General features: G+C 42.0%; 1 protein-coding gene and 2 long non-coding RNA genes across 3 annotated transcripts; 1 reads left to right on the top strand and 2 right to left on the bottom strand.

The window, feature by feature from the left end:
- The first annotated feature begins 26710 nt into the window (after window positions 1-26710).
- LOC133966652 (uncharacterized) lies at window positions 26711-31379 on the top strand. The gene is made up of 5 exons (XM_062401657.1): window positions 26711-26942; window positions 27169-27274; window positions 28318-29057; window positions 30274-30492; window positions 31087-31379. Exons 3-5 carry the CDS (start codon window positions 28564-28566, stop codon window positions 31295-31297), a joined length of 924 nt encoding a protein of 307 aa, XP_062257641.1. The 5' UTR covers window positions 26711-26942; window positions 27169-27274; window positions 28318-28563; the 3' UTR covers window positions 31298-31379.
- Window positions 31380-42852: 11473 nt separating this feature from the next.
- On the bottom strand, window positions 42853-43529 carry LOC133966697 (uncharacterized). Its single transcript, XR_009923972.1, has 3 exons — window positions 43335-43529; window positions 43177-43250; window positions 42853-43007 (listed from the first exon to the last, which is right to left on the bottom strand). It is a non-coding gene; the product is annotated as an uncharacterized LOC133966697 (long non-coding RNA).
- Window positions 43530-44092: 563 nt separating this feature from the next.
- Window positions 44093-44887, bottom strand: LOC133966680 (uncharacterized). The gene is made up of 3 exons (XR_009923971.1): window positions 44665-44887; window positions 44354-44478; window positions 44093-44264 (listed from the first exon to the last, which is right to left on the bottom strand). It is a non-coding gene; the product is annotated as an uncharacterized LOC133966680 (long non-coding RNA).
- Window positions 44888-72089: the final 27202 nt, after the last annotated feature.

Raw genomic sequence — 72089 nt, 5'->3', positions numbered from 1 at the left:
TAAAGTGTTAAATTGTTCATTTCAAGCATCTCTGCTCCCACATTCCTGCACATTTTATGTAAAAGTTCTCTGCCAGTTTCTGCATCTCACAAGGATTTTGTGGATTCCCCCTTGGATTTGAAAACTCCAGCACGGATAATAACCCCAAAGTATGCAAATAAATGGGTTTGGTCCATCTCATTCCAGCTTTCTACGAAAACATGCTGTTCCTCCAAATAAGTGCAGAATGATTTACGTAATGAAAAGTTTGTAAGAAGGCTTGATGTCCTGCACATGATTACTGCCATCTGTGTCGGCCCTGGTTGCACGTTATTACATTGGTAGCCATGCGATTTCATCATTTTTTGTCATCCATATGTTGGCTGCTGATGGTCTGGCCTGGATTTGGGACTGGCTGCAGATGAACTTTTTATGTAGCTGGCCGATGGTCAATCTCATCGTCTTCTTCAAACTCACTCAGACTCGGAATTGATAGAAACAGGATCTTCATATTCTCTAAACTCTTCCCCTTCATTGTCTTCCAAAGATTTTCTCTCTTCAAAAATAATTTCTCATGTAGACTGACATGAGTGTGTTTCATTTCTAATAAAGTTCAAGAAATATCACTCAACACTGATGAAAAACCTTGATTCATATTCGTTTTTTCCAATCATATCTTGATTGTAATTGATGTTTCTTTGTATAATTTTATTTTATCACAAAAAACGTAAAGCACTTTTATTCATAAATGTGATTTAACAGGGGTAAATGACAAATATTAACCATACATACTGTTTATATTGCTTGTAATTGGGATAAAGTTAACATCTGTTAAGTATTTTTACATATATTGATGTAGCTGCATTGATTGAAAGACCGAATAATGTGGTGGGTCCATCAGACCAGGCTGAGTGACCAAAACACGAACACCACACAAGTTTAAGCTGAAAGAGCTGCCCTGTTTAATTCAAGCCTCCAGTGGACCAGTCGTGATTAAAATAGTCATAAGCTGTCAATTATAATTTTTTTTATTATGAATTTAAGATTCTATGACAAGAAGTTAAGATTTTTTTATTGTTTGGTCTATTTATTATTGTCTCAATTTAGCTATGAACTGATTTCATTTTTGTTTGTATTTATTGATGTTTTTAATAAACTTTTTGTGTTTGTTTTGCTCATGAAGGAAGCAGGTTAGAACAGGCTCTGTTCCCACTATGATAACACAGTGACACTTTCATGGAATTTTGCTGGTAGTGTCTTTGTTATATATCATAGCTAAGGTATTTAAATGAAATGATTAACAGCTCATCAACATTGAATTGTCCAGCTGTAATTGCAGGCCATGTGCATTTTAATACTTATTTAGGGAACATATGTATATGTTTACACTTAATATTGATTGGTTCCTTCCAATCAAGAGAGCAAGACAATTTTGAATTCTAAACATTGTCCAAGGGCTGGTTGATATATCAAGAATTATCATGATAAATTTCACATCAGATTTTTTTTAAAGTTTATAGGCAGTTTTGGTCATTACTCTTTACATTTAAAGGGAGATTTTTGCTACTGAGTGTGGAGCTATGTTATAAAAGTAATTTTCCTATGTTGTTCTGTATTTTCAAGCATCTGCCTCCATTACTTATGGATCACTGTGTCACTGCTATGCACTTTTATTCATGATTTGATCAATACTCCTCTCTTTAAGTTTCAAGGCAGATTTTCGCTCCTGAGTGAGGAGCTATGATACAAAAGTCCTTTTCCTATGTTGTTCTGTATTTTCAAGCATCTGCCTCCATCACTTATGTATCACTGTGTCACTGTTATGCAGTTATATTTCCTCTCGCCACACTTTGTGATCACTGGTTCTCTCTCCTTGCTAGACCTCTACTCACACCAAACCAGTTTGCTACAGGCTCTTGACCGACCTATATTCAGGTAATTTACCAAAATGTAAATACCCTCCTGCTTCTGTTCTTTCACCATCATCATCATATCAACATGATGACGATGCAAAATCTCCCAAAGCAACAAGCCTAGTAAGAAGTATATAAATATGATATTTTCCAACATTCTTTATTTAATTACACTTAATATTGATCGTCTCCTTCCAATCAAGAGAGCAAGACTAACTAGACCTGAGTCAGTGTATTCACTCATGCAGGAATTATTTTTTTAAACCTGTTTTATTTGTCACTTATTGACAATTTGGAATTCTAAACATTGTCCAAGGGCTGGTTGATATATCAAGAATGATCACAATAAATGTCACATCAGCTATTTTTTTAAGTTCATAGGCAGATTTGGTCATTAAACCTCTCTTTAAGTTTAAAGGCAGGTTTTTGCTACTGAGTGAGGAGCTATGTTATAAAAGTCCTTTTCCTATGTTGTTCTGTATTCTCAAGCATATGCCTCCATCACTTATGTATCACTGTGTCACTGATATGCACTTGTATCTCCCATCCCAGACTTTGTGATCACTGGTTCTATCTCCTTGCTGGACCTTTACTCACACCAAATCAGTTTGCTACGGACTCTCGACCGACCTATATTCAGGTAATTTACCCAACTGTAAATTCCCTTAACCAAACAGTATTTGCCATGTTCACATAATTTAACAATTTAGATTTAAAATGTTGTTGTTTAAAATTACAAAACAATGTTAATTGTGATATAGAATTTTGCAGAGTCATCCAATGTCATCCACCCTATGTGGTCATAGGATTCAAACCTCACTGTACGCAGTCAACAGGTCTTTTCTCATTCGTAGATATGTTTGGAACCCCAATCTCTCCCATCGCCATCTTGGCGAGTTATCAGTCTGTGACTAAGGCCCGCAAAAGGAAGGCCACCAAGGAAAGTAAGCCCCAACGGAAGAGGGGTCGAAAGGTCCCTGATGCCTGCACCGACTCAGGCCACACCAGCACAGGTGACTTATATTTAAAGAAAATATGCTGCTGTTTGCATGGAAGCAATATGATCATGTTAAAATTGAAATTGTGTTGACTCCAGCTCAGAGGTATTTCAGTTTTCTCTCGTGATGTTTTTTACTTTGTTCTAAAAACTGGCGTGTCCAGCTTAAATAATAATTCTACATTTGAGAGACATAATTATTGACTTTCTTTCGTAGGATTAGATACAAATATTGACACCAACCACTAATCTTTAAGTATGAATACAACATGATGTTTAGTTTTATTGGCACTTGGGTATCAGACTAATTCTTGACTTCAGCTTATTTTTCCGTCAATAAGTTTGAGGTCTCACAAGACGTTCTTAATATGTCAACCTACTTCCAGCATAAATCATTTTATTTCAAGTATTTCTTTAAATTTAGGATTACTTTAGTGCAGTAACGTGCCTCATTCATTCTTGTGCCGTGATAAAGACACTTGTTTCAGGACAAATCTTGCTACACAGTCACTTTAATAGGAAAAACTGGATATCATTCGTGCTCCACTGTCACTTTATTTTCACTTGCATTAATAAAACATGATTTCAAGATTATAAATGATCAACAGACTTGATCTCCTGGATTTCATATGCAGGCTCTTGATAATATGTCTTTACTCGTTCACTGTGGAGGATAATAGCCACAGTCATTTGTGTATAGTAAACAGTACTTTCACTAACCTTAACCAAACAGCAGTTGCCATGTTCACATAATGTAAGACCTTAGTTTGAAATGTTGTTGTTTAAAATTATAAAACAATGTTGATTGTGATACAGAGTCATCCAATGTCATCCACCTTATGTGGTCATAGGATTCAAACCTCACTACATGCAGTCAACAGGTTGATGCTCACTGTTTTCTTGCCTCTTTTGCAGAGAGGATTGCCCCCCCGCAGTCACCCATCGCCATCTTGGCGAGTTATCAGTCTGTGACTAAGAACCGCAAAAGGAAGGCCACCACGGAAAATAAGCTCCAATGGAAGAGGGGTCGAAAGGTCCCTGATGCCTGCACCGACTCAGGCCACACCAGCACAGGTGACTTACTTTTAAAGAAAATGTGCTGCTGTTTGCATGGAAAGCAATATGATCACGTTAAAATGGAGATTGTTTTGACTCCAGCTCAGAGGTATTTCAGTTTTCTCTCATGATGTTTTTCACGGTGTTTTAAACACTGGCTTTTCCAGCTTAAAGGAATAAGAACTTAGTTTTAAAATGTTGTTGTTTAAAATTACAAAACAATGTTGATTGTGATACAGAATTTTGCAGAGTCATTCAATGTCATCCACCTTATGTGGTCATACGATTCAAACATGACTATATATAGTCAACAGGTTGATGCTCACTGTTTTCTTGCCTCTTTTGCAGAGAGGTTTGACCCCCCGCAGTCACCCGGCCCCATCTTGGCGAGTAATCAGCCTGTGATTAAGGCCAAGAGGAGGATCACCAAGCAGAAGGCCACAACTGAAATTGAACCTCCACTGCAGAAGCAGAGGGATGGTGAGGGCCCTGATGCCAGCACTAACTCTGATCTATCAACCCTAGAGTCAGTGTCCAAAGTCAACAGCTCCACTGACAAGAGCACGGTGTTGTCAGGCCACACCAGCAGAGGTGACTTTTCTTTTTAATAAATTGTGTTGATGTTTGCATGGAAGCAATATGATCACTTTAAAATGGGGATTGGTGTTGACTCAAGTTCGGAGGAATTTCAGTTTTTCTTTTAGTGATGTTGTTAAGGTTGTTTTAAAAACGTTCTTGTCCAACTTAAATGAATAATTCTACATTTTGAGGAATTTAATTATTGACCGTCTTCCTGAGGATTACATGTAAATATTGATTACACAGATTAAACAGACTAGATATGAGATGTAAATTAAATGATTCAGGCAAATATTTATCTTTCAGCCACCTGTCAGGCAGTTGGATTTTACTAAATTTTCATGAATCTATCTGATAATTTCTCTCCACTGAGTTGTTTCCACAACATCTGAAAACACTCCATATGTTAAAATGTGGTCGTTGAAAGCCTTACAAATATGAAAAAGTGGATGATGGGTTACTATATCAAAATGTCAGTCATGGAAAAAAAATGTTACATTAGAATCACAATTATATTAAACCATGTGTCTGTGTCTGTGTTCATTGGTGCAGCTGACTTTGAGGCCAAGTACGTGGAGCGTGAACAACTTGGTAAAGGAGGTTTTGGCACAGTTTACGCTGGCATCAGAAGGTCTGATGATTTACTAGTAAGTACATAATATGATGTGATTACAAATAATTTAATCTAATATTCTCACATCTCACAAACATAATCTGACTTCATCCCTTGGACTAACCAAAGTGTTTGTGATCTTTCCTGTAGGTGGCGATAAAACACATCCCCAAATCGTCTGTTCCCCGTCAAAGAGTGGTGAGTGATCTGTTTTCTCAGCACCAACTGTTGAAATCATTCTGTGACTTTTATGCTTTTGTTGTTTCCTTGTTGTTGAAGAGATACAAACAAATATTTTTCCTTTAGATGATAAATGGGAGATCACGTTTGATTCCCAAGGAGGTGCTGCTCATGCAGAGAGCTGCAGGCGAACCAGTGACTGTGGGAAGATCTGCAGCCGGTACGACCTGAAACAAGAGGTTCTTCTGGTCATGGAGAGGCCAGTCGACTCTACAGATCTGCTGCACCTCGTAAAAATGAACTGTGGTCCGTTGGCTGAGAACCATGCAAAGGTACTGGCGTTTTACTGTATTCCCAGACTACAACTGAAAAGGTCATCATTTTGAATATCATCATTTTCAGTGGAGAGTGTTTGGCTGCTATGACACCCATATTTCATGTTGGTCCAATCACAACTAACATTTTAAATTTGTCAAATATGTTATTGGAGATTCACTCTTTAGATACGTTTACTTTTATCAAGGGAACTTGAGTTGTAATTAAGGGATATATTAGTGGCTGAAAAGTTGAGAAAACTATAGCTACACAACAGCCTTTAGAAGGACCTTGTGCCAGGTCGTTTTTACAACTGCTGGTCCCGGAAAATAAGAAAGGCCTTTGGACCTCAGCTTAGTCCTCAAAGTGCTCAGAAGTAGATGGATATTTGAACCCCTACAAGTTCATGTGAAGTGTGCTCTGATTGAAAGATCCAGAGCAGCTCCAACATAGACTGTGTTTTTCACTCCCACCCTGAGTCCCTTCTTCACCACTCTAACTCATTTGTGACTCTACCTCTTTCTCAGATCATCATGAAGCAGCTGCTGGATGCTTCCATCGATTTGAAAGCAAAGGGCATCTCCCACCGAGATTTAAAATTAGAGAACATCCTCATTGAGCCCAGCTCCGATGGACCGCGAGTGCGAATCATTGATTTTGGATGTGGCTGCAATAGAAGGGAAAACTGCGTCTACAGCCAATTCTCTGGTACAGCCAACCTGTCTTGTTATCCTGCTCTTCATTCATATAATTGTAAAATCTCTGCCTGTTCCTCATCCTTAGTTTTTTTCTGTCTCCTTCTCTCTGGTATATTGTAGGAACCTTTGCATACGCCCCTCCAGAGTTCTCAATGAAAGGCAGATACATGGCTGGCCCCACGACAGTCTGGCAGATGGCAGCAATTCTATTTGAAATGCTGACTGGAGACGCGTGGTTCCACACCAGGGCATTATCAGGCCTGATTTCCAAATCTGGTTTGGATCCAAAGGTGAGACAACGCGGGTTTTTAATGTGCGGTTATTATGGTACTTCCATGTTAGAGTCGATCACTGTAGATTCAAGCCTCATCGTTTCCTTATCGTTTGTCCTCTCTCCTCACAGACTGCCAAGACTTCTTGAAAAAGTGTCTGGTTTTAGACCCTAAGAAGCGGGCCACTTTGGAGGAACTGAAGCAGCACCGCTGGTTAGTTAGCCCTATACCAGCCCATTCCCAACCAACCCAGCCCCAACTCCCCCATCCCAAACCTCACCAGATCCCAACCATCCATCCCCAACTCCCCCATCTCCAACTCCCCTATCCCCAATATCATCCTATCCAGACCATTCAGCCCCAACTCCCCTATCCTCAACTCCCCCATCCCCAACCCCATCATATCCAAACTTTCCATCTCCAACTCCCCCATCCCCAATATCATCCTATCCAGACCATTCAGCACCAACTTCCATATACTCAACTCCCCCATCCCCAATCTCACCACATCCAAACCAACCAGCCCCAACTCCCCACTTCCCAAATCCTCTTTCCCCAACCCACCCATTTATATTTATACTGCAATATGTACGGTACTTCTTGGTCGGATTATTATCAGACTCCATGAGCCTGCCGGAATAGCCTACATGTGCGTTGTGGCATCACAAGAGGGCGTGTGATAGAGTGCAGTAAGGTTCCTCACCCTGGGAGTGGCCACCACACCACAAGATGGCTGCCGGGAGGACTCAATCTCCCAGAAGGCACTTCTGGGGGAGGTGCCAATGCCTCCGCCCTCAGTAAACCTGGAGCTCAGGTGTGGGGTCCAGAGGAGAGCACAGAGGAGTGGAGACAGCCAGGAAGAAGCCAGCATGAGACGTGGAAGATGTCAGGTTATGTGGATGGAGATGGACCCAGGATGCAGAGGATGAACAGAAAATACAATTTGAATATAAGGAGAGTCTAAGCTGAGCAGCAAGGCGCACAGGGAACACGGAACATCAGGATGGGAAAACTAGACGAGACAGCAAGACACGACAACCCATAAGAGAACGTGTAAAACGAGTAACGAACGACAAAGGAAACAGGGGAACACAGAGGCTTAAAAAGAGACACAGGTGCAACACATGAGGACTTGGGAAGACAATCACCAAGACAGGAAGTGACACACCCAAGAAGCTGGAAAACACTAAAGGAAAACAAGACTACAAAATAAAACAGGAAACAGAAAACACAAAGAGACGGAAATCCACAAACTAAAATGACAGAACGTCACAGAAGAAACTACTTTGTATTTGTACTCTGTATAGCGCCTGGAGATAATGTATCAAGTGAATTTTTTTTAAATAAAATGAAATTGTTTGTTATCAACATACTTCAGGTTTTATATTTCACCATGAAAGGATAATTGCTTATCGTTAGTTACCAAACTCCTCATTTAGTGAGGTTACAGATTAATAAAGATAAATGTAATTTTCACAATGGGGGGGACAGGAGGCTCACCGGCTTGTGAAGCTGTGCAAGCAGCAAAAGCTGCTGAAGTGTTCCAATCTGTGCAGCCCAGTGTGTATCAGGAGCTGACCCAGGATTATTACACAGGTCAAACTAATTTTGATTTGATCCAGCAGTCTGCTCATGTTCAGGCCTCATATTTATACACGTGACATGTGCAGTAATAGGTTTTTTAATCTGATGGATTTAAGAGGACAAAACACACATGAGCAGCAGCAGATTCAAGGGGACATAACTCAGGGTCACCATCTCGTGGCCAGAGAAGGAACTGTACTCTGTTATGTTCTGATTAAATTGCATTTCTCTCCATCATCATGTTTCTAGATGTATAATTGCAGTTAAGACATTTTTTAAATGCATAATTCAACATAATATTCAGTCAAGATATTCAGCTCACACACCCACACTGTAACAGGCTGATCCTACAGTTAATAAATGTAAAGAAGAATACGTGGTATATTTTGTTCTCATATTTTATGGAATACAAAGCCCCCAACATCCACGCCTACCCCAAAAAGTGTGCACATCAGATCTGGTTGAAAATATTTTTGAGGACAATGAAAAACAATAGCCAAGAGACCAAGGGAATCTGCTTTATGTGTGCTTAAGTGTTAGACTGCAGTTTAATGTGATGTCATCATATAAAAAGGGAGAGCGAAGCTTGAGATTCCTTGTTTAAAAAAATAAAACATCTTTCCATCCATCTTTGTCGTTATGACTACGAGGACGTAATCAAACATATGCAACAATAATTTAGATTTACATCATGTAAATTCAGTCACTTCTCTATTGCTTTACACAATCTTTGCTTGGCTTAGAAAAATCTGGATGTGTTTGACATAACTAACCACAGCCTCTCTGTGTATTGGTTATTCCTGAAAGCAAGATCTGGTCAGGGGTCTTCGCTGATCTCATGTCACGACATGTAAGTCGAGATGGTACAAGATGGTAAAACCACCTACGATCACGGTGGAATAAAAAATAAAGAACATTAGTAACATCACTACAATTGAATCCGTACATTTTAATACATGACTTAGTCCATTTCATACAGTTGGGGAGTGAATGCGTTTGTTCTCCCCCACCCCCCGAAGATTTTGTTACACCAATTATTATTATTATGAGATGATTTATTTTAGTTCAGTTTTCCAAGAGCGAATCTCTTCCTGACTACTACACATCAAATAAACATACCAGAAAAACAAGGTAACCCAATACAATACACACAAGCCAACGTTCACAGTCCGAAAAGGTGCTGTTTGAAAAGAGCCTCAGGTCCTCCATGTCCAACTCAGTTTCACCTTTCAGCAAGGGCGATCCATGAGGTGGACATAGGAACAATTAAAAATAAAAAAAAAGAATGAAAAGATGACAATCAGGATGGTGAAGCTTCACCAAGTCTGCTGCTGCTTTTACAGGGAAGAAGAAGAAACCGGCTGCAGCAACTCTCTGTCCATGTCTACTCCTCTTTTTTATCAATATTTGAATCCGTCCATCCAAGTCCTTTCTTCTCCTACACCATGTAGGAGTTCTGGTTTTTCAGCTTGTCTAGCTCTTTGCTCTGCTGCCTCAAAAACAGGATTCTTTGGTTGACGGGGTGGGGGGGGGGAGAGAAAAGTATTAATGATTGCAGGCACGTGCACAGATAGACCCCTAGTGGTGCCTAAGCACCTGCCCTTTTGCCCTGGATGAGAAAAGAGCCCCTTTCGCTGGAGCCCAATTTTTTCTTCATTCATCAATATTAAAGAATAAAAATTACTCTCTCTGTCATCAATTTACCCAAATGTGTTTTGATATCTGACGGGTATTATTTGAGTTCTTGTAATGCCTAACCTTACGCTCATTCTAACCCTCACACCAAGTCTTAACCGTCAAACCAGCCTTTGAGAACGCGAGAAAATGTTCTCCCTTTGCAAAAATGTCCTCACTCTGTATGGTCTATGCTCAAAATGGTCTTTAAAAAGTACAAAGTACAACTACACACACACAGAGACACACAGAGACACACACACGAAAACATACACACACACACACACAGTTGTGTCTCCATTACTTTATTGGACATTACATTGACTTACATAATTTTCCCTTAAATTTATTTTAACCTTAACAATAGTTATTAAGTGCCTAACTCTAACCGTAATGCAAACTTAAACTTAACCATAACCTAACATGAACCATTCAAATGGGTGTGTCTATACCTTAAAATGTAATGATTTCCATAATGGGAACTTGCTTTTATGTTCCCTTAATGAAACTGTGTAAACAGATTTAGGTCACCACAACATGAGTATTACCTGGACCACACACACACACACACACACACACACACACACACATACGGACACGACACAAGAAGGAAACTTGAGATGTGTACTTAGCTCTTTTCTCATTTCTTCCACCCAGGGTCGGCCCTGGCAATGTTTGTGCCCTATAGGCGAGATTTCAGAATGGCGCATAAACACGCAAATTGTCATGCATCCCCAAGAACTTTTGGACTGTATACAGATGCACACACAGGCAGACAAAATAGTAAGCTGTAAAAAATAATACAAATATAAAATACAAATATAAAAAGAGTCAGTAATGATGTCCACAATCGGGATGATTCTTACCTCTATATGGTTATTTTTTCTCCTTCTCTACTATGATGTGCTTTCTGAATCGTGCACCTTATAATTTAATGCTATTTTTTTATTATCTATGACTCTAACCGCAGTCTAACATCGCAGCGTGTACGTCAAGGACACACTTGAGGCGGAAGCGCAAATTCTGTGAAAGCAGCCGCCTGGCTGCTCACACAGGAAGCGCATTTCCCCGCGCTGGTTCAGGGGTAAATGATGACGGTCTTCACAGGTGACTGACTACGCAAGCCTGTAGCCCTCAGCCCCCCACAAGAGAGTATGTGCTTGTGTGTGTCTGCCTGTTAAATTAAGACACAACTGACAAATGTGTGGCTTAACCCTTGTGTGGTGTTCATGTTTTGGTCACCCAGCCAATGTTCGTGGGTCTGGTGGACCCACCGCATTATTCGGTCTTTCAATCAATACAGCTACAACAATATTTGTAAAAATACTTAACAGGTGTTAAATTTATCCAAATTACAAACAATGTAAACAGCATATATGGTTAATATTTGTCATTTACCCCTGTTAAATCACATTCATGAATAAAAGTGCTTTTCGTTTTTTGTGATAAAATGCAATTAAACAAAGAAACATCAATTACAATCAAGGTAGTGAAAAAACGAATATGAAACAAGGTTTTTCATCAGTATTTATTGAACTTAATTAGAAATTGAACACACTCATATCACTATACACACGAGCCCTAATGAACAGATACAGTATCTAGAAATTCTTTTTGAGGAGAGAAAATCTTTGGAAGACAATGAAGGGGAAGAGTTTAGAGAATATGAAGATCATGTTTCTGTCAATTCAGAGTCTGACAGTGAGTTTGGGTTAGAAGAGGATGAGATTGACCATGAGCCAGCTACGTAAAACGTTATCCTGTAGCCAGTCCCAAATCCAGGCCAGGCCATCAGCAGTCAACATATGGATGATAAAAAATGGTGACAATTTAATGGTCTTTTTGCACTTTAGCCACCCCGCATGGCTACCAATGTAATAAGGTGCAATCAGTGCCGACACGTATAGCAGTGTGCAGGACATCAAGCCTTCTTACGAATTTTTGTGGATTGCACTAATTTGGAGGGACAGCATGTTTAAGAGATTAAGAGATTAATGGAGAGGCGGTGGTCTAGTGGCAGAAACTTGGACTATGGGCAGAGAAGGTCAACCTGGATTGATCTGTTCAAAAATCCAAGAGTCTAACTACCCTGTCTAGTGCCCCTGAGCAAGGCACCTTACTCCCCCAACATCTGCTCCCCGAGCGCCGTACATGGTCACTCACTGCTCTGTGTGTCCTGCACCAGATGGGTCAAAAGCAGAGATTAAATTTCCCTACCTGCATGAGTGTGCCTTTGCATGTCTGTGCATGTGTTTGGGACTAATAATGCATCTTAATCTTAATCTTAATCTTTTCGTAGAAAGCTAGAATGAGATGGACCAAACCCATTTATTTGCATACTTTGGGGTTATTATCCGTGCTGGAGTTTTCAAATCCAAAGGGGAATCAACAGAATCCTTGTGGGATTCAGTCCCACAAGGCAGAGAACTTTTACGTAAATGTGCAGAAATGTGGGAGCTGAGGTGATTAAAATATACAATTTAACACTTTCTGTAGTCCTGGGTCCAGTGGACCAGACCATCACATATGTAATATGTGTAGGGGTTAGGGCTGCTCGATTATGGAAAAAATCCTAATCACGATTATTTTGGACAATATCAAAATCACGATGATTTAAACGATTATTAATATGTGTCCTTATTCTGAAGTCTATGCTTTATTTTTTAATCACTTCAGGTTCCGGTAAACACCGATGACGGCTGCTTGTCTTATTCTTCCGTGAAACCAGGATATCGGTGCCCGGTTATTCAAACCCTTAATGAAGGCAACCCTAACACTCTATGACCGACTGACCGACGCAGAGAAATGCGAGTCCGGTGTGACCGGTCTGAACAGCAGGGCGAGACCGCGCTTGAGAATAGCGGTGTGCGTCAGCTACATGGTCTGCTGCTGCCCTCCCTGCTTTTCCACTCGCGTTGTTTTTTTCACCGCCGGTCACCACACACATAACTCGCCTCTTTCACTGTACTGCTGCTTGAGAGTGAGTGCCAGTCAGCTGGGCCGCCGAATGCTTCGGAGGAAGGACTGAATTGGGCATGCGCGGCTCTTTCGTAAAAAATCCAAACAATCGTATCAACTTGATTATAGTAGTTTGGAGATCGTTTGACCCCATAATCGTAATCACGATTAAATTTCGATTAATCGAGCAGCCCTAGTAGGGGTGCTGTAAAGTGTAGTCACCGAATATATGTTCCTTTATATGTTTATCACAGAAAATGAGCCAAGGCCAATGACTCTCAGGTTGAACAAAATATCTTTCTTTTTAGTTCAGGCAAAGTAGCGTTGAGGAAATATGTTTAATTCTCATCAATCCGAGATGTGTGCCAATAAGGCGATGCAACAATACATCCCAATGGGTCTGTTTTTTTCCTTTACTCCTATCAAAATTAAGCTTTACACAATGAAAGTACCCATGACAAGTAACATTTTTTGTATTACAAGTTTCTTTGAATTAATTAGAATAGGCAAATGAGCCATACACAAATCGAATATGCCCAAAATACACTCAAATAGGCTTCATTTTTTCCTTTACTCCTACAACAATAAAACTTTACATGTTAAAAGTGTACATGAAAAGAAACTTTTTTGCATTACAAGTTTCTTTGGAAATTAATTTGAATATGCACATGAGCTACACACTTATTGAATATGTCCTAATTTGCAAAAGCAGAAACATCATTCATATGTATGACAAATAATCTTCATCCAATCATCCTACTGCCAATGGGTGTTGTCAAAGCTGCTTTTAGACTGGCCTCTAACCTGAAAACTGCCTGGCTTGGTAGTACCTGCCAGGGGTATAACCCCCGCCGGTATAGTCTTCAGGGTCATGGAGGCACACAAGCCTCCCTACCACGAAAGGTTGACGAAAATCTAACATATTTCCTCAATGAGGATTTCTAAGGACTTTTAGTATGTTTTTCTGGACACCCCCTATATCAGTTTCTGGTTTGTTCTTTACTTAGTTCTTCCCCTCTGGGTCATATTCATCTGATAAATCAGGCAACTGTGAGTTTGTGCAGCTAGTACCATGACATTCTCCGCAAATGGCAGTGCAAGGGAGTCCATGTTTTTTGCATGTGTATTTCTTTGTGCTGCCGTCTTTCTTGCAACTTCAGCGGACTACATCTAGTATTTCTGGTGATGCCGCAGGCTGATCGGTCATTTTTGGCATAAATCTCACATCCAAAACATGCCCCTGTCTTTTGGGTCCATACATTCACTTCCCCCTTTCCACTGCATCATTTGGTAAAAGACCTGAAGACTATGGAACTTTGCAGCTGTTGTCGTTGGAGGAAGAGTTTGAGGTTCCACTGGAGATGATTTCTGAGTTACTTTATCACAGAATCGCCTGTATCTCAGCATATCCAGTGATTCATCTTTTTCGCCCCCATACGGTGATACTAAAGCTTTTTCACCTGCTGAAATGATGATGGCTTTTCCCACGTTTTCCTGTGACTGGCTGAACACCTTAGCTTGTTCGAGAAAGCTAGTGTCATTCTTTACTTCTTTCGAGACGTAGAATCACAGCCTAAAATGGCATGGATAAAGAGGATATTGTCACACACCTTGGGACCAAGTAACTCCTTTGTCTGCTTTATGCCCCATATCCGTCTTGTTTTTGTTGCTTTCTTCGGTTCTGGAGCCAGAAACAGCTCCCACTGCATTCAGATCAGCATGATGCAGCAAGAGTACTAACAAGTCTATCTCATCACCTACTAAGACTGTGTCTTTTGTTCTGGCAGAGGCAATGGCAGTTTGGACAATGAGCACATCTGCATCGTGCTTTGCATGGTCTGTGATACACTCAGCCCTCTCAAGTTTATCACTGAGATAAACCAAGAACTGTTGTTTGTTTTCCTTATTGTTTAGGAAGTGGTTATTTTTGGATTGGATGATCATGTCACCAGAGAAGTGTACAGTCATAACGGGAGTAACACCTGTTCGACGCAGTTGTTGAGTGGTGTCTTTTATTGTTGGTTCTTCTTTGTAGCCATCAAAGACTATGACAGTAGTCGTACCATATTTCTGTGTGACATATCTGACATACATTTCACAAACACTGTCATAAGATGTCCACAAGGTTCTGGACACCTCATAGAAATGATCTATGCTGGAAACAAATTTTACGATACTTTTGCTTCCTAAGTAGCGTTTTACAGCTCACTAATTGTAAAAAAAAAAAATAATTCAGCAGAAAAACATACTAAAAGTCCTAAGAAATCCTCATTGAGGAAATATGTTAAATTTTCCTCAACCTTTCGTGGTGGGGAGGCTTGTGTGCCTCCGTGTCCCTGAAGACTATACCGGCGGGGGTTATACCCCTGGCAGGTACTACTACCAAGCCAGGCAGTTTTCAGGTTAGAGGCCAGTCTAAAAGCAACTTTGCCATCACCCATTGGCAGTAGGATGATTGGATGAAGATTATTTGTCATACATATGAATGGTGTTTCTACTTATGCAAATTAGGACATATTCAATAAGTGTGTAGCTCATGTGCATATTCAAATTCATTTCAAAAGAAACTTGTAATACAAAAAAAAATTATTTTCATGTACACTTTTACCATGTTAAGTTTTATTGTGGTAGGAGTAAAGGAAAAAATGAAGCCTATTTGAGTGTATTTTGGGCATATTCGATTTGTGTATGGCTCATTTGCATATTCTAATTAATTTTCAAAGAAACTTGCAATACAAAAAATGTTACTTGTCATGGGTACTTTCATTGTGTAAAGTTAAATTTTGATAGGAGTAAAGGAAAAAAATAGCCCCATTGGGATGTATTGTTGCATCGCCTTATTGGCACACATCTCGGATTGATGAGAATTAAACATATTTCCTCAACTAGGATTTCTTAGGACTCTTAGTATGTTGTTCTGGACACCTCATAGAAATGATCTATGCTGAAAAAAGGGTTACTTCTATTTTTGGCTCCAAAATGGGTTACTTTGCCTGGACTATTTAGCAAACATTGAAAACGGGTCCCCCAGACCCGAACAACATACAAGGGTTAAGTACATAATGGACGATGATGAAATGTCATCATGCGGTGGCAAAAATCAGGCAAATGAAACTCCAGGAGAACAGCGGAGAACTCTAAAGTATGGGATGCATATTTAATCCCGTACACAATATTTCACTTATATCGTTTAAAATCATTTTTCAGCGTTTTGCCGTCTACATTTGCAAAAAAAAAATTTAACAGACCCCTAAACCATCGCTGCAGTTCGCCAGCCAGCCGCTGCGCTTTCCGTAGCTTCCCGGCACTACGCTGCCGGTGCGAACCATAGATATATCTATGGTGCGAACAGTCCAATTATTTATAATGGTCGCGGAAACGAGGCGGACTGCTTTCGTGGCGATTCTTTCTCCGGTGCTGATGATGTTGGGACGTAAATATATTGGTTTATACTGCAAGTGTCACATCATAATAAATCAGTCTCTTGTGCCGCCCTCTCTGCATTTTGCGCCATAGGCAACCGCCTATGTCACCTATGCGAGGAGCCGTCCCTGCTTCCACCCGTGGCCTCGGATCAGCCTCGCCGGTGTGAACGAGTGCGCTGGTTCTAATCTAAAGAGACATGTCTGCCACAGAGGCCAGCGAGTCTCGCGGTGGAGTGCTGTGTACGATCAATGCAGCCCGCTCTGTCTCCTGACTCGGTGACACACGCCAACTGCCATTACTTTTGAAAGACACATTCTCCCTTAACAGTTTTTTGTTTTGTTCATGAAATATACTTTTACACACAGGGGGGCTTCTTCTCACAGTCTAAAGACGTGCTGATTAGGCTCAGGTTGATTAAACCGTTGTCCTGTGGAGGATCTCTGAAGAATTGGTTCTCCATAGGTTGCCTCTTCCACATGCACAACGCAGGAGGGGGTTCTCTGCTTGGACGCGTTACAACCATAGATATATATATATAAAGACTAAATGTCTCATCCGCGTTTCCGGTCAACGGAGTCGAACGTCCGCACATGGCGGCCATCTTGCCACAGGCAGCTCGCCCACCTATAATATTGTGTTGGTAGTGGTACATGTACTTTTTAAATATAAAAATAAAATATTGATGTATATTTGTAAAGGGAAATCTTGTACCTATATAGAACATTATTCTATTTTTTTGAAAATAACATAATTATTCATAAGTATGCAGTGTCATAACTACATCTCTGACGTTTGTAACAAACCGAACTATTTAAAAATCTGATGAGAATTTAGCAAGTTATGGTTAATTAAAAAATCTAGACATCTAGACTTCATATATATCTATGGTTACAACAGCATCCAATTCTCAGCAGCATTCTGGCGAGGCCTGGTGCAGCAGGCAGAGGCAGAATGCAACATATTATTCCTCTGCAGAGATCAACTGATTTTGTTTAAAACACTTCGACAACAGCAGCGTCGGCTCTTATGACCACAAACTCTCTTGACTTCTTCGTTGGTGTTTTCTTCGTTTGGCATCGATTTTTCATCCGGATATGTTTATTTTGTTATTGTTTTTGTTCTTGTTGCATCTGTTGTGTGTTATAACAACTGCACCACTCGCTCACAGTGAATCCTAGAGTCTGTTGATTGACTGTATGTGTGAATGTAAGACTGAATGGTTGTGTGTGTCTGTATATTGGCCCTGTTATTTGCTGGCTCCAACTCCCCCAAGACCCTCCAAAGGTTAGGCTGTCGTGGACTTTGGATGATGGATGGATGGAAAAACAAGGAGCGGAGGAAAGACAAAGTAGATGGATGTAATCAAGCTTTGTCCCATTAAACTGCTAAATCAGCCGTTTGATGACCAAATAACTGGGAAGCAGAAGAGGAAGAAAGGCAGAGCACAGCTGCTCAGTTGCCATGCAGAATTGTCACATTGGCAGATTTTCTGATTGAGGCTAAAATTCCAGTTGTAAAATCTCTGCTGCAGCTGAAAGAAACAACAGGTTAATGGTCGGCTGTTTGACTTCAATCAATGTACACTGATGGAAATCAAACCAGCGGAAAATGGGAGGGAATCTGCTGATTGGAAGGCACACTGCACAGTTCATGGGTCTATGATGATTGATTAATTTATGTGATGACATAATATCACATCTTCACTCTCCTGCCCTGCAGATGCAGCGTCTGCAGAGCAGCAGAGTCCTGAGGGTTCATCAGGGTCCTTGCAGACAGATGAGGGAAAGCTATTTACTCTAGAGATAAAAACCCTCCTGAACCAAAACATCACAGACGTAAAACTAAAGTGTGACATATCTGCATTGCACTATTATTTCTCCTAAAATTCCTCCTTTTTTAGATCCTGATTTATATTTGGATCTGCACTAAATTGAATACTCTTCTAAATATCAGTCCCTTACACATGCCTGATGTTTTATTTTTGTCGAGATCCATGTTGAAAAAGTCAACGTTGAAGAAAAATAAAATCTAAAATGCATTGTCTTGTAACTAACCCATTTCACATCCATCTACCAAGTTTCATAGTAATATTATTTCCTCCTTTGCCGAGTTTATACTCTTTTTTGTCACACATGATCAAGAAAAACAAATCTGGAAGTAGAACATTGATATGTTACAAGTTGATATTGGGAACTTGTTAGCCACATATAGCATGTAGCAGCACATAATGAACCGAAGCATTAAATCTGCAGGACCTCAAATCTAAATATTGACCATTAATCAGGATTTTTTTCGCTACAAACCACCCTTTTCATATACAAGTAGTCATGTGATCCACTGTTACTGTAAATGTCTCTTGTGTGAAATCACCTAACTTGTTGTGTTTGTTTTGCTCATGAAGGAAGCAGGTTAGAACAGGCTTTATTCCCACTATGATAACACAGTGACACTTTCATGGAGTTTTGCTGGTAGTGTCTTTGTTATATATCATAGCTATGGTATTCAAATGAAATGATTAGCAGCTCATCAACCTAGATACATATTTGCCACAACGCAGGAATCGATGATCACAGGCCGCAGCTAACAGCACGTGTCAATGACCGTCTAATGATGTCGGGCGGTGTGGCCTAGTGGTTAGAGTGATGGTTCTCCAACAAGAAGGTTGCTGGTTCAAACCCCACTCTCTCCCATCTGCATGCCTAAGTGTCCTTGGCAAGATACTGAACCCCTAAATGGCCCCTCATGAATGTTGAGTGTACTAATTGTAAGTCGCTTTGGACAAAAAAGTGTCAGCCAAAATGTAATGTAATGTCAATTTTGAATAGCAACGCCCATCAGCCCTGTTATTCATCAAAAGTTTTACAAAGTCAGGCTAAGTCCCCCCCCCCCCCACACACACCCCTTCCCCTAACTTCAGCTTGAGGGTAGATTGCTCACTTTAATTTATCCCCTCTGGCTGTGATGATGGGAGAGGAGTTATAGAGAGCCAGGGATGTCGGGGGTTGAAATGGTTAATGGACGGGTGAGGCGGATGACAAGGACAGAGGGAAAGGAACAGGCAATGGAGGAAAAAGAGGGATAAAATGGGTGAGATGAGGAGAAAAGACAGGGGGTAATGAGAGAAGGAAGCAAAGGTGGGGTGGAGAGGGAGCGGGGGACTTGAGGAGCAGAGGGGAGGAGAAACCGGGCTAATGGCTGAACCCACAGCTGGCTCACCTGAATGGAAGGAGGAGCCATAAATAAACCGTTGGACAGCAATAAATATAGTATGACAGGTAATCAACACAGTAACCCAAGTCCCCCAATTTGAATTTTGAATCTGAATTTCCCTCGGGATTAATAAAGTATCCATCTATCTATCTATCCAAGGACACTGCTGGCTAAAGAGGCCGTGGACAGCCCGGTGTGGCACACGCACCCTGACTGATAAGCGGCTGATTGAGGCTCAGCGTGTGAGGAGATGTTACAAAAAGTCCAGACAAGAGAACGAGCCGAGCGCAGAGGAGGAGAGAGCAGATGAAGATGACCTTTAGCCCTCAAACGTATGGCGCGCTCGCCGAGGGATCGAAGGCAGTCAATAATAGATACATTGAATTGTCAAGCTGTAATTGATCCATTAAATTGTCCAGCTGTAATTGTTGACCGTGTGCATTTTAATACATTATTTGGGGAACATATGTTTATGTTTACACTTAATATTGATTGGTTCCTTCCAATCAAGAGATCAAGACAATTTTGAATTCTAAACATTGTCCAAAGGCTGGGTGATATATCAAGAATTATCGCAATAAATGTCACATCAGCTTTTTTTTTAAGTTTATAGGCAGATTTGGTCATTGCTCTGTAAATGTAAAGGCAGATTTTTGCTACTGAGTGAGGGGCTATGTTATAAAAGTAATGTTCCTATGTTGTTCTGTATTTTCAAGCATCTGCCTCCATCACTTATGTATCACTGTGTCACTGCTATGCCCTTTTATTCATGATTTGATCAATACTCCTCTCTTTAAGTTTAAAGGCAGATTTTTGCTCCCTAGTGAGGAGCTATGTTATAAAAGTCCTTTTCCTATGTTGTTCTGTATTTTCAAGCATCTGCCTCCATCACTTATCTACCACTGTGTCACTGTTATGCACTTTTATTTCCTCTCGCCACACTTTGTGATCACTGGTTCTATCTCCTTGCTGGACCTATACTCACACCAAACCAGTTTGCTACGAACTCTCGACCGACCTATATTCAGGTAATTTACTCAACTGTAAATTCCCTTAAACAAACAGTAGTTGCCATGTTCACATAATTTAACAATTTAGATTTAAAATGTTGTTGTTTAAAATTACAAAACAATGTTAATTGTGACATAGAATTTTGCAGTCATCCAATGTCATCCATCTTATGTGGTCATAGGATTCAAACCTCACTACACGCAGTCAACAGTTTTTTTCTCATTCGTAAATATGTTTGGCACCCCAGTCTCACCCATCGCCATCTTGGCGAGTTATCAGTCTGTGACTAAGGCCCGCAAAAGGAAGACCACCAGGGGAAGTAAGCCCCAACGGAAGAGGGCTGGAAAGGTCCCTGATGCCTGCACCGACTCAGGCCACATCAGCACAGGTGACTTATATTTAAAGAAAATGTGCTGCTGTTTGCATTGAAGCAATATGATTATGTTAAAATGGAGATTGTGTTGACTCCGGCTCTTGATTGTGTTGACTCCAGCTTTTGTAGAGAGGATTGGCACCACTCAGTCACCCAGCCCCATCTTGGCGAGTAATCGGCCTGTGATTAAGGCCAAGAGGAGGATCACCAAGCAGAAGGCCACAACTGAAAACGAAACTCCACTGCAGAAGCAGAGGGATGGTGAGGGCCCTGATGCCAGCACCAACTCTGGTTAATCAACCCAAGAGTCAGTGCCCAAGGTCAACAGCTCCACTGACAAGGGCACGGTGTTGTCAGGCCACAACAGCAGAGGTGACTTTTCTTTTTAAGAAAATGTGTACTTGTTTGCATGGAAGCAATATGATCATGTTAAAATGGGGATTGGTGTTGACTCCAGTTCGGAGGAATTTCAGTTTTTCTTTTGGTGATTTTGTTCAGGTTGTTTTAAAAACGTTCTTGTCCAACTTAAATGAATAATTCTACATTTTGAGGAATTTAATTATTGACCTTCTTCCTGAGGATTACATGTAAATATTGATAACACAGATTAAACAGACTAGATATGAGATGTAAATTAAATGATTCAAGCAAATATTTATTTTTCAGCCACCTGTCAGGCAGATGGATTTTAGTTAGTTTTGATGGAGCTATGATAATTTCTCTCCACTGAGCTATTTCCACAACATCTGAAAACACTCCATATGTTGAAATGTGGTGGTTGAAAGCCTTAGAAATATGAAAAAGTGGATGATGTAAGAGGTATTGATGCTTCTTTTTTTCACATTTGTATTAAACCATGTGTCTGTGTTCATTGGTGCAGCTGACTTTTAGGCCAAGTACGTGGAGCTTGAACCACTTGGTAAAGGAGGCTTTGGCACAGTTTACGCTGGCATCAGAAGGTCTGATGATTTACTAGTAAGTACATAATATGATGTGATTACAAATAATTTAATATAATATTCTCACATCTCACATACATAATCTGACTTCATCCCTTGGACTAACCCAGCGGTCGGCAACCTGCGGCTCCGGAGCCGCATGCGGCTCTTCAGCCCCTCTGCAGTGGCTCCCTGTGTTTGCTGAGCATGTTGCGCAATGCGCATATTGTTCGCGAACGGTGAACTTAACGAATCAGTTATTTCATATGATGAGCGTGAGTGAACGTCACATTCACATACATTTTTTAAATAATCATCGTAACAGGCCATCATTAAATACCAGGAGCGGGTGAATGTCTGTGTGTGTGTGTGGGTGTGTGTCCGCGCTCCCAGATAGCCGACACACACACAGAGCCGGGGCTCCGCCCCCCACCCTGAGCTCCGCTCACTCGCTCAGAGACACAGTGAGATCGGAGCTCATTCACGTGTAGCAGCCTCTCAGTGACTGACCGGCTGCTTCTCAACAGTGGAAACAGTGAAAACAACGAGTTTCTCTGGTGTCAGCTGATCAGAGATCCGCGCCTAAGCTTCTTGATCAGAGCAGAAGCTGCAGGTGGTTTGTACCGATCTGCAGTTTCTGTGTCCGCCTCCAGTCTGACCTGCCCTCACGTTTTGTTTTAATATTTCAGCAACTAAAATATGCGTCACATCCTGTTACGTCCCGGCGCTCTTCCTTGCAGGTCGCTAATCTATAGTTCCGACCCCCGGCCTCGGTAAACTAATCATGTATAATTCCCAGAAAAGAAAAGTCTGGGAGGAAAATAGAGTTTAATTCTGCGTGGACAGATTAATTTGTTTTCACTGCCACCGATGCTGTCATACATGTATGTTTGATATGTGGCGAGGAATCAGCGAACAATAAGAAATGTAATGTTGAATGATATTTCCAGAGCAAGCACACAGCATCTGCTGAAAAGTACCAACGCTGGAGATGAGCCAAAAAACCTGAGCTCTGTGTTTAATTTATTCCAAAGTAGGCCCACACATGTATTTTGTTCTCCAATTCATAAGAGTTTGGTGTTTTCCTATTTTGTAACAGGTAAAAATAGCAGTTAAATGTCAACAGTTTTTTTTATTGTCGTTCTATTATTAAATAAATGCAACAAACTATAGTTTTTATTTATATTGTATAACTATATATATATATATATATAACTTTATAACCTGTATTATCAAATATGTTGTGCGGCTCCAGGCAGATTTAATTTGGGGGAAGAGGGGGCGAAAATGGCTCTTTCGATAGTAAAGGTTGCCTACCCCTGGACTAACCAAAGTGTTTGTGATCTGTCCTGTAGGTGGCGATAAAACACATACCCAAAACGTCTGTTCCCCGTCAAAGAGTGGTGAGTGATCTGATGTCTCAGCACCAACTGTTGAAATCATTCCGTGACTTTTATGCTTTTGTTGTTTCCTTGTTGTTGAAGAGATACAAACGCATATTTTTCCTTTAGATGATAAATGGGAGGTCACTTTGATTCCCAAGGAGGTGCTGCTCATGCAGAGAGCTGCAGGCGAACCAGTGACTGTGGGAAGATCTGCAGCCGTGTCATTACTGGACTGGTACGACCTGAAACAAGAGGTTCTTCTGGTCATGGAGAGGCCAGTCGACTCTACAGATCTGCTGCACCTCGTAAAAAAGAACTGTGGTCCGTTGGCTGAGAACCATGCAAAGGTACTGGCGTTTTACTGTACTCCCAGACTACAACTGAAAAGGTCATCATTTTGAATATCATCATTTTCAGTGCAGAGTGTTTGGCTGCTATCATACCAATATTTCATGTTGGTCCAATCACAACTAACATTTTAAATTTGTCAAAAATATTATTGGAGATTCACTCTTTAGATACGTTTACTTTTATCAAGGGAACTTGAGTTGTAATTAAGGGATATATTAGTGGCTGAAAAGTTGAGAAAACTATAGCTACACAACAGCCTTTAAAAAGACCTTGTGCCAGGTCGTTTTTACAACTGCTGGTCCCGAAAAATAAGAAAGGCCTTTGGACCTCAGCTTAGTCCTCAAAGTGCTCAGAAGTAGATGGATATTTGAACCCCTACAAGTTCATGTGAAGTGTGCTCTGACTGAAAGATCCAGAGCAGCTCCAACATAGACTGTGTTTTTCACTCCCACCCAGAGTCCCTTCTTCACCACTCTAACTCATTTGTGACTCTACCTCTTTCTCAGATCATCATGAAGCAGCTGCTGGATGCTGCCATCGATTTGAAAGCAAAGGGCATCTTCCACCGAGATTTAAAATTAGGGAACATCCTCATTGAGCCAAGCTGTGATGGACCGCGAGTGCGAATCATTGATTTTGGATGTGGCTGCAATAGAAGGGAAAACTGCGTCTACAGCCAATTCACTGGTACAGCCAACCTGTCTTGTTATCCTGCTCTTCATTCATCTGACTGTAAAATCTCTGCCTGTTCCTCATCTTTTGTTTTTTTCTGTTTCCTTCTCTCTGGTCAATTGTAGGAACCTTTGCATACGCCCCTCCAGAGTTCACAATGAAAGGCAGATACATGGCTGGCCCAACGACAGTCTGGCAGTTGGCAGCAATTCTATTTGAAATGCTGACTGGAGACGCGTGTTTCCACACCAGGGACATTATCAGGCCTGATTTCCAAATCTGGTTTGGATCCAAAGGTGAGACAACGCGGGTTTTTAATGTGCGGTTATTATGGTGCTTCCATGTTACAGTCGATCACTGTAGATTCAAGCCTCATCGTTTCCTTATCGTTTGTCCTCTCTCCTCACAGACTGCCAAGACTTCTTGAAAATGTGTCTGATTTTAGACCCTAAGAAGCGTGCCACTTTGGAGGAACTGAAGCAGCACCGCTGGTTAGATAGGCCTATACCAGCCCATTCCAAACCAACCCAGCCCCAACTCCCCCATCCCCAATATCATCATATCCCAACCATTCATCCCCAACTCCCCCATCTACAACTCCTCCATCCCCAAACTCACCATTTCCAAACCTTCCATCCCCAACTCCCCCATCCCCAACTCCCCTATCCTCAACTCCTCCATCCCCAACCCCATCATTTCCAAACCATCCATCCCCAACTCCCCTATCCTCAACTCCCCAATCACCAATCCTACCAGATCCAAACCAACCAGCCCCAATTCCCCACTTTCCAAATCCTCTTTCCCCAACCCACCCATTTAAATGTATACTGCAATAGGTAAGGTACTTCCTGGTCGGATTTTTATCAGACTCCATGAGCCAGCCGGAATAACCTCCATGTGCGTTGTGGCATCACAAGAGGGCATTTGATGCAGTGGCATTATGTTCCTCACCCTGGGAGTGGCCACCACGCCACAAGATGGCTGCCGGGAGGACTTTATCTCCCAAAAGGCACTACTGGGGGAGTTGCCAATGCCTCCGCCCTCATTAAAGCTGGAGCTCAGGTGAGGAGAGCACAGAGGATTGAAGACAGACAGGAAGCAGCCAGCATGAGACGTGGAAGATGTCAGGTTATGTGGAAGGAGATGGACCCAGGATGCAGAGGATGAACAGGAAGGGAAAACTGGACGAGACAGCAAGTAACGACAACCCATAAGAGAACGTGTAAAACACGTAACGAACTGACAAAGCACACAGGGGAACACAGAGGCTTAAAAAGTATAATAATCTGATGGACTCAAAAGGACAAAACACACATGAGCAGCAGCAGATTCACGGGAACATAGCTCAGGGTCACCATCTCGTGGCCAGAGAAGGAACTGTACTCTGTTACATTCTGATTAAATTCTCTCCATCCTCATGTTTCTAGATGTATAATTGCAGTTAAGACATTTTTTAAATGCATAATTCAACACTATATATTCAGTCAAGATATTCAGCTCACACACCCACACTGTTACAGGCTGATCCTAAAGTAAATAAATGTAAAGCAGAATACGTGGTATAATATTTTATTCTCATATTTTATGGAATACAAAGCCCCCATCCCCACACCCACCCCAAAAAGTGTGCACATCAGATCTATTTTTAAGGACAATGAAAAACAATATCCAAGAGACAAAGGGAAACTGATTAATGGGTGCTTAAGTGTCAGACTGCAGTTTAATGTGATGTCTTCATATAAAAAGGAAACCCTCTCATCATGAATCAATAAACCCTTTAAAAAAAAGTAGCCTGGTTGAAGAGTCAGTTGACAAAAGGTGCGGCAGCGGAACATAAAGCGAGAGCGAAGCGTGAGATTCCTTGTTGAAAAAAATAAAACATCTTTCCATCCATCTTTGTCGTTATGACTACGAGGACGTAATCAATCATGTGCAACAATAATAATAATCATGTAAATTCAGTCACTTCTTCATTGTTTTACACAATCTTTGCTAAGCTGCACTTAAGGAATGAAATATTTCCCCCAAATCAGACCTGGGGGAGAAACAAAATTCAGATCATTATACCAAAGAAACAAAAAAGAAGGGATAAGAAAATGGCAAGCAAGGCTTCAAATGAATACAACTCATGTACTAGCAGCCAACTTAGGTCCAACAATGTAGACTTTTTCAAAATGGTTTCAAAACATCTGGATGTGTTTGACATAACTAACCAAAGCCTCTCCTTGAATTTGTTATTCCTGAAAGCAAGATCTGGTCAGGGGTCTTCGTTGATCTCATGTCTACGGTGGCCCTGAAAGCTCAACGAACAGCAACTTAAGAAAACACATGCAAGTTGACAGAACACCTGCAAAGTAAAAAAACATCTTCATCAATTTCACAACACAACACAACACATTACAGCAACGCGCTGCAAAAAGAGAAAAGCGCTGCAAATACCGGAACGAGCTGCAAATAGAGAAACGCGCAGCAAATACCGGAACGCGATGCAAATACCGTAACGTGCTGCAAAAAGCCAAACGCGCAGCAAACACCGGAACGCGATGCAAATACCGTAACGTGCTGCAAAAAGCCAAACGCGCAGCAAACACCGGAACGCGATGCAAAAAGCCAAACGCGCAGCAAGAAGAGGCCACAACACAACGGAAGTGTTTCCAGGGGACACCTAAAAGTGATGGACACGCCCGGATGTTGTTGCTGCAGCTGTATGGAGTTTCTAAAGCCGGTGTCCGTCTACTACGTGAACGTTAACTAAACTGTAAGTTTTTTTGGTTTATTTTCATAAATAATCACTTTATTACTGTATACTGTTAACCCCCGAGACGTTCTCAAGTAGCATGTCTTTCGGAGGAATGCCTCCTCAATTGTATGAGCTCGAAACATGCCGTCTTTTCCTGTTAACCTGAAGAAACAGCGCTAAAAAGACAGCCCCTGTTTAAGAATAATTTACAGCACTTAGCATTCACATTCTTCATTTTCTCCAGGCAATGTATTGTCCATATTGTGGAAACCAATTTGTTGGACGTAGTGGACGTTTTTGTGGCTCCTGTGGCAGCAACATTGAGTTTTTGTCACCTTTTGCAGAAGATGGTAAGCTCTTCACTAGTATTTGAGTTTAAATGTCTTCTTTGTGCATGATGTAGTACTGTGTTAATGAATGATGTAGACTTACTTTTGTAAGTAATGCCTGTGTAGGAATTATTCTTCTTGTATGTTAAACCTTCCTCTTTTAGGTAAAAGGTTAATTAAGAGTGTTTCCCAGGCCAACCTAAATGGAACAGGGCAATAATGAATGTTATTAAGTACATATGTGTTTGCCCTGCAATGACATGTTAAAATGGCTGCTGTGAAAAGGGCCTGTGGTTAAATGCTCTTTACACCATTGGTAAACCCACACAGGTGATAAAAGTATGCATCTAGGTTTCTGTGTTCTGACATATAAGCTTAATATGCTTAAATACAAAACAATAGTGGTATGTTTACACCATTGGTAGAGAAGGTAATATTGAAGATGAGGTTATCATTGTCAGTGAGACTTTGATGCTAGTAATGTTAAATGCCAATCCATGTTAAAGTTGCGCAAACATTGAGCAGACTATTAGCACTTCTGTCCATCCTGGGAGAGGGATCCCTCACATGTGACTCTCTGTGAAAAGTTTTTTTGTAGTTTTTCCTTATGCTTGTTTAGGGTTAAGGGCAGAGGTTGTCGCACCTTGTAAAGCCCTATGGTAACTGGTTTTGAAATTATATAGCTCTTCTCTAGTCTTGATGACCACTCAAAAGCTTAACAGTACAGTTTTACATTCACCCATTCACACACCGCCCAAGGACACCTCAGCATGCAGATAGGTCAGACTGGGGATCTAACTGTCGACCTTCAGGTTGGAGGACGACCACTCTACCCCTCAGCCACGGCCGCCCAATGGCCGTGGCTGTTGTGATTTTTGAATATGAGCTATACAAATAAAATTTGATTGATTGATTGACTAAATACTGTATACTATATGTGTGCATCAAACAGTTCACCTGTTTTATTCTTTCTTGCTACTGATACATTTGTGTTTTTCTTATTAGTTTTGTCTCTGCATCCCTGCATTCCTAATGACCCTGTTCTATTTTCCCTTCTGGTCCAGGACCCATATTGGATGAAGTCACGGAGACAGGCCTCATCCAAAAATATTTCTCAGACGGTCACACATACGAGGTGATCCTAGATTTTCTTGGAAAAAGCACAACATTTTTATGAATCTCAGCACTTTAAAGAGGAGGCTAAAGGAAGCAGGCCTAACTAGGAGGACAAATTATACTCCCATTGCCACTGTGCAGGCAACTGTTGCACAGGAACTGAGAGGCTCTGGTCAGCTGTAGGTTACAGAGCCATGTGGCAGACATTGCAACAGAAGTATCACCTGACAGTTAAAAGAGATGATGTTAGGCAAACCATTGCCAGACTGGATCCATCTGGAGTTCAACTTCGCTCTAGGCGCAGGTTTGTCAGAAGAGGATACTTCACAGAGGGACCAAACCAAGTGTGGCATGCTGATGGGTATGATAAATTGAAACCCTTTGGTATTGCCATCAGTGGCTGCATTGATGGCTTCTCAAGGAAAGTAATGTGGCTCATGAGTGGCAGCACTAATAACGATCCAGGGATCATAGCACAGTATTATATGCAGTGTGTATCTGAGTTTGGACAACTCCCAGCCCGCCTTCGCACAGACTGTGGAACTGAAAATGGCACTATGGCAGCAATGCATTGTGCATTAAGATCTCAGCATACAGATGACTTTGCAGGATCCCTCAGTCACATGTATGGCACCTCAACGGCAAACCAACGAATCGAGAGTTGGTGGTCTTTCTTCAGAAAGCAAAGGTACAAGACTTTTAAGGTCAATTCCAAGAACATGTACAGTGCTGTGAAAAAGTATTTGTCCCCTTCTGGGTGTCTTATTTTTTTGCATATTTGTCACACTTAAATGTTTCAGATAATCAAACAAATTTTAATATTAGACAAAGATAACCAGAGTAAATACAAAAACAGATGAGAAACAAAGTAATTGACATGTATCAGTCTGGAAAGTTACACAGCCATTTCTAAGGCTTTGGGACTTCAGTGAACCACGGTGAGAGACATTATCCACATATGGAGAAGACTTGGAACGGTGGTGAACCTTACCAGGAGTGGCCAGCCTACTAAAATTACTCCAAGAGCACATCGACGACACCTCCAGGAGGTCATAAAAGACCCCAGAACAACATCTAAGGAACTGCAGGCCTCACTTGCCTCAGTTACGGTCAGTGTTCATGATACATTTGCCAAAAAACCTATTGATGATCCCCAAAACTTTTTGGAAGAGTTGGGTACTGTTCAGTCTGGCGTAAAACTAAAACAGCATTTCATAAAAACAACATCATAACAACAGTCAAACATGATGGCGTTAGTGTGAAGGAGAATGTCCGGCCATCAGTTTGTGACATCATGTTCAAGCGCACCAGCATGTCCACCTCTGAATGGCTCAAAAAAAACAAAATGAATGTTTTGGAGTCGCGTAGTCAAAGTCCGGACTTAAATCGGCTTGAGATGCTGTGGCATGAACTTAAACAAGCCATTTATGCTCGAAAACCATCCAATGTTGCTGAATTAAAAGAATTCTGCAAAGAAGAGTGGTCCAAAATTCCTCCATAGCGATGTGAAAGACTCATTGGCAGTTATCACAAACATCTGATTGCAGTTGTTGCCGCCAAGGGGGGCACAACCAGTTATTAGGTTTAGGGGGCAATTACTTTTTCACAGAGGGCCAAGTAGGTTTGGATAGACTTTTTCACTTAATAAATGAAATCATCATTTAAAAACTGCATTTTGTATTTAATCTGGTTTGTCTGATGATCTGAATCATTTAAGTGTGACAAAAATGCAAAAAAAATAAAAATCAGAACGGGGGCAAATACTTTTTCACAGCACTGTATGTAATGCTGCTATGTAGTCAGTTCTGTGTTTTATGTGTTTTCACATGCCAGAGGTTTTCAGCTGTGTCCACAATCTACATTATAAAAGAATAACACTTCAAAGACTGTCATTCCACCATTAGGACTCAGTTCTGGATTGATGTCTTCAGTGACCTGAGAGAGAGGCACCTTTTCAACGGCAGCCATGAGCACAAGTGCCTCATACGGTATGTCTTCCTGGCCGTCTTGCAGAAAGAGCTTGATGAGTACAGACAACTTTGGAACAACCACACCATCCGACCTGTTCGTCAATCTCGTTGTCCATCGGGTAAACCAGAAGCCATGTACCACCTGCCTGACAGGTTTGTATTAACAGTATGTGCTATGTGACCATGTTTTATAAATATATGATTGCATTTTCACTTGTGTTAATTTGAACACAATATGTGTGATGCCTGAAGCAGATCAAGTGTATAGTGAGATGCTCTGCAACTTCTACAGGGTCCTGCACTTAGACTTTGCTTACACCTTTGGTATACTGGCCCAATATGACAAATTCATCAAATGACAAATTCCAAAGTATGAAAACTATTTCATTCTTTCCAAAGGGAACTCAGATACTGTTACACAAAAACTAAAAATTACCCTTCCACACCAAACCTACATTTAAAATGTACAAAGCAAAAAGGTGAATTTATCTTATAAATAAAAAAAAGTGCTTGTGCTAGAAGCTAATATAATGACTTTATTTGTCTGAAAGAGCTTCTGTCAAACTATAAATTAACTTGTGGCTCATTTCTGTCAACAGAATTTTTTTTTACATTTTATGACCGCTGAAAAACAGACTTAGTTTGAATTATAATTCTTATTTTGCATTTTTGCCTACCTTTTGGGGGGTTAAATGATCAATTTATAATGACTTGACTTAAAGCTTTTTGATTTCTGACTGGCCTTAGGTTTGACGGAAGGGAATGTGGATTCCCAGTGTCCCAGGAAGCCCTACACCAGTTTGATGACCTACTGCCAGCTCCGCGCAGTCTGTGTGGTGATGTTGATCTCCAAAGTCATTTTGCAGACTTGGAGAGACAGAGTGGGCTTGCTCTACCAGTCAACTGGACAACTGCTGTTGTGAATTACATATCACTCAAGAATATGTCTGGACTTTAGAATCTTCAGCTCCTGGTTCTGCAACATAATTTGACTGGTAGACATACGTGTTATGTAAATAAATTATTGTAAAAATAACTAACATCCAACAGCCTTGTGTATTTGTTCATTTATTTGTTCTGTTACATCAGTTTCTTTTGTAAATATTAGATTTTGTCAACACAATGAATATACCACACATGGAAAACCCTGTGGTCTTTAATGAAAACTGTAACATGTAAAAAATAAAACAGCTTCAAGATGTTGAACAGTGTAACAGTACAATCAAAATGTTTAAACTGAATGTGCCTCGTTTTGATAAAATAGCTTGAAACTTTAACTAACAAATTGCAGGCTAAAAACTCAGACTGATATGAACATGTCTGCATTCCTAAAATGGTCAGAAAATAAGTGGCACATTTGCAGCATTTGCATATAATACTTTAACATTAACTTTGGTGAACCAGGTTTTGGGCTTTAAATAAGTACTTGCTGGACATTCCGTGTGATCCCAGTGATCAGCAATTGGTTTGAGCTTTAAAGAAGCCCAAATCCAGGGGCATTTTGTATGCCAAAATCCATGGCTTCTTGAAAGTCTTCATAGCTTTGTAAGATCGGAATCTTAATTGTATTAGAACATACATTTGCGACAGGAAAGCGTGAGGTCTTTTGAAAAAGTATCTGTGGCTGTGGCTGAATAGTTGCAGGAGGAACTTCCCTCAACCCGGTCCCAAACATCAGGACATCCTCCAAAAATGGGCTCGCCTGTTTTTCTGGCAGGGAAGGGGGGAGGAATTTGTTAGGCATTTGTTGTTTTAAGAATAGATTGTGGCAGAAAACGATTGCTGCAGTTAAAGTTTTATATCTCACTGTTTAATGCATTGATGATTCTGCAGGTCTTATAATTTTGAAGTCAATACCTTCAACGTAGAGCAGATAATCTCGCCAGTAGCCCAGTACTCTGGCCTCTTCCTGATACCTGGTGCTACCAGGTGGACTGAACTCCACCTGAAAGATGTTTTCCAAAGCATCAGCAGTCAGTTTTGTCTCCGTGTAGCACATGAATGAGAAGAACAATGAAGGATGCTGTTCCAGTGCGTTTACAAAATCCAGCGTCGCTAGTCCTTCCTTGAACCTACAACACATACAGAAATATTTATTTATTTGCCAAGTACAATGTACAAGGAATTTCTTCCACAGAATAGACCGAATATGTTATACCTCTGGATGGAATGATGGTTACGATAGATGAAATACCACTGAATGTAATCCTCGACGACTTTTTTCTGATCCTCCAGAGTCCTCATAAATCGAAAACAGCCTGCTGTCTGAAGCATACTTGAGTGCTTTTCTGTGAGACCCCGAAGTTCCCTCAGTGATGTAGTGCTCTTTATCTAGTGAAAAACATAGAGCAGTTAACAAACCACCTAACAACGGCTTCAGTTCCCAGTCAGAAAAAGGATCTCTGACAACAAAGTAAACCCGTGAAAATATTCTAAATAAAGCGTTCACTTAAATTGATGTTGTGCAATAGTAGGAGTAGAATTGACGTTGGCTTATTATTAATAATCATGAAATATGATTATTAAATTAACAATTATTTATTAAAAATAATCAAAAATGATAAAGCTATTAATTAAGAACAGTAACACATTTAATTAGAAATGATACGGTTATCCATTAATAATAGTTAAAATAATTAATGAAAACAATAAAATTATCAATTAAGAATAATACAAATCTGTAATCATTGCTTATTGTCGCGGGGCACCACCCTGGTTACAGGGACCAACAATTCAATCTTTAAATATCAGTCTCATAATGATAAATGTCAAATCAATAATCTCAATATTTAATATTAATAATTATTTAATTAACAGTGAAGGCTTCTAAGTTCGAGCACAGGCAATCATAATCCAGCTGCAATCACATACATATGCACAAATAATCACAGACTGCAGATACTTTAATTACAAAAGCATTTATTAAAAAGGGGAAATAAAGTTAGTGTTATTTAATGTTTCATCATTTTAACAAACTCCGATATTTCAAAGATAAACACAGCAGCAGCACTTATCACAAGTCAGAAAGTACATGTAAAACCGGCGGTCTACCTATGTATGTCTGTCATGGTATGCGTGTGTGTCTGTGTCAAAGTGTCTCTCTGTGTGTGTGTCTATGTGGGTGCATGTGAAATACAGTTAGTGTTATTTAATGATTCATCATTTTAACAAACTCCCATATTTCAAAGATAACAACAGCAGCCGCTTATCACAATTTAGAAAACACATGTATTCATCTATGTGTATCTGTGTGTGTGTATCTGTCTGTGTCTATCAATGTGTCTCTGTGTCTGTGTCTGTGTGTGTGAGAGAGAGAGAGAGAGAGAGAGAGAGAGAAAAAGAAGGGGGGCGTGGCGATGACGAAGTCACGTCACATCTAAGATGGCGGCCGATCATGATTCGTGGAACCAAGGCCTAAAAACTCTCAAAATGGCGAATTGACTACAAAACAAGATGGCAGAGCCGTTATGAATTTAGAGCCAGAATGGGAGGAGAGTGAGAGAGGAGGCGTGGCAATAATAGACTCAAAATGGTGGTTTAACTTGCGTTCTTCAAAATGGAGTCTATGTTAATGACACCATGTGGCCGGAGCTCACACTGGTGGTCACATGAATTACACAAAGGGATTTTCACACAAAGAGAATTCTTTGTCTCTGCTTTGGCGTTCGGCCGCATGGCTTCCAGATGTGTCCAGCCTCTCTGAATATAGATTTAACTATGATACATGAACTGTATTCTAAATACAGATCGGATGTGTGTATAGGTCGGTTTAGAAGGAGAGAGAGAGAGAGAGAATACAAGGAGAGAGCAAAGCTCTCTAAAAGCACCGTCAGAGACAAGTTACATTTACTTTACCACTCAGCACCCAAGTGGCGTTGTGTGCTGAGGTTTGACCGGTAAAGTATCTTCAACGTTGTTCAAACGGTCACAATGAGCTGGAGACGCTGCTCACGGCGCTTAAAAACTATGGCACAAGGCCGTAACCGGAAACCGGAAGTGGCGAATCGCCGCTAAAACACTAGAGACTCTGCGGTCTCATACAAAACAAATACATTCAAGTATTAAAACAATACGCTACGTATTAGATTAACATCTGCCCAGACAATAAAGCCTCTTACTGTGACCTTCACGGTGTTGCATGCGCGTGTCGCGCGGATATTTCGGAAGTCCAGTGAATAATCGTGGCCGCTCAAGCTCTGTTGCGCTGGTTCCTCTGTCGCAGCGGCGTCGGCCGGGCCGAATAGGAGTAGATTCGTCTTGCTCCTCAACGGGATGAACATCGTCCTTCTTCAGGGATGTGGAGGTCGTGCTCCTCAGCGGAATGAATCTCGCGCTTCTGCAGGGGACGGCTGTGGAAGCCGTTTGTAGATTGTTGGGAAAAGAAAGTAAAGTCCGTGGGGAAAGTGAAACAGTCTGAGATTGTTCCGCGTGCAATTTCCTGTTTGGTCTTTTCAAGTTAAAACAGCAAAGTCCTTTTGAAAATAAAAACGTCGACTGAGATAAAAGACAATGAAAGAAATGAAAGAAAATAACTCTGGTTGCCCCCTTTAGCAACTAAATCATCTGGAAAGACCCGGAGGGGTCTGTTGACGTCTTCAGAGCAGGGAAAAAATGGCTGATAAACTAGAAGTTAAGGTTACCCCCTTTAGCAACTAAAACAGCTGGGAGGCCCCGAAGGGGCCTCATGATGTCTTCAGAGCAGGGTAAAAATGGCTGATAAACTAAAGTTAAGGTTACCCCCTTTAGCAACTAAAACAGCTGGGAGGCCCCGAAGGGGCCTCATGATGTCTTCATAGCAGGGTAAAAAATGGCTGATAAACTAAAGTTAAGGTTACCCCCTTTAGCAACTAAAACAGCTGGGAGGCCCCGAAGGGGCCTCATGATGTCTTCATAGCAGGGTAAAAAATGGCAGCGAGCATTGATGTCTCAGTGGTTTTATTCTACCTGAGAGGTTCTGCCTCCTTGAGGTGCTGGTCATGGGATGATGCTGGCTTTTAGCCAATTGAGTGTCAGAGGTCAAAGGAGAGTGGGAGGGGCCAGGAGCAGAGCAGGGGTTTCTGGGGAGACCCCAGGGATTAAGTTAACACCAGAAGATACAATCTCCATGCTGGATCTAAGAGGGAGACTTTAGCTGGCTTAATCTTGGCTCAAAGGCCCCGCTTTTACGACCCATTGTGTGTGGATCCTTACACATGGTTAGTTCTGTAGGGACTCTTGCCCAACAGTCCCCCTTTTGGTCTGGAGAGTGGGCTGTGACCCCGGTCTCCAGGGCAAACTATGGTCGAGAGTCCAGCGATAATCCATGAGAGGTAATCCTTGAGTGGAGTTGAAGCATTGAAAGTTAGTTCATTATGAGGCAGAGAGGCATAAATGTCTTCGAGGCATGAGTCTAAACAGAGAGAGGTAATTGTCTGGGCAGACAGGCTAACTAACATATATTCTAAAACACGGCACACATTTTCAATTTCACATAATGCTTATCAGCAGTTATTGTTAAAATACCAAATGAATTTCGGTGAAGAGTGAAATGAAAGAAAAGTGGAAACACAAACAGAAGAAAATGTTTGAGTAGGTGCTGGTGTTTTGAGGTAAACATGTGTTATCCTGTCAAACCAAAGCATTTAGAACGGCAAGTCACGTTCTGTTGTTCGCTAATCTGTGAATTTATGATAAATCCTATTTCTAGGTTTTCAGATCTACAGATATTGGAATTTCACTGCCAAGACTGAATTGCCAAGTGTACCCGTGAGGGCTGCACAACCGTAGTGGTAACGACTTCAAAATCCTCAACGAGGTCTAAGGAGGTTCACTACCTGAACTATGTTATACAATTTACTGACAGAGGGTCTAAAGCATGCAGCTACTGATGGAGTGAGTGGTTTGAGCGGTTTTTGTTTTAAAATTGGGATTTCTTCCCCCCCTTTTCAGATGTGGAGGTGAGAGGGGGTTTCTGGCAGCGCCTTGGTCCTTCCCCGTCATTGAAGTCATCTTTGGGAGTGGAGAAGGAGGGCGTCTGCTCCTTGTTTCGCCAACGGGGTTCAGTGTCTGGTCTCTCAGTGGAGCCTGGAGGAACACGTGGCACAATGTCTTCTCATTGCTTCATCCACACATCTCCGTATTTACTCCTCTGTCCCAGGATGCATCCCATGTGTTGGATTTCGGTCACCACATCTATACTCCTGGTACTGATAGGGTTTCCGTCTGTTCCAGCCCCTGCTTCTCTGTTGAGAGGGATTCAGGTGCTGAGGTCGAAACTGTTTGTGGGGCTGGTTGAAATCCTCACCCCCTTGGTTTTGTGGGGCGCCCTGCTGGAAGGGTCGCTGTTCCTGGTTCTCTTTGCTGGGGTTCATCTTGGCGTGGGGAAAGTTGTCATCTTCCAGCGCCGGGTCCACATTTAGTTGGATTTGAACTGCCAGAACCACGGTGTCGTCTTCGTTGAACCCTCGGTTGTCTGGGTCGAAGCGATAAATGTCTTTTTTTTTAAGGGGCTCTAGCTGCCGGGTGCAGATTTCCTCTCTTTGAGGGGGTGCTGAGTCATCAGGGTCTTCTGACTCGTGTGTGCCACAGTGTTCATCTTTGTGGCCACCATCTCTTGCACCGGGAGTGGAGGACCATCCAGGACGCGACCGTGAGTCATGGTGCGCCCCTGCCTGAGTGGCAGACTGGGAATCTCCTTCAGCCCTCCAGGACGGATTCCTTCCGTCGTTGTGGTGTGGATCAGCATGGCTCCATGCAGGACGTGTTCCTTCTGGCTGGAGTGGATGCTGTGTGTCCGCTGGAAAGGCATTTGGAGTGCCTCATAGCGGTCCCAGGTCACTGCACATCTAGGGGTTGAGTCCAGCCCCCCCCCCTTTTGTGTCGAGGGGGTTGGAGCGGTCGACTGCTGGGTGTGTCTGGCTCTCCAGAGCAAAGCTTCCTCTGCATGAGGGTTGCGTAGCTGTGCTCGCAGCTTTTCTCCCAGTGTCTCTGTTCCGCTGGCTCCACCGGAAATTACGTCAGCTCCTGGCCCTGTCATCAGGGATATCAGCTCGAGGGGGGGGCAGCTCTGTCTGACTGTGCCCCCCTTTCTGCTGACCTTTGACCTTCGCGTGCAGAGTTTCGTGCTCCTGCACCGCCTGGTCCTGTTCTGTGCGGGTCTCGATGATATGCCGCAGGTGGGAGTTTTTCTCCTGCTCCGCTCGACATGCTGCTTGCATGGCCTGGAGCTCCTTCGCATGTTCTTGGGCCTGCAGCTCGGCTCTCTGCTGGTAGAGGAGTGTCAGTTGACCCAGAGCATGGGGTATTTTTGGATGCGGGCCAGTGGGGTTGATCAGGTGAATGGACAGTTCTTTAATCTTATGATCGCAGGTACTTAAATCATACTCACTCAACTCACTCACCGCATCATTAGAAAAATTTATCAGACTGCTACAGTCTCTTATAGGACGTCTGGTCCTGAGGGAGCAGTTGCCACATGGTGTTACATGCTACTCATCTTCTGAGTGCGAAAAGGCACCTGGTGGACTGCTCACGCCTGCTTAGAAAAAGTGGGTAAAACACTTAATTAAAACTACACAACAAGATGCAGAGGTGCGCTTCACCCTGTGTCTATATAGTGTCACTGAAGGATAGCTCAATCCTTAAGACCTAGTTGGTTAACCAACAAATCTCAACAAAACAAGTCTCTCAAATCTAGTTTGTTTCCTTAAAATTTAAAAAAAACATGCAGAAAATCTCCTATAAAAATAACTAACTACTGAAACGCAGTTAGCAACCAACCATAATTTCACAAAAGTCTGTTTAGCAAAGGGAATTAAGAATGAAGAAAATTCAAAAAGAAATGAGTTCTAAACCTGTTTCTCTCTTCAAAAATTAATCATAATTATTGTGCATTGAAATGACACAACCACTGATATGCTATAAGCAACCAATCACGTATACACAAGGCACTAGTATACCTGCTTGGGACAGGTGCAACGGGATTAAAAAAACTTTCTAAGAGAAATTAATTTCCAAAATTATCTTTCTTTTTTCTTAAAATTATTTATGATTATTGTGCATCGAGAACACAAACACCGCTTGCAATCTGCAGCCAACCATGGATACACCAGGCACTGGTATACCGGTTTGCTAAAGGTTCAAATGTATTAAAAATAAAACTTTGCAAAGAAGAAATTTCGAAAATTTCTTTCTTCTTTAACAACGAATCATGATCAATTCAAAATGAGAGGGGAAAAAAATGAATTTTTCAAAAAAAAAAAAAATGTTTTTATTTCTGGGGAAAATGAATCTGGATTATTGTACACAGTATTATGATACAGCTGGAGTTAGATTCCCTCACACGGGCTGCACCATTTATGTTATTTAGGTGCAGCGTTCCGCCCTCACACGGGGCACCATTTATGTTGTGCAATAGTAGGAGTAGAATTGACGTTGGCTTATTATTAATAATCATGAAATATGATTATTAAATTAACAATTATTTATTAAAAATAATCAAAAATGATAAAGCTATTAATTAAGAACAGTAACACATTTAATTAGAAATGATACGGTTATCCATTAATAATAGTTAAAATAATTAATGAAAACAATAAAATTATCAATTAAGAATAATACAAATCTGTAATCATTGCTTATTGTCGCGGGGCACCACCCTGGTTACAGGGACCAACAATTCAATCTTTAAATATCAGTCTCATAATGATAAATGTCAAATCAATAATCTCAATATTTAATATTAATAATTATTTAATTAACAGTGAAGGCTTCTAAGTTCGAGCACAGGCAATCATAATCCAGCTGCAATCACATACATATGCACAAATAATCACAGACTGCAGATACTTTAATTACAAAAGCATTTATTAAAAAGGGGAAATAAAGTTAGTGTTATTTAATGTTTCATCATTTTAACAAACTCCGATATTTCAAAGATAAACACAGCAGCAGCACTTATCACAAGTCAGAAAGTACATGTAAAACCGGCGGTCTACCTATGTATGTCTGTCATGGTATGCGTGTGTGTCTGTGTCAAAGTGTCTCTCTGTGTGTGTGTCTATGTGGGTGCATGTGAAATACAGTTAGTGTTATTTAATGATTCATCATTTTAACAAACTCCCATATTTCAAAGATAACAACAGCAGCCGCTTATCACAATTTAGAAAACACATGTATTCATCTATGTGTATCTGTGTGTGTGTATCTGTCTGTGTCTATCAATGTGTCTCTGTGTCTGTGTCTGTGTGTGTGAGAGAGAGAGAGAGAGAGAGAGAGAGAGAGAAAAAGAAGGGGGGCGTGGCGATGACGAAGTCACGTCACATCTAAGATGGCGGCCGATCATGATTCGTGGAACCAAGGCCTAAAAACTCTCAAAATGGCGAATTGACTACAAAACAAGATGGCAGAGCCGTTATGAATTTAGAGCCAGAATGGGAGGAGAGTGAGAGAGGAGGCGTGGCAATAATAGACTCAAAATGGTGGTTTAACTTGCGTTCTTCAAAATGGAGTCTATGTTAATGACACCATGTGGCCGGAGCTCACACTGGTGGTCACATGAATTACACAAAGGGATTTTCAGACAAAGAGAATTCTTTGTCTCTGCTTTGGCGTTCGGCCGCATGGCTTCCAGATGTGTCCAGCCTCTCTGAATATAGATTTAACTATGATACATGAACTGTATTCTAAATACAGATCGGATGTGTGTATAGGTCGGTTTAGAAGGAGAGAGAGAGAGAGAGAATACAAGGAGAGAGCAAAGCTCTCTAAAAGCACCGTCAGAGACAAGTTACATTTACTTTACCACTCAGCACCCAAGTGGCGTTGTGTGCTGAGGTTTGACCGGTAAAGTATCTTCAACGTTGTTCAAACGGTCACAATGAGCTGGAGACGCTGCTCACGGCGCTTAAAAACTATGGCACAAGGCCGTAACCGGAAACCGGAAGTGGCGAATCGCCGCTAAAACACTAGAGACTCTGCGGTCTCATACAAAACAAATACATTCAAGTATTAAAACAATACGCTACGTATTAGATTAACATCTGCCCAGACAATAAAGCCTCTTACTGTGACCTTCACGGTGTTGCATGCGCGTGTCGCGCGGATATTTCGGAAGTCCAGTGAATAATCGTGGCCGCTCAAGCTCTGTTGCGCTGGTTCCTCTGTCGCAGCGGCGTCGGCCGGGCCGAATAGGAGTAGATTCGTCTTGCTCCTCAACGGGATGAACATCGTCCTTCTTCAGGGATGTGGAGGTCGTGCTCCTCAGCGGAATGAATCTCGCGCTTCTGCAGGGGACGGCTGTGGAAGCCGTTTGTAGATTGTTGGGAAAAGAAAGTAAAGTCCGTGGGGAAAGTGAAACAGTCTGAGATTGTTCCGCGTGCAATTTCCTGTTTGGTCTTTTCAAGTTAAAACAGCAAAGTCCTTTTGAAAATAAAAACGTCGACTGAGATAAAAGACAATGAAAGAAATGAAAGAAAATAACTCTGGTTGCCCCCTTTAGCAACTAAATCATCTGGAAAGACCCGGAGGGGTCTGTTGACGTCTTCAGAGCAGGGAAAAAATGGCTGATAAACTAGAAGTTAAGGTTACCCCCTTTAGCAACTAAAACAGCTGGGAGGCCCCGAAGGGGCCTCATGATGTCTTCAGAGCAGGGTAAAAATGGCTGATAAACTAAAGTTAAGGTTACCCCCTTTAGCAACTAAAACAGCTGGGAGGCCCCGAAGGGGCCTCATGATGTCTTCATAGCAGGGTAAAAAATGGCTGATAAACTAAAGTTAAGGTTACCCCCTTTAGCAACTAAAACAGCTGGGAGGCCCCGAAGGGGCCTCATGATGTCTTCATAGCAGGGTAAAAAAATGGCAGCGAGCATTGATGTCTCAGTGGTTTTATTCTACCTGAGAGGTTCTGCCTCCTTGAGGTGCTGGTCATGGGATGATGCTGGCTTTTAGCCAATTGAGTGTCAGAGGTCAAAGGAGAGTGGGAGGGGCCAGGAGCAGAGCAGGGGTTTCTGGGGAGACCCCAGGGATTAAGTTAACACCAGAAGATACAATCTCCATGCTGGATCTAAGAGGGAGACTTTAGCTGGCTTAATCTTGGCTCAAAGGCCCCGCTTTTACGACCCATTGTGTGTGGATCCTTACACATGGTTAGTTCTGTAGGGACTCTTGCCCAACATTGATAAACATTTTTTAACGGTGGCTAAAATCCGTTCTGACCCTGTCTACAGCAGGAATAAGTATCTCATACAACCCTACTTCAAACAAGCCAAACTATCCCTTTAAGGCTGGGAGCACTCATCAAACAGTGGTTTCTACTGGATTTGTTTGGATATCTCTCTGCTGGTCAGAACGTTATGTCAGTATATTGGAAGATGGGATTATCTACAGGCCTTTTATCAACACATAACAGCAGAATATATCTCTTAAAATCAAATTTAAGGCATTATATTAATAACACTGAATTGTGTACATTTAATTCAAAGACAGGTTTGAAAATAGTTAAGTCTATTTTTTATTTAGAGTCCCTTTCCACATGGTAGTTCTCTATTACAATACAATCAAATTTTTCAGCCACGGAGGTATCAATTTATCTTCTTTTGTGTCGGTTTCTTGATTTCTTGAAATTGCTTAACCCAGCCCAACAAAGTACCTCCAAGAGGGCCTTCTTCACTTCCTCATCATGTATGTCCTCAATTGGAGCCTCAATTGTCTTAGATTTACCAATGAGGTAGAGGAAGAGGTTTGGGGAAAGACAACGAGGCCCTGGACCACCATTGACACAGGAGACGGCAATCATTCTTCCTATCTGGAAGTATTCATCCTCTTCTACAGCTAAAAAATACAAATATTTCAATGTTAGAACAAATAACTTTGCAACATTATAAAAACGTGACAAATAAGGATTACCTTTGCAATCAAATGACAGGTATTTGGCATTGTCTTTGCCATAAAATACTCGTCTTGTTTTGATGGAGTCCATCAAAAGGGTAAGAAATTCTCTGGTAGGCCCACCGGTGTCCACAGCGTCTTCGGTCAACCCAGCATCATCCGTGAATTTCACCATTATAGTGTAGCTAGGGTCATACGAGGATCGCTTGAACCCTCTAATGGCACCATCCCAGACATTGGCCCGGTTTATATTAAATCTGCTAAAGGACTTTGTGTCAAGTTTCTGTGACAGATTTAGGACCACGTCTGCAGCTGTCAGTCCATCACTGTAGTATAAGAAAACAGTCAGTTAACGGATAGAACATTTTAAGACTGTCTCTTCTTAGATGTGTGGATCATTTAAAATATAACTAAAACTTAGTTTTAGTTTTTTATGGGCTTTACTCGAAAATGATAAGCTGAAGTCTGACATCACAATCTGACCTAAGTAATAGGTTGTTCCACATGACCATGTTCTTCTGCAGAGGGACAACTGGGGAGAACAAACTTGACAGGTCCTTTAAGATTTGACTTTGTTTAATAAATCCTATGACTACTGAAAGCAACTCAAAATGTATTCAGTTGACAAAATACATAGTTTGTCTGAGGGTTAGAAAAATAAGGAAGGCTTAAGGTAAACAACTATGTGCTGATAGTACTTCTTATATGTGATAGTACCTGTGATCCTCTTGGAACTTCTCCTCTTCCCCAGAATCTGAGGAACCGCTCTCAATTACAACAGGTGCATATATATCTGTGTATGTACTGTGGAAGGAAGGTAAAAGAACAATTGCCTTTTGAAATAAACTGTGAAATACAGTTTATCTAGTCTGTGTCTAGTATTGTATAAAACAATAACAAACTATGTTGCTGTCCTAATAATTTTTACCACACTGAACATGTCAGAATAAAAAAAATGCAAGTTATGACTGACTTGTAGAATTCACTTGAAGTGCTGGGCTGATCTACTGAGGTGGTCATCTGCTGGGGCCTTGACGCACTCTTGGTCTGTAACATTGATAAGAGCAAACATCACAGCAAAATCAAAATAATGACAATTGCAGGTTTACTATAGTAAAGAATATTACATACTTGTCCACTGAATGACTGGGATGTTGTCGATCTCCTAAAAAGTACAAATAATTCAAAACGATTTAATAGAAATAGTGACTGTTTTGTAAAGGACATGAAACTCTTTCTGAAACATATTATTTATATGGCTGGTACAGGGACCAAAACAATGTGTCAGCAGATATTTTACTTACAAATCCGGTGTGCTGCTTTCAAGGCTTTCCCATAGCTGCGGAGTGTAAATATCAAACCCTACACTTATTCATAGCCATAACAACGAATCAACGACCAATGTATATGCCTCATCTGTTGTCTAGGATATTTAAATGGGTTACAACTGCAGTGTAAGCACAAACATCTTGAACAAATAAATCCCTGAGATGTACCCACCACTGTGTCCGAAAGAGGCGACATATTGGGTGGCACCCTCACCACAACTTCATCATCCGCCTCGTCCTCTGAATCTGAGTCATCTCTGTGACCTTGAAGAAGATTGTTATCATTAGATCGTTCTCTATTTCAAGTTACATGTTAAATATTTAGGCTACTAATTACTTAACTGTTGCTTGAATCCCACAAACTCAAAACAATAATCACAAAAAGTATTTTGATTTGTTTTACATGTGCATACACTGTATTTCAATACTTACTCATGACCTCAAGGGTGCAGATATAAAGTGTGAGCCTTTGGTACGCCTTTCCAATAGCCTCTTTGTATTTTTCGATTGTAAAGGGTGTGTCAGTCCCTGGTATATTTTTAACTCGACAGCCATCCGGATATAGCAAGACATATTCTCCATCTTCCATATCTCGGTTGAAATCTTTCAGTTTTTTCATTGCAACCGCCAAAAGTTGCTCCGCCGTCCACTGAGGTTCCACATTTACGGGAAGTGTTTTCCCTCTTACCGGCTTGAGGCCATGTTTTGTCTGGTTCATGACCCCAACCGAAATCTAGATCAAAAATCATAAAAGATGGAGGACAAAAGGTTAAGAAGGTTGAAAATGCAACTTTACAATGTCAAACATAAACATTAACTAACCTTGACTGCTATTGGTGCTTTCTTTGGGCCTTTAGAAAACGTCTTTCTCTCGTTTTCTTTCTGTGCCCTGTAGCTCATGAACTGGTTAGCACATGCCTTTTGTTGACTGGTACCAGCAACAGTCACTGAGAGAGAGAGAGAGAGAGAGAGAGAGAGAGAGAGAGAGAGAGAGAGAGAGAGAGAGAGAGAGAGAGAGAGAGAGAGAACAATACAAATTACTTATGACAATGCAGTTCAGTAGATAATATACAAGCAGCTTCGTAGGATAATGTCACCTTTGGACACAATTTTACATGAACTATGGTCTTCACCTGCACTTGTTGATGCTGTAGAAGCGTGGATGAAACTAACATCTCGCCCACAGGAGCGGCAATATCTTGGGCTCTGGATTGAGTCCAATAATAAGCCACAAAAAGGACAAAACATTTTTATCTGAAAAATAAATGGGTTAAAGTTAGCATGTTACATTGTATTCTGTTGTTCTGTCTACATTTTTAAATATTAACGCTGTCAACTGCATCTTAATTTGCTTACTTCTTGGTTTAACCATTAATTAAATAATTTATAATTTATTTTTGTCTTCAAACGTTACTTGATGACAGTTCTAAAAGTAATACAAATGTTAAAGCAAGCTAGCGTTTTTCACAATTAAGTGTGTATTTTGTATTTTTCAATTGAAAGTCTAATAATAAGCAAAACGTCAACGCTCAGTTAACAGTATACATCTGCAGTAATAAAGTGATTATTTATGAAAATAAACCAAAGAAAATTACAGTTTAGTTAACTCTCACGTAGTAGACGGACACCGGCTTTAGAAACTCCAAATACCTGCAGTAACACCTTCTGGGCATGTCCATCACTTTTAGGTGTCCCCTGGAAACACTTCCGTTGTGTTGTGGCCTCTTCTTGCTGCGCGTTTGGCTTTTTGCAGCAAGTTCCGGTGTTTGCATCGCGTTCCGGTGTTTGCTGCGCGTTTGGCTTTTTGCAGCACGTTACGGTATTTGCATCGCGTTCCGGTGTTTGCTGCGCGTTTGGCTTTTTGCAGCACGTTACGGTATTTGCATCGCGTTCCGGTGTTTGCTGCGCGTTTGGCATTTTGCAGCACGTTCCGGTGTTTGCATCGCGTTCCGGTGTTTGCTGCGCGTTTGGCTTTTTGCAGCACGTTACGGTATTTGCATCGCGTTCCGGTATTTGCTGCGCGTTTCTCTATTTGAAGCTGGTTCCGGTATTTGCAGCGCGTTGCTGTAATGTGTTGTGTTGTGAAATTGATGAAGATGTTTTTTTACTTTGCAGGTGTTCTGTCAACTTGCATGTGTTTTCTTAAGTTGCTGTTCGTTGAGCTTTCAGGGCCACCGTACATGTCACAACATGTAAGACAAACCAGCTTGAGGACAGGATGGTAAAACCACTGACGATTACGGTGGAATTAAAATAAAGAACATTAGTAACATCACTGCTATTGTATCCATACATTTAATCCATGACTATGTTCATTTCATACATTTGGGGAATGCATTTGTTCCATCTGTGGTTGGCACACATACTCCAACATTAGTGAGATGGCGGACCCTGATGGATAGCAAACAACTTATCTAACCTTGGACGGATGGATGTTGTCAGGCAGAGGGTCAAATCAGCCTCACAATATGTTGGATGCATGTTAATGTGTATTTAAAGACATTTCAATTTGTGGGAAAAAGATTGGTTCGAAAATAATAAAAAATTGTCTGATCAACTAAAAAATTTGCGACCCCCCTGCAGTACCTCCGCGGACCCCCTAGGGGTCACAGACCCCTGTTGAAGACCTCTGCCCTAGCCCCTTACCCACCTTCACTATCACAACTAAATGCGTCACCTTACGCTCATTCTAACCCTCACACCAAGTCTTAACCGTCAAACCAGACTTTGAAAACGCGAGGACCGGACAAAATGTTATCCCTTTGCAAAAATGTCCTCACTCTGTATGGTTTATGCTCAAAATGGTCTTTAAAAAGTACAAAGTACAACTACACAAACACACACAGACAGAGACACACAGAGACAGACACAGACACACACACACACACACACACACACAGTTGTGTCTCCATTACTTTATTGGACATTACATTGACTTACATAAATTTCCCTTACACTTATTTTAACCTTAACAATGGTTACTAAGTGCCTAACTCTAATCCTAATGTTAACTTAAACTTAACCATAACCTAACATGAACAATTCAAATGGGTGTGTCTATACCTTAAAAATGTAATGATTTCCATAATGGGAACTTGCTTTTTTGTTCCCTTAATGAAACTGTGTAAACAGATTCAGGTCACCACAACATGAGTATTACCTGGACCACACACACACACGGACATGACACACAAAGCAAACTTGAGATATGACTTAGCTCTTTTCTCATTTCTTCCACCCAGGGCCGGCCCTGGCAATGTTTGCGCCCGAGGTGAGATTTCAGAATGGCTCCCCCCAGCATACACATGCAAATTGTCATGCATCCCCAAGAACTTTTGGACTTTATACAGATGCACACACAGGCAGACAAAATAGTAAGCTATAAAAAATAATACAAATATATAATACAAATATAAAAAGAGTCTGAAATCAGCTGTACAGACACTATATCATGTCATGTTGACAAAAATAACCATTCATGATGTCCACAATCGGGATGTTTCTTACCTCTATATTGTTCTTTCTTCTCTTTCTCTACTATGCTGCACTTTCTGAAGCGTGCACCTGATAATTTTATGACTCTAACCGCAGTCTAACATCGCAGCGTGTACGTCAGGGACACACCTTAGGCGGCCGCCTGACTGCCCACACAGGAGGCGCATTTCACCGTGCTGGTTCAGGGGTAAATGATGACGGCCTTCACAGGTGACTGACTACGCAAGCCTGTAGCCCTCAGCCCCCCACAAGAGAGTATGTGCTTATGTGTGTCTGTCTGTTAAGACACAACTGACAAATGTGTGGCTTAACCCTTGTGTGGTGTTCATGTTTTGGTCACCCGGCCAATGTTTGTGGGTCTGGTGGAGCCACCGCATTATTCAGTCTTTCAATCAATACAGCTACAACAATATATGTAAAAAATGCTTAACAGGTGTTAACTTTATCCCAATTACAAGCAATATAAACAGTATATATGGTTAATATTTGTCTTTTACCCCTGTTAAATCACATTCATGAATAAAAGTGCTTTTCTTTTTTGTGATAAAATACAATTAAACAAAGAAACATCAATTACATGGCATGGTCAATGAGTGCCTCCAACGCTGCCACAAACTGAGGCATTTGGTACCGGAGAGCTTTTACACTGTCCACTCTGCACTCCCATCTGGTTGAAGACAAACTTTTGACAGTCATCATCACTACATGTTCCTGCATAATCTCCCACCGTTTCACAGAGGAACTGAACAAGTTGTACAATCTCTGGAGGACACCAAAGAAGTTCACAGACTGTCTAGATGACTGTACCCCATCACAAATAACCAAATTTAAACTATGACTACCACATGGCACATACAGGGCCTTCTTGTTTGTGTCTAGCACTCTCCTCTGTACACCCTGGTGCTTACTCTGCATGTTGCTCCCATTGTCGTATGCCTGCCCACGACAGTCACCGATGTCAAGATCAAATTTGGTCAGTTGGTCCGTGAAAGATTTGTACAGTCCTTTCCCAGTTGTGTCATGGACATCAACAAAGCCAAGAAAATGCTCCTCAATGGAAATACCCACATTTTCTGCACAGTTAACAATTCGCATTACAAGGGTAAGCTGTTCAGTATGGCTGTTGTCTGGAGTACAGTCCATTATGACAGCAAAGTACTTGGCTCTCTTTATCAGAGATACAACAGCATCTGTGGTCTTTTTTGCAATTAGAGATATTATCTCATTCTGTATCTGTTTGCTGAGGTAATGATCTCTGTATTCTTTGTTTTGGATTCTCCTCAAGTGTTCATTCATCACTGGGTCGAATTGGGCCATTAATTCAACCTGACCCAGGAAGTTCCCATTTCTGGGTTGGTACAGGTGTTCAGTGTGGCCTCGAAATGCTAAATTCCGTTCAGCCAAATGGCATACAATGGCAAAGAGTCTCCTCAGCACCATTTTCAATTGGGCAATTTCCTTATTTATCAGCTCTTGGTTCAATTGTGGTGTTAAGTTTCAATCTTGCCAAAAGTTGGCGCCAATTATCCATATTATCTATGTGCTCCCTGCTGCGCTCATGAGTTCTGAGATGTTCTCCGACATGTTTCCATGCACGAAATACATTGGTGCTGAGTGAGATTTTGGTTTTCCCGAAGATGCGACATGCAAAACAATAAACTGCATCAGCACTGGTCGAGTAGACTAGCCACTTCCTTGTAATTTTTTCCCCATTTTTCATTTTCATTTCAAAGTTTTCAATCCTGAATCTCCTTGGCGGGTTATCTGTGTTTTGGGGGTAATTAAAGTTTCGAATTTGTACTGGTCCTCTTCTAACAATTTCAATTCTCTCACTATCTGTAATTATTTCACGCCATAATGCTGGGTCTTCACTGATCACTGTATCATTGGGGTTACTCACATTGCTGACATCACTGCTCTCCCTATCATCCAGCTGTGCTTGAGCAGGGATGATGACCATGGCAGTATCCTGTGCATCCTCAGTGCAGGTGTCAGTGTCAGGGATATGGGCAGCTGTGGTACAAGATGATGGCTCATTGTTTTTAGAAGCAAGGCAGGCAGGGCTAGTTGGTGGTGAAGTGGCTGTGTGTCTGCTGCTGCTAGCAATAGCTAAACTTGGCCCAGCATCACTTGAAACATTATCAGATATGTAATTTTCCACGGACAAATTCTTTGATTGGAAAAACTGTGTTAGCTTAGGTAATTTCTCCCTTAACTTCTACTCCTACCTTTTCTTCTTTCTTTTGTCGCTGCCACTTTGAAATCGTTTCATGTTTACTGTGATCAAGTACACTCCTCCACCACAAGACAAATTCAGACCCGGCGCTATGGGCGGGCTTTGGGGTGCTGGGCCCGCCTTTGACGAACAAGCCAGTCAGTCACATAATACACGTAAAAAAAAAGGGGCGGCACGATCACGTTATCTGGCCAGCCGCCAGCGAAGCGGTTTTCTATTATCTATCATATCATGTGATATTATGTCATCACATAAATAAATCAATCATCATAGACCCATGAACTGTGCAGTGTGCCTTCCAAAAAGCAGATTCCCTCCCACTGTCGGCTGGTTTGATTTCCACCAGTGTACAATGATTGAAGTCAAACAGTCGACCATTAACCTGTTGTTTCTTTCAGCTGCAGCAGAGATTTTACAACTGGAATTTTAGCCTCAATCAGAAAAATCTGCCAATGTGACAATTCTTCATGGCAACTGAGCAGCTGTGCTCTGCCTTTCTTCCTCTTCTGCTTCCCAGTTATTTTGTCATCAAACGGCTGATTTAGCAGTTTAATGGGACAAAGCTTGATTACATCCTTCTACTTTGTCTTTCCTCCACTACTTGTTTTTCCATCCATCCATCATCCAAAGTCCACCGACAGCCTAACCTTTGGAGGGTCTTGGGGGAGTCAGCAAATCACAGGGCCAATATACCGAGACACATAAACATTCAGTCTTACACTCACACCTACAGTCAATCAACAGACTCTAGGATTCACCGCGAGCGAGTGGTGCAGTTGTTCTAACCCACAACAGATGCAACAAGAACAAAAACAAAAAGAAAATAAACGAAAATGAAAAATCGGTGCCACATGAAGAAAACACCAACGAAGAAGTCAAGAGACTTTGCGGTCATTTGTCGAAGTGGTTTAAACTAAATCAGTTTATCTCTGCAGAGGAATAATATGTTGCATTCTGCCTCTGCCTGCTGCACCAGGCCTCCCCAGAATGCTGCTGAGAATTGGATGCTGTTGTAATGCGTCAAAGCAGAGAACCCCCTCCTGCGTTTTGCATGTTTGGAAGAGGCAACCTGTCTGAAAACGGTTTAATCAACCTGAGCCTAATCTGCACATCTTTGGACTGTGAGAAGAAGCCTCCTATGAAGTCTAGATGTCTCGGCCAACGGAGTCGAACGTCCGCACATGGCGGCCATCTTGCCAAAGGCAGCTCGCCCACCCATAACATTGTGTTGTAGTGGTACATACTTTTAAATTAACCATAACTTGCTAAATTCTCAACAGATTTTTAAATAGTTCGGTTTGTTACAAACGTCAGAGATGTAGTTATGACACTGCATACTTATGAATAATTATGTTATTTTCCAAAAAATTGAATAATGTATTTATTTTGTGTAGCATGGTGCAGAACATTGAAGCTAATTTGACATGTTTGGCAAATGTTTTCTATTTTTTTTTTAATTAATTCTATTTACTATATTGCTCTATTATTGCATTTATTCTAACATAAAGTCTTATTTGATTGATTTTGAATACAATGAGAGGTTTTAAAATCATATCATTTGCTATGACTGAAAGCTTAACTTAAGCTGGATATTACTAAAACCTTCACAGCTGAGTCAGTATTGTGACTTTCTGGCTCTGTTATACTTTTATACTTTTATATATACATCCGTTGATGTTACACTATGTTTTAGCGACTGTCATGATCCTGTAACGTCCTCCTGTAGCCACAGTGCTCCCTTTTCAAGTAAAACCTTCCCCAGTAACACTGAGCATCTCTGAGCCCATGAGCTGTACGAACATCCTGTAACTATTTGCAACAATAACAGTTTTGCCCCGCAATTATCTGCCAGCTAATTGGCCATTGTTCTCAGAAGACCAAATTTGTGCGGTCTTATAGTCCTCCAAGCTCTCTGAGTATTTCTCAGTTATTTAGCGTTATTAAGTATTAACATTTGAAGTTCAGCTATGGGTAGGGTTGCCAACCGTCCCTTGAAAAACGGAATCGTCCCGTATTTAGAAACAAAAGCACCCGTCCAGTATTGAGCTGAAACGGGACGCACTTTGTCCCGTATTATTGTGAGATTAAAAAAATGGTCAGTAAAATATCAATGGAAAATGAATAACAACGCGCTTTATATGAAGTTTTACGGTAAACGTGTTCCCAGGCAATGTTCTGCCCTGGGACCAATGAACTGACAGCATATTCACACACCTGTACGATGACACAGAATACGCTCATCCCATTGGCCGAGGAGGTACTGTTGCTCGCGCAGAAGATAGTAGACGTAAACAGAGCAGCATGGCCGACCGTGACTCAGACGCCGACACTGCTCTACGCGGTGGTCCAGCTTCAAACAGCGCTTCAACTCGTACTCCTCCGGAAAAAAAATGTAAGGATGCAAAAATACCGGGAGGAATGGGAGAAAGCTAACACCTGGGTGGAAAATGTGCGCGACGTCTTTAAAGCGCACTGCCCGGTGTGTTGCCGCACTTTTTCTGTAGCCCATGGTGGGCTGAATGATCTCAAACAACATGCTTCCAGTGGTGGGCACATGCGCAGCATAAGGGACAACAAAACTCGGGGAACCCCAGACCAATTTGTTGTCCACCAGGCAACGCCAGAGGCAGATATGGTAAGAACGATTTTTGTTTTTTTATATGGGAAAGTAGCAGGTAGTATGGATGTCAGTATTATATGGACAAAGATATTATAATATTATTCAAACACGATAAATATATGTATATATGTGTGTGTATAATTATGAATACACATTTACAACCTTACACATTTCTTACAAGTTCAAAGCGATAGATATAACGTGCATAATTTGTACTGTAGAGGCAGTTGCTATACTACACAAACTCTACATATATACAGTAACATTTCTTCTTTTTTCTAATTTACAGGTGACTGCTGCAGAGGTAGCCCATATCTACCACACTGTAAAGCATTGTTTGAGCTATAACTCAGATGAATGTGCTATGAAGCTGACTCTCAGGACACTGAATGACTCCACCATTGCCAAGAAGATGTCCTGTGGGAGGACAAAAGCTGAGGCAATTGTCACAGATGTCCTGTCTCCAAAGGCTATAGAGGAGGTGGTCAAAAAATTGAAAAGTGGTGGAAATCCACTCCCATTCTCTCTTCACACTGATGCCTCGAATAAGGGAAATCGGAAGATGTTTCCCTTGGCCGTGCAGTTTTTCACGCCAGAGGATGGGGTTGTCAACAAGGTGATAGATTTCTTTGAAAATCCAGATGAGTCTGCACAGGGAATACTGGAAAAAATACAAAGCTCTCTTGAAAACTTGGGTCTATCCCTAGATCATGTTTCTGCCTTCAGTGCTGACAACGCAAATGTCAATTATGGCAGCCACAATTCGGTCTTTACAAAATTGAGATCCTTAGTGGCAACTGCCAGGCACATATTGTCCATAACACAGTGAAAAAGGCCCTGGACAAGCTCTCAGTGGATGTGGAAAATATTGTCCTCAAGATATATAGTTTCTTTTCCAACTCTGCCAAAAGGAAAGAGTCCCTAAAGGAGTTTTGTGAATTCTGTGATGTGGAATTCCATGAAATCCTGCGCCATGTGGTGACAAGATGGCTGTCACTCAACCCTGCAATCACCCGCATGCTGCAGAACTGGGTCCCGCTGAAGTCTTATCTCATCAGCATTGGTGAAGAAGGGCAGTTGCTGACCGTCAGAACAAAATGGCTGACGGTCAGCAGCGCCGGTGTGATGAGGGAATGTTTGCTCGCATTAAACCTAGGATTTATCACACCACGGATGGAGAAATAATAGTTGAAGATGAACTGCTGAATTTTCTACTGATTAAGTCGAGAACAATTGATCAAGATAATATCATAAAGATAGTTAAGTCCAGTTTCAGTTCTCAAAGGATCGAAGCCTCCAAAGCTGTAATGGCAGAGCTGTTTCCTGATAGCAAACGCTGGTCCTCTCACAGGGGAGAGAAGAAAGACGAAATACACATCAAAATGTGTTTGGCTGTGTTCAAGGAGAAAGGGGAACTACCAAGATTTGTGTCTCATTACATTGATGAACTGCCTCCCGTTTCATTCAAACATGTGGATTTTTCAGCGTTACTCAGAAGAATTCAGCAGATTAATATTGACGTGGATCTTCTGAAGATTTCTCTTACCTCGCAGGCAACCGCCTGTGAGGGACTTCTGGAGGTGTCTGGCTCCCTTAATGAGCGACTGTTGGTGGTGGAAAACCCCAGTGTTGCTGGTCCCACATCGGGTGGTGGCGGCTCCTCCGTGGCAGCAGCACATGCTCCTCTTCGGCCTTCAGAACTCCCGCTGGGTGGCGAGCCTGATGCGCAGGGCCCGGGCTTGGGCTTGGCTATGGTGGAGACGGTGGTGGAGCTGGGAGGACCTCCTCCCGCTGTCCACGGAGCCCCAAGACAGGGTGTGGAGTGGTTGGCGACAGGTGAATATCCGGGCTTGCCCCCTGCTCAGCGAAGTGAAAGAGCCCTAGAGAAGACGGAGCACCCTAGCTGGAGTACTATGGTGAGGGACGGCCGCAAACGGAAGGAGGTGTCAGAGAACTCAGCTCACCTGTTTACTGCAAAGTCTCGTGCTGAGAAACCCAGACATGCACAGAAAAAGACAGGGATTACTGGAACTGCGGTGATTAATAACGAGGAACTGTCCACTGTAAAAACGAAGATGGTCAGTGTGTTCGCCACGAAATTCAAGTTGAACCTTGATGCCGACACTCTCCGTCTCTTCCTGCAAGGAAAGATGGACCGCGAGGTAAAGTGCAGGAAAATTGAGACGCGACATAGCAGATTCAGCTCCTTCTGTGTTACTGCTGAATGGAACGAGTGGAAGGAGATGTACGATCCCCAGTTCTGGCCAGCTGGGTCAGTCATCAGACAACACTTCGAGCCTCACCGATCAAGAGGAGCAACAAGTGGGGTGATTCTGCCTTGGAGAGCGGCGGGAGGGATTTCTTGCCGTGAGGAGGATGGGGGTCTGTCGTGCCCTGGTGCTGGCTTCGCGGGGGTGTCGCGGAGATGTCCGAGGAAACTGACAGCCCCAACGGGAATGACACAGAATCATACAATTCTCGTGGCCTCAGAGTGGGTCACACTGCTGCTGACAAGGCAAGGAGGCTGGTTGTGGATACACTGTTAGTCAATAGTGACGTACTGTGCATTCAGGAGACCTGGATGGCCAAACAGGATTTGGAAAAATGTAACTCTCTCCACCCTGACTTCCATGGTGCGGGTGAATCCACTACGGACCTCAGCACAAGAATCATCCGATGTAGGATTGCTGGAGGGGTGGCTATTCTATGGAATACAAAATATGATTCCATGGTTAACGTTTTACATTTAAATGTGGACTGGGCCATTAGGCTAGAGTTTAATTTTAATGGAAATCATTTTATTATTCTTAATATTTATACTCCATATGAATCTTAAGATCATGCTGATGAATTTTTGAGCAGGCTTGCATTTGTACAATCCTTTATCGAAGATAATGACTCATCTTGCATTTATGTTTTGGGTGATTATAATGCTGACCTATCAGATAATAAGTCTCTGTTTGCTAAACACCTGTTAAGATTCACTAGCGACACAAAACTAGTAATATCAAGTAAAGTGTTCTTGCCTCACACAAGTTACACTTATGTTAGTGAAGCATGGAATACGACCTCGTGGCTAGATCACATTGTGTCCACTGTTGATGCTTATGCTTCATTGGAAAATATTGAGATTTGTTATGGGTTAACCACCTCTGACCATATCCCCATTGCCATGATATTAAATGTGGACAACATTCCCAAGCTGGCTAAGTATGAGGGCAACAGCGTAGAAAAGATAGATTGGGAAAAACTATCTAATGATGATGTCCTCAAATATTGCTTCAGGTCCGATGAATTTTTGAGTAAAGTACATCTGCCCATGAATGCCATATGTTGCACTAATGTAAACTGTGATGACCCCTCTCATGGTGCAAGTGCGTGTGATTTGTATAAAAATATAGTTGGAGCTCTTCTTGAGGCTAGCAGGTGTTTATTCACTCATTCCAGGAAGGCCAAGAACATCAAACCAGGGTGGAATAAATTTGTAGCTAGCCATCATGCTGAGTCCAATGCAGCCCATAGGGCTTGGGTAATAGCTGGAAGGCCCAGGCAGGGACCTGACCTTGATAATAAAAAGAAAATGAATGCAAAGTATAAATATGCCCTGCGCTACATAAACAAACAAGAGCAGGTGCTGAGTGCTCAATCTATGGCTAATAAATTGCTTAAAAATGACATCACTAGCTTCTGGAAAGAGGTAAAAACCCTTAATAGGGCGAAAGCAGCTCTTCCTTGCAGTATAGAAGGGGTAACGGATGTAGTGGCAATAGCTGACCTTTGGAGGCAGCATTGTGCAGAGCTGTTCAATAGTATTAAATATAATCCTTTTCATGTTGGCAAAATTGATGAGGAAAGTATTTGTTTTCACCCCAATGATGTTCTCAGTGCTATAGGGCAACTTGCAGACAAGAAAGCTAGTGGACTGGACAACATCACAGCAGAGCACCTTAAGTTAGCTGGCCCCAGCTTGGCTGTGCTACTATCTATCTGCATCACCGGGATGGTGACGCATGGCATATTGCCAGACTCCATGTTGTCAGTAGTTCTTGTCCCAGTTATCAAAGACAATGCTTTTAAGATTGGAAGTATTGATAACTATAGACCCATTGCAGTTGCTAGTATTCTCTCCAAAGTGCTAGAAAGATTAATTCTTGACAGGATTAGTGAATACATAACCACCACTGACAATCAGTTTGGCTTTAAGCCCAAGCATAGTACCGACCTATGTATTTACACTCTGAAAGAGGCTATAGACACATATAGAAGGCAGGGCTCTACTATGCTTATAGGGTTTATTGATGCATCCAAAGCATTTGACCGCGTCAACCACTTTAAGCTGTTTAATAAGCTCAAGCTTAGGGGTGTGCCCAGTAGCTTAGTACGTATCCTAGCTTACTGGTATGCGAACCAGACTATGATTGTAAGATGGGGGAGCATCTTATCTACCCCTTTTAAAGTTGGTAACGGGGTCCGGCAGGGGGGTATATTATCCCCAGCCCCCAATCTCTATATGGACGACCCTTTCCAGGCAGCTGGGAGAATGCAGAACAGGTTGTATGTTAGGTGATTCTCTGGTCAATCACTTTATGTATGCAGACGACCTAGCTTTAATATCCCCTGGTAGCAGTGGGTTTCAACAGCTGCTTAACATCTGCACTAATTATGGGGTTGATTTTGATGTGAAATATAATGCCAAAAAGAGCCTGGTAATGGTCTGTAGGACTAAGGATGACATGGATATTAAGTTTCCTGCCTTTCATCTCTCTGGGCAAACTCTGGGGATGTCCAATAGTACCAAATACTTAGGGCACATTATTACAGACACGTTAGAGGATGATGCCGACATGTTCAGACAGAGGAGATTGCTCTATGTCCAAGCTAACATGTTGGTTAGAAAATTCCACCACTGTACAGTTGATGTAAAGATTCATTTGTTTAGAGCCTACTGCACCCCTCTCTATACTGCTCCACTCTGGGTGAATTACAAGAAGGAGAGCTTGCGTAAGCTTAAAGTAGCCTATAATGACTGTCTTAGATTACTCCTGCATAAACCCAGGAGTACTAGAGCCAGTGAGCTGTTCTGTAATATGGGTCTAACCACCTTCATGGCCTTGCTGAGGAACCTTATTTTTAAGTTTATGAGTCGGCTGGACCGCTCAACAAATTCTATAATTGATCTGATGACAGACCCTGTCCGCAGCTCTGTTAAGTACACATCTAAGATCTGGGAACACTGGCATGAGTGCCTTTTTTAGCCCTTCTTTCCTTGTATATTTCTGTGTAATGTATTGATTGTATGTTTTGTCTTTTTATACTGTGGGCCTTGAGCCTGTATAAAGTTTAATAATAATGTCCAAAGCGCCTGAAAGATTTGCTGAGGTTGACAGAAGATGCTGCTGGAGTTGAGGAAGAGGCAGACATTGTCGAAGTTTACCTCCTCTTCTGTAATAATGTTCTGTCCCTGTTTGAAGAGGTGGTGAAAAAGCTGGAGAAGAATGTTACCACGTCTGTTGACCTCTTCTCCATCATGGACTCTTTCCGGAGAAGACTAATTCAGAGAAGAGATGATAGGTTCTATGGGTACCTAACCAAACAAAAGCTCCAGCGTCTCTCACCATCTGATGCTGATGTTGCCAGGCAGGAATTTACAGCCTTCTTAAACCATGCCATCAGTTATATTGAGAAGTGGTTTGACTTCTCAGAGGAAAACTGGCTCTTCCACCTGCAGCCCCTCTCTCTAGCATCTGGGAAGATCTCCTTTGATGACATGGAGAACATAACCAACCGGCTTTGCCTGGTTGGCAGGTAAGAATGAAACAATTGCTAGTGTAGTGATAGACCATGTTTAATATTATTGATGGTTATAAACAAATACAATTGATAGATAATATACATATAAATACATAAACTTAGTTTACAGTATACACACATATGCAATCTTTTATACAACATCTTACAAATTCAAACAGTTCATATACTTGATAGATAGATGGATAAATAAATAAAGAATACTAAACAAATTAAACTATAGGTAGTTAAAGTAGTATACAAAATTATGAATATAAACAATTAGATTTCCCCCCATTATACCACTGTAAATGACAACTTTTCAACTCTTCTGGTAGGCTGAACATCTCCATGGATGATCTGTATGAAGAATGTGTATCTGCAAACAGTCTTCTGGAGCACCTCACTCAGGAGAAGGAAGCCTGGCAGTCTAAAGGAACAGCAGAGAGGTGGATGGAGGTTCTTCAGACAGCTGACCTTCCCAACATCCAAGCTGCTGTATCCTTTTTCCTCAGCATCCAATCTTCCACTGGGTTTGTGGAGAGGATTTTCTCTTTTATGAAGAACAAATGGACTGATGTGCGGAACAAATGTTCCGTGGAATTAATTAAAGGTGAGCTCATTGTAAGCCTCAATTATGAACTGTCTTGCTCAGAGTTCTACTCTGCTGCACTCAAAGACAAACAACTTCTCACTGCAGCAAGATCACAGAAGAAGTACAAGTGGAAAAAGTAGGCTATCTCCACATAATGTGGCACTGAGCTGTTGAGTTCATGAGTTTTTTTTCTTTCTGTGTTACTACAACTGTAGCCTAGTGTCATGGTCTTTAAGGCACAAATATGTTTACAATTTTTCTACAGTACTGTTTGCACTTTTGTTATTGCACTAAACAAATGCACTATTTCAGTATGGATGTTCTGCTTTCTATTGTTTTATATTAATGTATACAGTTTATTGTTAAGCCAGACAGGTTTCTGTTTAAGAAAGATTCTCATTTCATTCAGTTGACTTTGTTTATTATTTAAGTGAATTGCTGAATAATAATTTGTTTTCCATTTGTTCATGTCACTCAAAAATATGCATCTAACTCAATTCATGGTCAAATAGTTAAAAAATCGTTTCACTCTCAAAAAAAGGGCAAAGAAAATTCGCAGAGCAAGGAAGGGGGGAAGGTAATCGGGTCGGCCGGCCCTGCCAATGAGGTGTCCCTTATTTATTTTTCGAGAGTTGGCAACCCTAGCTATGGGGTACAGTGTCGTGCCATTTTCAGTTCCATTTGCATTCCTCTGCTGAATACTGTCAGCGCAGAGCTTTTCCGGATGACATGAACTCTGCGTTCTCAGGCTCTGGGGTTTAATGAGCTTATCGGTCCTCACTGGGTATTGAAGGGGACAGTTTCTATTGAAAAGAGGTCTTACACTACATCTAATGTTTCCATCCCAGATCTGAGGGAACTAGAGTAGGAATTACAATGACATTACCACCGGCGGAGAGGAGACATGGAGTAGCTGCTGTAAGAGCCCACAGGTCAGGCAGCTGGCGAAGAAGCTAGTCCACGAGGATCAAGAGCTACCTGGCCTGAAGATGAGCCCTGCAACACTAAACAGTCTTTCACAGGCTGCTGAGGCACTGCCCTTTGTAACACCGCCCGTCGCTGCTACCGATTGGATGGTTTAGTGAGGTCCCCTGTGGGGTAAAGTGGGACAAATGCTGTGGGGTAAAGTGAAGCACAAGTTAAGTTTAGTTTTAAACAAGTGTTACATTACATCATATATGATTTATTTTTAATGTCATAAACATTGTAGAAAAGCAATCATGCCAAGAAACTATACATCATCTTCATGCTCTGCTTGTCATTCTCCAAGGGGACTTCCTGAAAAGACGGAGACAATATGAGTTTAACTCTTTTTCTTTTTCAAAGTCTAAACCTCAAAACAAACCTACGATCCATAAGATTCAAATCACAATGAGCTGATGGAAATTACTTAAAGCCCAATGGGCAGCTGGATCAGGGGACGCATTTCATCCTCCTGCTTGCTTTCCCTCTTGTGGGACAGCTCCTGCTCGTTGGACGAATTCTCCTCTGACTGGCTGGCCCCATTAAGGAGGACCCTGAACTCCGGCTGCCCCTCACGGCTCTCCTGTAGAGATTCAAATTTCTCCTTCTGCTCAATTTGGATTTCCTCTGTCTCAACCAGCTCTTCCTCCATGTTCATCTCTCCTAGCTCCTTCTCTAGCTCCTTCTCTTTGGCCTTTGCAGACTCCACATGTTGAGTAAAGGGGATCTGCTCCACCATCTTTCCCTCTGTTTCCCAAGTGAGGTTGTTGGTGGCGGACTGCTCCTTCAGGGTGGAGTATTCACCATCCAGCTCCGTCAGGGCAAAGTTTTCATCCACTTGCGTCCTCAGATGGGGGTTCTCATCCATCTGCTCATTCAGCTGAGGGATTGCAGCTTTCAGCTCCCTCAGAGAGGAGTTATCAAGATGGGGGTTTTCATCCACCAGCTCCTTCATGGCAGGGAATTGGGCAATCAGCTCCCTCAGGAGGAAGATGTCTTGAGCCTCTGGGTCCTTCAGGGCATAGTATTCATTCACAAGCTCCCTCTGACGGGGGTTCTTATCCATCAGCTACGTCGGGGTGAAGCTTTCATCCATCAGCTCATTCAGGGTGAGGTTTATATCATCTAGCTCCTCCAGGGCCTCCAGCGTCCGAGGTGAAGCAGGAGACTCCATCTGCTCCAACATCTTTCCCTCTGTTTCCCAGGTGAGGTTGTTGGTGGCGGTCTGCTCCTTTAGGGTGGAGTATTCACCATCCAGCTCCATCAGGGCGAAGTTTTCATCCACTTGCTTCCTCAGATGGGGGTTGATCGACAGATCTGTGAATCGTAGCAGCTCAACTATCACATATCCTTAAAATGAAAGTAATTAATAAAATATATAATTTCCGCTGCACGATGTCCTTATTTTGTGTTTATGATGACAGATTTATAATTTTGGTCTTTTCTGTAAACACAACAGAGAATTAAGGTTCCGATCTGAATCATGATACCGTAAATACGAAATAAAAGATGCAATTTTTCCAAGTCTCCACACGTTTCCTCTAAAGTGTCTGGTACTTTTTATAATAAGAATTTTATTTATTTGATTATGTCGATTGCCTCGACACACCCTCATTGTCTTGTTTGTGTGTTCAATAATGTATTTGTTGAGCGATAGAAGGTCCATCAGTGAAAAGCCTGCAGACAGTTGGCTCTCTCTCCCTCCTCCTCCCGGTTTCTGTCCTTTCCTCACCGTCTCTGCTCATCCTTCAGCCCCCCCCCCCCCCCTTTCCAATGCATCCCATCTCTCGCTTATTCATTGAAGAGGAGAGCTAAGTTTAACTTTATTTGGGAAGCGTGAATTGTGTTCTGTCAGATGGCCAAGCACAGAGATGCACTGTCCTGACCGAGAGGCCACATTGGTATTGAACGACCTCCTCAGATTGCCGCTTGCCCAGAAAATACACCGGAGTAGGCCTTTCATTTCATGCATTTTCACATTGGTCTATACAAAAGGGCCTCTCAACAAAGGAAGTAACGGCAGCAATGTGGTGATCATATAAGAGGAAAGCAGCATCCGTAAATATCCTTCCCTATAAGGAATCAATTTGTTTCGACACAACAGTTGATTAAGTTCAAAGCAAGCACTTTTACATGCAAAAAACAAATTTTTGTGATAAAACATACTTTCCACAGCACAGCCCCAACTTCTACTTCATGGCAAGGGGCGAAAGGGAGGGGCTTGAAAACAAAATAATCAAAGGACCACAAATGTGTTCCGTTGTCTAGATAGAGGGGGTGTCTCACATTACCCGATGTCCCACATTACCCCGCTCTCCCCTACCGGTAATGATCCTTCCGCAGGTTCACCTACGGAAACTTTGTTACGACTTTTACTTCCTCTAGATAGTAAAGATTGAATGTCTTCTCGGCGCTCCACCAGGGCCGTGACCGACTCAGGCGGGGCCGATCCGAGGACCTCACTAAACCATCCAATCAGTAGTAGTGACGGGCGGTGTTACAAAGGGCAGGGCCTCAGCAGCCTGTGAAAGACTGTTTAGTGTGGCAGGGCTCAGCTTCAGGCCAGGAAGACCATGCATAGGCTCAAATAACTTTGATAACCTGCTGCTTTTGTGGCTGAACAAAGCCTATTGGTAGTGTTGTTGTACATACAGGATTTAGTCCAAAGGTCTCAAGGTCTCTTCCAATAAAGGTTCCACTGAAGTTTGACTTTTTACACTATTACAATACTTATTGGTAACTAGTTATTATGTCTTCCGCTCCATAAAACGCATGTTAATGCTCAGTAGTACACATATGGTACTTTAATGTATTTACATTAAAAAAATCCCCTTACATTACTTTTACTTTTATACTTTAAGTAGTTTTGAAACCAGTAGTTTTACACTTTTACTTAAGTAAAAAGATTAAGTTGATATTTCAAGTATTTTTAAACCCTAGTATCTATACTTCTACTTGAGTAATGAATGGGAATACTTTTGACAGCTCTGGACATAATCACGTACTGGCTGCAGGACTTTGTGCTGACACACTACTCCTTTTGCTGCAACAGACCCACTGGCACCAGTGAAACGCTGCTCCAGGTCAAAATGGGTGAGGTAAATCAGGAATATGGATCCAGGTGGTAAATACAGTTTTATCCACTTTGCATGGACATGGGGGGAAGGAGGAAGCTGGAGAAAACGAAAGAGAGAACACAGCACTACAACTGTAACACTTTACATATATATTCTATAAAAAGGAAGAGAAGAGAACAGGTTTTGCCCGTTGTGAGAGAAGCAAGCTTTAAGGCTCCATAGAGTCCGGCTGTGTGACCCAGGTCAACAGGATGATGAGCCAGAGCCAGGGGATCACAGCCGCATACATTACATCCCATCACAGCAACACGATCATTCAAAAATATAAGAGCACTTACACCAATTAGCATCCCGACAAGGCGAGCAGTCCAAGTGTTATCAACCTTCTATTTACCTGAAGCCACCAGAGAGTTAGACAGCCGGTTCTTATCGGTTCAGCATCATGATAATTGGCTCAGGGTCAAGTTTCTCATCTCATTGAAAATTAGTCATTATTTAATTGTGAAAAGCCTGGAAGAGGTTTCTATGAAACCAGTTTAAAGACTTCCAGAGTGCAAGTCTTAACGATAAGTCAAAGGATGAAACTAATAAACCAAATATACAATTAAAGGATCTGGGTTAGTATTCGACCTACCTGTGCGGCCTCATCAGTGACACGCCATTACACTGTGCACGGTTCATTTCTCCAGCAGTCAATGGGGCATAGAGAGACAGTTAAATCTACTCAATGTGAACATGACCCCCTCGGTCCCAGGCTATGCATTTAAATGATATTCTACAAGCAAACAACATCTCCATGTTGACTTTGATGGAAGGTGTGCCGGCATGGGATTGGCTCAGAAGGTTCATTTTGTACGGTGGGCCTGTTAATCAATCAGACTCGGCTCTTCAGGACTGCTTCAGCACAACGGAGTGGTGCGTGTTCCAGGATGATGACATCAACACGTACACAGACGCGGTCATCTGCTACATTAGCAAATGCATCGATGACGTCGTACCCAGGATTACAGTAAAAACATTTCCCAACCAGAAGCCCTGGATAAATGGTGACGTCCAGGCTAAACTCAAAGCACGGACTGCTGCCTTCATCTCGGGGGATCTGGAGGAATACAAGACATCCAGGTACGCGCCCCTCCATCTACAGGGACAAAGTGGAGTCCCTTTACAAGGTCTCCAACACTAGGAACATGTGGGCCGGACTGAGAACCATCACAGACTACAAAGCCAAGACCAGCAGTGCTGATGTGGTGTCTGCATCTCTCCCAGAGGATCTGAACACTTTTTATGCACGCTTTGAGAGTAACTCTCCGGCTGCGGAGATCAAGAGGCCCAGGAGGACCGCTGCCCCTCAGTCATATCCAGGGCAGATTTGATTTGTGGAAATCCCTCAACCGGATCAACACACGCAAGGCACCTGGACCTGATGGGATCCCCGGCCGAGCTCTCAAGGTGTGTGCAGATCAGCTGGCAGATTTGTTCACAGACATCCTCAACCTGTCACTGCTCCAGTCTGAGGTCCCCGCATGCTTCAAGAAGACCATCATTGTCCCTGTTCCCAAAGAAACAAAAATCCTCTGCCTAAACGACTACCGCCCAGTAGCACTCACTTCCATCATCATGAAGTGCTTCGAGCGGCTAGTCCAACCATTCATCCACCTCCTCCCTCCCTGACTCTATGGACCCTCTTTAGTTTGCCTACAGGTCAAATAGGTCGACTGCAGATGCCATCTCCCTCACCCTCCACACTGCCCTCTCCCACCTGGACCAGAGGGACACATATGTGAGAATACTGTTCGTCGACTACAGTTCAGCAAGGAGCTGATCGTGGACTACAGGAAGAGACAAGGAGATGAACACGCCCCCCCCTCCATCAACTGGGCCACGGTGGAGCGAGTCAGCAGCTTCAAGTTCCTCGGGGTCCACATCACTGATGACCTGACCTGGACCCATTACACAGACTCCATCAGAAAGACGGCCAGACAGCGGCTCTTCTTCCTCCGCAGGCTGCGGAAGCTCCACATGGACTCCAGGATTCTCTGCAACTTCTACAGATGCACCATAGAGAGCATCCTGACTGGCTGCATCACTGCCTGGTATGGCAGCTGCACCGCACTGAACCGTAAGGCTTTACAGAGGGTGGTGAAGTCTGCCCAGCACATCACCAGGACAGCGCTACCATCCATAGAGGACCCCTACACCCAGCGGTGCAGTAAGAAGAGCAGCCGGATTATTAAAGACCCCTTTCACCCCAGCCATAAACATTTTTGCCTGCTGCCATCTGGCCGACGGTACCGCAGCATCCGGGCCCGCACCATCAGACTCAGAGACAGTTTCATCCCCCAGGCCATAAGACTCTTAAACTTCTCTGAACTGCAATAACTCCATCAAACCAGCACCGTGACATATTTGCATATTTGCACCGCTTATTTTATTGTATAGTGTGTAATAACTTGAGCATTGTTAGAAGAGAGCCTGAGTCTCAAGCATTTCACTGCCAGCGACTGCTTAATGTTATTGTTGTGCATTTGACAAATAAAAATCTTGAATCTTGAATCTTAATCTTGATCCTTGGCGATTATCTGTATCATTACATTGCTTAACTTTTAATAAGCACCATGGAGCAGTCAAGCCCAGACTCCTGCTTTGCAAAATTTACTTGTTGGGTTAAATATATTAAATAGTGCGATAAGCTGCGATGTTTTGTGACAATGCGGTGTGATCTATCATCCTGGATATCACAGGGCTTTTGCTTAATTCACAAGGAGGCTGACTCTGCCTCAGGAAGCACTTTAATTCATCTGTCATTTTCCAAAGTGTATGAAAAGTTATTTCTCTCTAAAATAATGCGAGCTACTGACAAAATAACTGCTATGATTAATTCAGATTCAGGAAACTGAATCTGACGTTCTGCCTGTGTTAGTGGTGAGCAGAATATTTCATAGTATTTGTATCTGAACTCAATACAGTGACAAAGTGGCCAATCAGCCTTGGTGGAGGTATGAGATCTGCAAGTGCATTGCTCGTTTATTTTCTATGATCTAACCTGTGAGGAAGGATTTTTACGGATGCTGCTAACGTTTCCTCTTATATGATCACCACATTGCTGCCGTTACGTCCGTTGTTGAGAGGCCCTTTTGTATAGACCAATGTGCAAATGCATGGAATGAAAGGCCTACTCAGGTTTATTTTCTGGGCAAGCAGCAATCTGAGGAGGCCGTTCAATACCAAAGTGGCCTCTCAGTCAGGACTGTGCATCTCTTTGCTTAGCCTGTGTGCAATCGATGCTCCTCCTTGTTACCCTCAATCGGTCATCTGAAAGAGCACAATTCACACCTCCCAAATAAAGTTAAACTTAGCTCTCCTCTTCAATGAATAAGCGAGAGATGGGATGCGGTGGAGAGGGGGGGGGGATGAAGGATGAGCAAAGAATGTGAGGAAAGGACAGAAACCGGGTGGAGGAGGGAGATAGAGCCAGCTGTCTGCAGGCTTTTCACTGATGGACCTTACATCGCTCAACAAATACATTATTGAACACACAAAAAAGACAATGAGGGTGTGTCGAGGCAATCGACATAAATAAATAAAATTCTTATTGTAAAAAGTACCAGACACTTTAGAGGAAACGTGTGGAGGTGACTCGGAGACTTGGAAAAATTGCATCATTACGGTATCATGGTTCAGATCGGAAGCTACACCCTCCTGTCTCAGTTGTATTTACAGAAAAGACCGAAATAATTAATCTGTCATCATGAACACAAAAAAGGAGATCGTGCAGCGGAAATTATATATTTTATTAATTACTTTCATTTTAAGGATCTGTGATCGTTGAGATGATACGATTCACAGATCTGTCGATCAATAGGAAATCTGTAAATATCTTTTACAATCAAATAATTTTTTCAGTCCCGTGTTGAGCAAAATACCAAATATCTGCAGGTTTCAGGTTCTTTTGTGTTTGTGTATGAAAATAAACTGTTGTTTAGACAAAACAAGACATTTGAAGATGTTATCTTGACCTTTGCATCTTTATATTCACAATTTCAGTGTAAAGTTATTACTACTTTCTTGCATTTCGTGGACAAGATGATTCAGGGAATGGACAGATTCATTTGCTGCATCCCTGGTACCCTATATGACTAAAAGTGTAGATCTGCTTTTATAGTGTTAATATTTCCTGTAAAATCACACGTGTGTCAGTCAAGGTCACATGACAACTACCATGTAACATTATGTCACAGTTATTAAATAATTCACAGCCAATTTACTCTTCAAAGCTTCAAAGGCAAACTTTGCAGCCTGACGCTTTAAAGCTTTGAAGCTGTGAAGCTGTAAATCTGAGTGGAGTTGAGGAACAGATCAAAGCCAAATATCTCCTATATAAGGAGCCACGTCTTGAAGGAGCTACCGTCAGGACAAGCGCGAGTCAACAAGAGCCACACGAGATACATCTCACCTGTGACTTCCAATCACCGCCACTGACGACAGAAGAAAGCAGATATGCAAGAAATCGCTCTTCAAACCCTTAATACAACGTGGTCCAACTGCAGCACCTGTTTATCAACATGCAGAGGATCATCATCTCAACAGACATGACCCAGGAACATGAGTGCACCAGCAGCAGTACTCTGCAGGACCCAAGCCAAACCCTCCTGGTTTGGAAGAGGGAGATGCAGACGCTGGAGGCCCTGCAGGAGCTAGATGATATAAACCTCATCCTGAATGAGCTGATGGATGAAAGCTTGACCCCGACGGAGCTGATGGATAAGAATCCCCGTCAGAGGGAGCTTGTGAATGAATACTCTGCCCTGAAGGACCCAGAGGCTCAAGACATCTTCCTCCTGAGGGAGCTGATTGCCCAATTCACTGCCATGGAGGAACTGGTGGATGAAAACCCCCATCTTGATAACTCCGCCCTGAGGGAGCTGAAAGCTGCAATCCCTCAGCTGAAGGAGCAGATGGATGAGAACCTCCATCTGAGGACGCAAGTGGAAAACACTTCGCCCTGATGGAGCTGGATGGTGAAAAGAAAGAGATCGAAAAGAAGGGGAAACAGGAAACAGAGAAGATGGAGAAGATGGAGAGGAAAGAAATGAAGAAGATAGAGAAGGAAAAGAAAGAGATCGAAAAGAAGGAGAAAAAGGAAACAAAGAAGATGGAGGAGATGGAGATGAAAAAAAGGAAGAAGATAGAGAAGGAAAATAATGAGCAAGAAGGACGACGACGGGGAAATGGTATAGCTTTTGCTGCTGCCTCTGACCTGTCAATCAACACATCCCTTACCCCCCCATCCCTTACCCCCCCCGCCCTTCCCTCCCTCCCTCCCCCCTCTCCCCCACCCCAACACCGCCCTTCCCTCCCTCCCTCCTTCCCTCCCTTTACCTCTACTCCAGACTGACTTTTCTTACAAAAGAAATTATTGAATAAATAACAAAGATTTTTCATTGAGATGAAGGTTTGCTCTTTTATTACAGAAAACGGTTGGTCCAAATGATGAAAACCCAATATTTATATGTAAATAATAATCAATAGCTATATATTATTTATGCACATGTTTATTATTTGAACTGAGAGACACTCTTTCTCCACAGCTCCACTTTTCCCAGATTTAATTCTATTATCTTTAGAGAAACTGACGGATCATATATTTACTGAACTCAGGTTTATTTACTTTGCTTTCCTGCTCGTGGAACTGCCTTAAAATACACAATTCAATTCACAGTAATTGGATAATTTGTGTATCCGTGGACTGTTGTAAACAACAGCCTTACTTCCTGTCGGGTATTTTCAGGGTTTGTTAAAATCAGCAGAATTTCATGTCAGAATCATCTGACCTTTGACCTTTATCATTCTGCTGAAGCAGTGATGAAGTTGTGTGTTATTTAGTGCCGCACCAAATAATAATATAGTTCACATAAATGTGGTTTCACAAACAGACTCATGGACCTTGGTGGTGGTGTGCGCACTAAGGTTTGTTAACTATTCACAATTTTCTTCTATGACTTCTGTAAAGATTCATAATCATCTTTATATATCGTTTGTGTTTGATTTAGCAAGACAACAGACAACCGGCCACACAGAATAAATCCAGTATTTGCTTTGTCTTTCTTTTTGACTTATATTTTTCTCTAACAGAGAACATTAAAGACTTTTTGTGACGTTTGTGCATGGCATTCTTGGGCGTCTGCACTTCTTTACTTTGCCAAAGACCAGTCATGCAAAAAATAGCTTAGGATGCCTCCCATGATGCCCTCTTTGCAATTTCTCTCTGTCATCGGCCCTCAGCTTTGAGTGCACGCATAATAGAGGCAGAAAGCGAGAGATAGGTGTCATAACTGGTCATAAAAAATGATCATCATTACGCCCTTTTGGTTGCACTTTTTCAGTCAATTGATATATGAAATATGGTGCAGCCTGCGAAGCCTCAGAGCTAAAAACAGCCGCGGTATTGTCTCGATGCAGAATGGACTGGATTCGGCAATTTGGCACACGATGGGTAATAATCTCAAATCTCTCAATCAATTGTGCATGGTGTTATGCAAGCCTATGCGACAAAGCAGAGAATCCTCCATGAATATGATGTCTCTGATGGAGCAAAGTTGCTGCATACTTTTAAAGGGAACATCCAATCCAATACAGATGGCATGTGAGGTGCACAGTAGGAAGGCATCTGATGTTGTTTATTTTATTTTTTATTGCAGAGACATCCTGCAGTGCGAGGGATGTGTGGGGAGCCGGCACATCGTGTTCTCAGAGTCTTGACATCGATGCAGCACACTTCCGCATCACAATCGAAATTGGGATTTTTCGCAAATGAGAATTATAGGACTACATATCATCCATACCGACTCATTCCTATTGACAGTCAGTGGTATGCAGGATTGGCTTCTTTCCTCAGAATGCAAAGGTAGGAAGGAAGAAAAGCCTGGTAGATTGATTGTCAATCCATCTCTGGGACAACACACGGTGTCAACTACATTTACACACCTATGTAGAGTCTTTGATTCATCAGCCCTCCGTCTTTCTAACTACTCGCAGAAACGGAAAATTGAGACATTGATTTACTTTGCATTGCTCTTCACGTATTGCATTATGCATCATCCCCCTGCACAGCACAACGTACGGGAAATTCATACATCTTTGTGTTTTGTCCCTGAAAATTTAGGGGGTCAGGGGAGCAACAAAATGATGCAATTCAAAACCGGGGAAAGACAAACAGTGATGAGGAAAACTGATATGTGGACAAATCAAGAATATATCTCAGTTCCTGCTGCAAAGCAAAAATGGAATATGGCTTCATGTGGAGTTCAACTTTGGTGAACTTTGAACCCGTGAAAGGGAAAAACAGAGAGTGAGCTTCTCAAAGGAGGAAGATTGATCTAAAACTGAAACAAAGCGAATGGATTAGATCAGGTCAGGCCAGGAATAAGCAATAAATGCCACATTCCTCTTTATCAGGAGTCATAATAAATCACAACGTGTGAGCTGCAAGGAAGTGTCCAAGGCCTCCCTTCATCACAGAGGAGAGACAACACAGCTGATGTCCCCAGTCCTCTGACCGGTGAATACACATGGAGGACAATCTAACTGGCTCATACTTAACAACACGATATGTATATATTCAGCATAAATATACAAACACACATAACAGTGTCCGTTGTTCCATTAAGAGTCTCCAATGAACGTAACCCCAATCTACTGGCACTTTTCAGTGACAAGTCCATGTGGGTAGCCTATCAAACTCAGCACAATTTAAGATTAAGATGCTTTATTAGTCCCAAACACATGCACAGACATGCAAAGGCACACTCATGCAGGTAGGGAAATTGAATCTCTGCTTTTGACCCATCTGGTGCAGGACACACAGAGCAGTGAGCGACCATGTACGGCGCTCGGGGAGCAGATGTTGGGGGAGTAAAGTGCCTTGCTCAGGGGCACTAGACAGGGTAGGGAGGGTCTTGGATCTTTGGACAGATCAATCCAGGTTCGTCTTTTGTTGTCTCTCCGTGGAGTCGAACCAGAGAACTTCTCTGCCCATAGTCCACGTTTCTGCCACTAGACCACCGCCTCCAACAGTCTCTGTAGCTAAACTATCAGTAAACATAAAACTATCCTGAAGACACAAAACCAAGTCACAACATTAATACAACATTACTAAAATAACTAATACAGATACATTTAACTAAGGCTGTTATCAGTCCAATGAGCCTTTGCACTCATATTGTCCAACCAGAGCTCACCAGCCACTTGTGATCTGAGATTTACTTCCATATAAAATTGTAGTATTTACTCTTGATTCTATTTCAATTGTAGACCCCTGTATCTTCAATGGTATTAAATCATATTTACATGATTAGAGTCAGAGACAATTTTATTGGCCAATTTTATGTACTAGGTTGGCCTACGTACGTGTGTGTGTGTGTGTGTGTGTGTAGCAAAGAGCTGCTCACCATGCAATATTCACCAAGTGCTGGGGCCTGTCTATTTAACAGAAGCTACACTAGATCAAATGATTACATCTTTAAATGGACCAGACCTTTTAAACGTCACTGTTAGGACGACCACACTTACGGCTGGACCGTACAGCAAAAGAAGACCAAGGCAGGATAGTTGCGTGTCACAGACGGGTCTCTCAGGCAACATGGCACATGTCCTCCAACTCATGCAGCAACCACACGGGAAAACACTCTCCCCACTGATAACAAAATGGCCCTTTATATAGGTTGCCTAGTTAAGGAGGGAGAAACCATTCCCCATGTTGACATGCTCTCCTTTTGACAACACTTTTCTTTTATCATCATACCCACCATTCTCCTATATACACACCCCCACGCACATTTATTTACAAACACCCCCTCATCCCCAATTCCAGCACTTTACAATAATCACATACACTAATCTTCCCACACCCACACTAATCACTACTTGGATGCCCCCGGAACTGTAAATATGGTGCTTGTTTCCTGGGGAGGCCTTTTGCCCAAACACCCTGGAGACAAAAGAGACTGGTGAGTACCATTACACACACAAACACACACTTTACCCTTCCCAATATACTTACACACACTGTTGCACAACGTATGATATTAGTCACATCTCATCTTAGCGTTCAGTTACCACAAATGCACATTAACTCTCATGTCCCTCTTTTGCAGGTAGAACCATTTGGCCATCACAGAACCTACCAGCTCAGATTTAAAAAGGACAATAAATGTATCACCAATCGATAAAGATTAACTGTTTTTAAGTGTGCACATATGCCATGTGCAATCTCTGCAAATCCAATCAAGTGCAACTGCTTACAAACGCCTGTGCAATTATTAAAGTGCATGTACCCGGTCAAAGCGCATGGTGCAATATTCCCCCAACCTCATCTCAAGCTCCAGGGAACGAAGTGCTCTTCGTTACATTTCCTCTTCCCTCTCCCCACAGAGAACAGTACCTCAATCCTCCGACATTCTGGACAAACAGTCTGCCACCACATTTGACTTCCCTGACCTGTAGTTCACCATGAAGTCATAAGGCTGCAGGGCCAGGTACCATCCCGCGATGCGCATGTTGGCCTCCCTCATGCGATGCAGCCACTGCAGAGCCCGATGATCAGTTTCCAGGAAGAAGTGCCGTCCCAGCAGATAATATCTGAGATTGTCGATGGCCCACTTCATCGCCAAGCACTCCTTTTCCACTGTTGAGTACCTTGTCTCCCTTTCCAGCAGTTTTCGACTTAAAAACACCACTGGTCTCCTCTCTCCTTCCACCTCCTGCAGCAACACTGCTCCCAGGCCCAC

Source organism: Platichthys flesus, chromosome 12, assembly GCF_949316205.1.
Source record: "Platichthys flesus chromosome 12, fPlaFle2.1, whole genome shotgun sequence".
NCBI lineage: Eukaryota > Metazoa > Chordata > Actinopteri > Pleuronectiformes > Pleuronectidae > Platichthys > Platichthys flesus.
The sequence above is the reverse complement of the archived record's forward strand: the minus strand, read 5'-3'. Positions and strand labels throughout refer to the sequence as shown.

What these genes read in the sequence shown, in the direction of transcription:
- LOC133966652 (XM_062401657.1), top strand. Translation starts at nt 28,564, where the DNA reads ATGTGGCAGACATTGCAACAGAAGTATCACCTGACAGTTAAAAGAGAT. An exon ending in TCTTTCTTCAGAAAGCAAAG is followed by an intron (nt 29,058 to 30,273) that starts GTACAAGACTTT and finishes TTCCACCATTAG; the next exon opens with GACTCAGTTCTGGATTGATG. An exon ending in ATGTACCACCTGCCTGACAG is followed by an intron (nt 30,493 to 31,086) that starts GTTTGTATTAAC and finishes GACTGGCCTTAG; the next exon opens with GTTTGACGGAAGGGAATGTG.